The sequence below is a fragment of the Glossina fuscipes genome, unplaced genomic scaffold (genome assembly GCF_014805625.2).
Source record: "Glossina fuscipes isolate IAEA_lab_2018 unplaced genomic scaffold, Yale_Gfus_2 61541, whole genome shotgun sequence".
NCBI lineage: Eukaryota > Metazoa > Arthropoda > Insecta > Diptera > Glossinidae > Glossina > Glossina fuscipes.
Window position 1 is genome coordinate 457,993 of NW_024003752.1, and position 71,852 is coordinate 529,844.

Consider the following 71,852-nt stretch of genomic DNA (forward strand, 5'->3'; position numbering starts at 1 on the left):
CTTCTTTTTCTTTAATATGTCATTCAGGGTTGCAGATAAACAAGCTAAATTGCGGAAAAAATGACTGTACCAACCACAACACTTATGAAAACACTGATGAATACACTTTGGCAAGGAATACTGATGAATTGCCTGAGCTTTGTCAGAATCTGTTTGGATCGTGCCATTACCTATTATATGTCTCAGATATTTTAGCAGTATCTGCAAGAACTTACTTTTTTCAACATTAGTAGTTAAATTGACGCGTGCACAAACCAATTTCATTTAAAGAAGTTCATAATACTATGCGCTACTTCTCAAAACCAAATTTTGTTGCATTATCAAAAAGGTAGTAGGGTTAACTGTACTCCTAAATGTATATGTGGTGGTTGTGCACTTTAATTGTTTCGCGAACTCAAAATCTTAGCATGAGCAATTCGTAGCGAAATCATTGTCAACCTTTAAGTTTATTTCCATTACTGTTTTTTTAATAAGAACTCTTTTTCGTATACTTCAACGGTCACTGGAAATGGCGGTAAAGCCAACAACCCTAACGAAGCGCATTTTCACGAGATTTATTTCTATGAAATTTATTCGTTATTATTATTTTACATTTATTTATTTATTTGTGTATACGTGTATATTTCCCACATCAGTTTCTAGCCTTTACACATACTTGCCTAAATACATTCATTCTTTTCAAACGCACATGTGGGCTTTTGGTTTTACTTTGAGGATAATGCAAGAAAGAAAAAAAAGAAAACTTACATCCAAATAATAAAATTAAATTATTAAAGCCAAGTACATTGTGGAGCATTTTTCTTACGGATTAAAAAAACAATTTAATCTTTGTAATGTATATTTACTGAAAGTGTAAAAATATGATAAATCGAACTTATTCTTGCAAATGCAAACAACGCTAAGAACCTGAAGTAAATTCGAATGGTACATGTTAATGGCTGTGTAGGGGAGCCAGTGATAGTAAAAAAATACTAAACAGAAGCGCAAGTATTCTCCCAAACTAAATTGAATGGGCACCTAAAAAAAAAAAAAAAACAGGGTAAAAAGAGCGCGTCAACTGCTGCAAGGAGAAAAGGACGGAGAAAACATAAATATGAAGAGAAACATTATGAACCAGAATAAAATAAAGGTATATGTACATCTAAATAAATAGAAAATCTCGAAACAAAAATTTTATTTACTAAAAAAATATATATATATATATAAACATAGGCCAAAATATTTATATAAAATGAGGACTTGTAAAGAAACCGAAAGAAGAACGATTGTTTTTAAATAATCGTTATATCGGTACGTAATTCTTTGAGTTAACAACTGTGCTGTCAGTCTATTTCCTATTTTTCTCAATTTTCTTTTCACAACATATTTTTTTCTTATAATAAAGAGAAGAAAAAAAAAACAATTTGAAAAAAAAGAGGATGTTAAAAATTTTTTATGTCGTTGTTTCTGTTTTTTACACAGAAGAAAAGAAAAATAAGAATAATAAATAATTTAAATGAATTGAGAAAGCATCGACTGACCTTTATAAGATAACAATAATAATAAAAATTATGACAAAATGGCACCCAACGAACGCTGTTATAATTTTTTTATATACCTTACCTTTCACCTTAGGAGCACAAATATATATATGTTTTCTTTCAAATTGACTCTCTTTTTCCTTTTCTTTTCTTCTTTTTTGACAAAAATTTTTCTAACCATCAATCATCTTTCAACGAACAAGATTAACAACCCGACCTTCTGCAGGGTCGTATTTATAGTAAATACTACAAAAAATAAAACCAATGTTACAAATTTTATTTTTCTCGATGATTAAGTGGACGAAATTCCTAGAACAGCGTACTAATTGAGAAGTGCTGGGCTTAAGCTGGACTCGTACAAGAATATAAGCTGATGATTATGAGAATTCAAAGTTCAAGAACAAGGATAACTGTCGATGTAATTAAAATTATTGCAAGTGGTAAAAAGAAAATACTTCGAACGCGAATTTTTCAACGTAAAAAAAAAAAATATTTTAAATCCATTGAGCTAAAATATTAAAAATTAAAGTCAATGAAAAAAAGTGTCAAGTCATGATTGGTTTGCTTGAAGCAAATGAAGGGCGCGAAAATAAGTAGTTGTTTCATTCAGCCGCATCCGCTCATATGTCCGATAGCAGTTTGGTAGCATTCTTCAAGATAAGAATTTCGATATCATTTTCACAAATAACTCAACAATACATGCGTTGGTTCAAAAGAGGAAGATGTAAGTTTTAATGACGTTCTGTTCGTTGCGGAAGTATGCGTAAACTGATTGTTCATACCGAAAAGAGTGAAAAAGGTAATAAGGGCGTGTTCACAACTTATAGTAATTTCTGCAGGCATCCAGGGCAAGGGTATGTTTCAACCGAATGTAGGCAAAGATATAGAAAATACATCGATAGCAAAGATGAGTAAACATAACCTGTGGCACAAAAGAACCCGACTTGCGAACAACGAAATTCTAAAGAATATGATTTCCGGTGCTGTCAAAATTGCGAAGTTGAACTTTATATATAACGAGCGCATGACTTGCTCGAAAAGAAAATTTGCAAGACTGCCGTTTAATGTGAAAAGTTATCCTGCTACACAATTCTTACAATTCATGCACTCCAATTTATGTGGTCCAACTGAAACGAAATCGTTTGGCGGCCCAGGAAATACACCATATTCTATAATTGATCGTTCACACAAAACGTTTATTTACTTCATTAGAAGTAAAGAGTAAGTCCTTGTTTGACACTGCACCCGTGTATTATTACATTGTCAATATATCGGAATGTTTCTTATCTAAACCTGATAGTGCTATAGTTATCACACTTTGAATAATGTTGGACGATATTTTAAGTCTGAAATGGGTTCTCATGTATTGGAAGTGCCCATTGGGTGTGAAGAAAGCTCTTAATGCTGTTGATTTTGTGCGTAGGTCTCTCTAATGAAAAGAGTTACTCATATGTAGTGCAAAGAAAAGTTTTGCTCTACCAAGTCTGTTTAAAGCAAAGGGGGAATTTGCCGTTGACAGTCTTTTCGTTTAATTTTGTAAAATGTAGCACTAATCTCCATATGCTGACTAATTTATCTTGGGGACTAGTAATAGGTTCTTTGCATCAAGTTACGCCAGCTTCTGTGTCAAGCAAAAATGTAAGTTCTGGTTGTGTGACGCTTTTAATATTTAATATGATATAGTTTAATGATTCAAAATTTTGTAAACATTTGTGATTTGCGGAGATGTCTTTACGTCTACGAGATTTACGTTTGATGGCCGGAATTCTGTGGTAGAATGAAGGACCACGGGTTAAATTCGATTTCCAGCTCTTCTATACCATATAGGTTAGTCTTATTGTTGCCTATGATGTTATTTTCTAGACTTCTGTTGTTCGTTTGATTGTATTGTCATTTTTTTAATGTCTACTGCAATTCTTCTGTATTGGTTTCTATCTTCATTGCGTTTTTACTCAACAACTCGTTGCTTGCAGAACATATGGCTTTAAATAATTCTATATACTCTGTAATTCCGTATTTTGTACAAGCAGTGGCTTCTATTTGGCTTAGTATTTTTCTATGTTCCTCTAGTACTTGAAGCTTATTCTCTATAGCTTATTCTCTTTTATACTTTTCTAACTTTTGTGGATTAGTTATTAATCCGTCTATGCAGTTTATAATTTTGTCTACACTATGTATATATTAAAAAAATATTGAATGGTATTTATAAATATATGTTACAAATTTACATTATTATTATTTCGTTGTCAATGTACTAGTTTAAGATTTTATTTTCTCTATACAATACATATATTATTATTATTATTAGTGTAAATTTGTACGCATGTTTTCTTTTACATTTATTTTAGCAATTTGATTTTCAATAGATCTTCGGTCGAGCATTTTTCAAGAAAGCTCGTCTCTTACTCGCCAATATGCAGATAGAAACTCCCATGGTAGCGGTTGTTTTACTCGGTATTTCAGGAATCGGAACCGTCTGTTTGACTTGTTGATTTTATAATATCGTTTTATACACATCACCGAAGGACAGGCGTACATTCATTTTGTCAAAAAGTTTGCGAAGTATATATATTCTTTATTAGTATCATTTTCTAAATCTATTTAAGCATGTCTGTCTGTGTAATCCTGTTGTAAACATTTTCCTGGCCGAAAAAATAAAGACATTGACTTCGAATTTAACAAAAACACTAGAAGTTCTTGCACGCAGGTTGGTATTGGAAATGCGGCAAATCAGTAGAAGCACACGCTTACAGCATCACTTAAACTGACAACACCTTTGTTTTCCAAAAAGAATGACAAAACGGTTTTTTGCTTATTACTCATAAACCATAGCAAACAAACGTACAAAAATTTGAGTATGCCTCTATGGTCGATTTTGTAACATTTTTGCACAAAAGTGAAAAAAATTGACCACGCCTACCCAATATTACAGTGTGTTACAATTTTACTATTTTTTAAATATCTTTATGAGGCGAAAAACGAGCTTCAAAAAACCCCTTAATATATACAAATTCTTGGCTAGTTTCGAATTTTGTACACACCTAAACATATCTGTCTGTTCCTCTAACCATCTGTCTCTTTGCGAACTTTTGTAGTATTTCTGGTAAGCATTCTCCACTTCAGTAGCCATTACTTTAAGTTACGATTTTCGTTATGCTTGTGTTTGTTTGAGTAGTTTTTCAAACTAAAGTGCGCAATTAACAGGTTCAGAAAATGATTTCGTCTATGCCACAAATATAGTAAATTTAATGTAGTCATCGAGTCTGGTCTTCAATATTGGCAAGGCATAGGTATTACGTCGATTTGTAATAACACCTTTTTGTTCAGTGATGTGGTTGGAACATAACTCGTTTGTTTGCAGATCACTTTTTTGATATATTTCTTGAAATACTTTCAATTTTGCGACCAAGATATGTTATAAGTACCAGTGTTAAAATATGTGTGGTTTGTTTTCCTAAATATGTTGCGTTATTGATTTGCAATCAGTTTGTATTTCGATTATATCGTGCTGATATGTACGCTTTCGATAATAAAAGCTTTGAAATATTGAGTGATTTTACACACTAAGTAGATTATAATTGATATAGTGTAATGATGGTTCACGCATACGCATCTGCTTTGCAAACGTTTAAGAGAATGTGATGTCATCTCACCACTATTACCAGAGCTTTTGCCCGCATGTGTAATGAGAATGAAAGCGAAAGTAGTCAAATAGCTGCTTATTAACAGCGTTACTACTGTTATTGACAACAAAAACACAAAGATTCCGTATAATGCCATTGGGATAAAATTTTCTCCCTACATTTTATATCTCTTCCCACATGGTTTTTCTTAAATTACCTGCTATATTCAGCAGCAAAATACATCGATTTTTTTTTTTAGTACTATTTGTAATATTACTGAAATTTAAGTCTTTGAAAGCGATGAATGACAATTGATGGCCAACGATAGTACTGCTAGTGCTTATTAAACAATGCTTCAACGCGTTATAAAAATCCCAACGCGTTTCATTAAAAATGCGCATATGTTGCTTATTACATTTGTAAACCAAACATATCTGAACTTTTTCTTGTTAATATATGCAGAAAATTCCATACCCAATAACCAATAAAACTTCAGATAATGAGATTCATGATTGTTTACTATGCATTTATTTAAATATTTATGGTACGTAATACATCAAAGGCACAGTTGTTATTTTTTATATATAGATTTGTAGATAATAAATTACACCAAACACGCCTTCTTCCACTAGAATAGATGCACAACGACAGAAGACAAAAGGAAGAGAGATATGCAGAGCAAACCTAACTCTAGAGAATTAAATGACCCATCGTAAAGGAAACATTTACAATAGAAGCTTTATTTTCTTCTTGGACTACCGCTTAAGATTCTGGAATTAGTTTAAAACTGAATAGAAAATAAAATCCTCTGTATGTATAGGTATATGCACGATTGTGTATACAGAAACAAACACATCAAAAAACAGATGGATAATAAAAGATTTTGGTGCAGCAACCAGGTTCTTTGAGTAACGTAGAATGGAGTTTTCAACTCAAAGGAAGGATTTACTTGATATCTAAGATATTTCACTTACAAGTGAAAATTACATTTTTGAATCATCCGTTACCTTTTTCCTAAATTTGCTTTTAAATTACGACGCGTGCCAAGGTGCAAAGATAAGTGCTTTTAACAATATTCCCTCTTTCTCTTTCTCACTCCTGAGAGTATCCATTTAAGACCAGTTAAGAGTTATTGCATTACGATAATTTACAAACTCTACCTCTTTCTATCTTTTTGTCGCTTTCTATCCCTCTGTATCTGTTACAAATAATATACACAACTAGGATAGATATATGTATAATGATAAAACTGGATAAAGAACAAATTTTTTTAAATTAATGCGTTTCCCTTTTGCCTCTGACTTTCATTCGTATTATTGATTTTTAGAGATTGCCAACAGCGGGAAGAATCACACAGATTTTACAAAAATATTCAAAGAGAATTTTAATATCGAGATATGGAAACTGAAAAATCTCACTCTTTGATTAGGATATTATATTGAGTGCAAGTATTTTTAGAGTGTGTATTTTTTTTTTTTAATAAGCGGTACATTATATATATATATATATATATATATATATATATATACATATGTCCTTTCTTCGAAATCTTTTTCAGTGCAACATCGCAATTCTTCGGTTAAGCAAACATATAAACTGAAGTGAAAACGAATTTACATAAGCATACGTCAACTATTTTTGATGGTCATTACATATCCTGTGGATGACCCACAAATTATTTAAAAATCAGTATAGGGCATACAGGGTAAAGAAAGTTGTGCTTCAGCACTCTCAACGGAAGTCCGATATTGATTAGTTAAGACACTTTTTGAAACGTTATATTTACTCCAACCGCAAGCTGAATTGTTGTAAGTAGGTGCGTATAATATATGGCTGTCGTTGCGACGACTATTTGTTAAGTTATGTTGTCCCAGAGTTGATTTTGGGTAACGAAAATTGCGCTGATGTAGGATGTCACATGCACCCAGTAGAGGTTTGGGCAAATTGATGGCATTAGCAGGTGATATTTTCGATATGTTGGGTTCTATTTGCAAAAAGCGCTTGTCAGAATACACGTCACGAGGTTCGGATGAAGCATGTCCGAATTTAGCTAATTTAGCCTGAGGTAATTGTGATGGATTAAAATTGACCTGTGTAGTATTTTGGCCAGTTTCTTGCGTTGGAATCGTAGAACGGTTCGACAGTTGGCTAACCTCGTTCACTCTGATGGAACTAATGTGACGAGAATTTTTCGACCCGAGGAGATCGGGTTGTGAGTTTTTTAAGGTAGAAGTGGAAACTATAGCTGACGTCTGTCGTTGAATTTGTTTTGGGCGTCCATTGTCCAAATCGTAAGATTGGTATTTTTTGTTTGGAAAGATCATTTGAACTCGACTAGTACAAGACGAAAAACTGGGCGGCGCGGCATAGCTTTGTAATGGTATCTTCTTTGGCACGTACAAATCTGGAATTAAGCACAGAGAAATTCATATACTTAAAGCTTATTGAGTACTCAAGGAAGGTGTGTTTTCTCCATACTTTATCAAACTGTTGATCATATATGAACGCAAAAGTGCGTATTTAATTTGAAAATTGCGTAAATGTCCCAAACGTAGATTACATATATCAAAAATGTGAAATTTTGTTGCTAACTTTAAGACAATTTCGCGTATCACTTACTATAGTTTAATGTGGTACATGTCTATTTTCCAATATTGAGATATTAAAGATATGCTTAATAATTAATGTAATAAGCCTGTTAAACGTGGAAAAATTAATAAAACGGGACGAAATGAGAGGGCACATTTCATCTCCAAGTTTCGTTAATTCATTAATAACAAATTATGTTAACATTCTATTTGGATTCTACATATTTAGAATTGATTCTTCAAGGTGAAAGATACACAAAATAAAATTGCAAAGTACAAGAATAGTTGAGTTTGTCAAATACTGACCACACGAATACTTCGCCTATGTTCTTAAAAGAATGTAATATTAAAAACACCTTTTGAAGAGGTATGGCTCACTTGATACCACTTTCAAAATTAATATGTTCACGATAACATTTTGCAGGGAAAACTGTTTTAGTTAAGGAAATAGTGCTCCGGCAAATCTTCATTTGCAGATATATACAGAATGTGTAAAACTATATTTTCATATAATATATAGTGGCTCGTATATAGCTCAAAAGAGCATCATTTCATAAAAAATAAGTTCCAATTTACGGTTAAATCTTGCCTTGATAATTTTCTCTTTGTGATTGCGAAAATTGTTGAATAGGAATTGGATTCTTTGCTGGTTGGTTTGTAGGACTATTTGCTGGGTTTGAAGATCTTTGCTCGTCCTTGTTTAATGGCTTAGTTCCTGCTAAACAGTTTTTTTCGAAGTTGCTAATCAAATCACGTACCAGAAGTTTCACATAATTTATTTGCTCTTCAGCTTCTTCGAATGTTCTTTCTATTTGTTTTGACTCCTGATCTCGTCTATTGTCACTCATGGCAATATCCGAAAAACTAAATTCTTTTTGCATTCGATCTAACAAATCCTTTTGCTCACATTTTTTTCGAAAATTTTTATGATGTAAATGTGGTTCAGCCATTTGCGTTTGAATTCCTTCGAGTTGCAATTGCTTTTGAACGGTTGTTTCTTCCGCTTGTTTCGGTTTTGAATCACTTTGATCTTTCATTTCCTTATCAATTGTGTCACCTATAAAGAGACTTCTTTTGCACACCAGAGTACCTGGAATTTCTGATTTATTAAACTCATGAGAATGATGGAGCCGACGCAAATTTTCATAATTATTCATATTGCAGATGCTGCTGCCCCTGTCGTTTGTATTCATTTTCACACCACTTATTAAATCGGTTATTTCCTTTTCATCCATGCTATTTAAATCGTCACAAATTTGAATTACATTTGCTGCCAACTTATGGTTATTTGTGCAACGCTGATCAGACCTTACTGTTTTATTATCGCAATAATTTATGAAGCAAAGCATATACGAAACAAACGCGTAAAGCAACATATATGAAATGATAACATGTAATAAAAACAAAACGCAATTTTAGTAAACGTGTTATATTAAGAAAAGCCTAATTGGGCAAACACATTTCATTGTTGTACTTACTTTGTGGCAAGTTTATGCTGGGCGTTTTCCAACCTTGTGGTATGCACGGTTTGTAAGCTAAATCTCTTTGAATGTCACTTGTTGATGAATTGGATGTCACCCCGTGTAAAATCTATATTTTTGTACAAAAAAAAATATTTTAACGAAAAAGTGGTTAACAATGGTAAATAATGTGAGAAATAGAGTATCAACTTTTAGTGTTGAGTGTTTCTTTACCAACCGACTACAAATACGTAAAGTCCTTATATTTTGTCTATTAGCAACCCGTGACCAGCTGCGGACTGTAACGTTTTTGCATCAGCATAAACCTATATAAAAACGTAACAGGGTATCTTTATACCTTACATCTATTGGATTTGCTCTGTATCCTTATTTTTACTATACTGTCAAAAGATATACATACATATACATGAAAATATTTCTATAAAATCACCGAAAAAGTGATTATGTGTTGTTGCTTAAAGTCCTTGTAGTGAAACATCTATTATTTCCTCTATCGATAATAATTTAACCGCGATATAATTATGTCATAACTAAACCTATACTAATCTTTACAACAAAAATATAATTTCATGTTATGCGGTACTAGCCGTTTCTTTTTCCTTGCTATAAGTTGCAATGCAACACCCTCCTCTCAATCTTAAGCAGAAAATTACTTTGGTGTCTTTCGTCTACCACCTTCCAACCGTGTAACTAGAAATAAATGAAAGAAAATATCCTGATCAAATCAGATTATGTCACATACAGCCTGAAAGATGAGATTTAGTTGTGATATAAAAACGTGGAGGCAAAGATGTTGTAGGTACAATCAGTTTACATTGGTTGCATGGAGCTAACATAGTCATTATGAAGATTGATCACTACTTTTTCCGTTTTGAGAGTGGGAAAGCGGATCCGTGCACTTAAAATGTTCGGCCACGACTAAGTGAATTTTAAAATCGATAGCGGGTTGGCATGGAATGTGGAAGTAATCTCCCCTTTGGACAACCCCGCGCAATTTCCTTGCCTAGGCCGAACAAGCACTTCTCTGTCTCCCTCTCGATTTCTATTGAGATAATCCAACCGAAAGTTCTGTACGGAGCTCGAATTGACTTCCGCGCAAATTCAAATTGATGCACTGCTGAATCACTTTTTATGTTTCTTTTTCAAGCGCTGGTGGTGGCGATAAAATTCACGGTCGCTCCTAACCTTTTCAGGCACTTCGCTATTGCTGTGCCTATCTTCTATTAGAAGGTAAAGTAATTTTTCCAAAGACATTGCGTGGTATATAAACAAATAGGAGTAACCTTCCACATTTCTTTTGGCATTTCATAGTCTATACGTGGGCATCTCGCTAATTGTTCAGAGGTCGCGACCCAACCTCACGTTCTCCCAGGATCTATATGTTAGAAAGGAAGCAATAATTCATTAATATTTCCAGCCTCCAATCGGTTTTCAATTATAAGATCATCGCTGATCTTCAAGAACCTTTCATTTTGGTTATCCCGGTTTCAAGAGACAAAGGCTATTTAATCAGATTTCTTATCTCTGAGAAGTATGTTTTTGTATTAAAGTAGGCAACTCTGAATTGGGTAATACTTTCGCAATTGGATTGTCGTTCTAAAACTGCCCCTTGCGGCTACGGTCAACTGTTTGTTTTTTATAATTAATAAACTCTGATTCCCGTGAAATTTACAATATGACACCTCCAAAGGGGAAAATCACATATTGGAGTGTGTGGGTCATCAGGCATTGTTTTCAGCTTCTTACTAAATTTAGCTAGAAACAGCCCCTGTACGGCCCCACATGCTGGCAAGTGTAGCGGCGACAAACAAGTGTTTTATAGTGACAGCCGAATGGCTGCCGGTAGAAAAGAGTCCGAAAATTTCCTTTGACCTTGTCCGCAGAAGTAGTAGCTTCCAAAGCAATACAAAGCCCTTGCTAAGTTCATATATTCGTTTTTCAGATGTCCTTTAATAATTACGGTTTCTATTGTACTGAATGAATACGGTTTTGATATCATCGTACGCCCAGCAGGTAGACCTTGCTGCTTATAATGCGTGTGGCCTTCGTGCAAAAATATTGTCTGTGAAACATATTTCCATAGGCTCTACAGATTATTTCGTACATTCTGCAATTCTTAACAATGGGATCACAATTCTAGCAGTCAAAAGGTCCTGCTTTCTCACAGACGCGTCGCAATCCGAGGTACAACAACTTGACGTGCGCCTAAACAACATGCAAAATCACTGGCTTTGTCGCTGCTCTGAACAATAACATTGGTGAGCTTTCAGAAGTTTCTATGGTTAGACACAAAACGGACAGCAACTTCTCCTCCTCTTTTGGCGGGATAAAACACGTGGTAGGGCTAAAAATAGCACTTCGAAAATTTTAATATTTGAAAACCATTTCCGTATAAATGATACAGGTCCAGGAGAAAAGTTCACCGGTACTATAAAATAGAAACTGGAAGGATTTCATATTCAAGGTTTTAAACAGCCGAGCTTCAAAGATTATAAAATTTTTGTTTTGCTTTCTTTATGCATGCAAATTGAAAAAATTAACAATTTAAGTATATTCTGATCGAATACTAAACACTATATACGATCTTATTTGTTACCCCCCTGTAAACGCCTTAAGTCACTTGCTTCCTAAATTACTATTTGCTGTTGGCATGTAAACGCATAGATATGCTTTAAAACTAATATAATCGGTTTTTCATGCTTTATTTCGAAAGAAGAGGACATACCTGTGGGTAAATTTTAGACAGTGTTATAAAATCTTCTTTTTCTGTTAGACAGAATTCTCGATGAATTGGAGGGGGCAAATTCGAAATGGACCTTGAATTCGAAAATTCCATTTTATTAGTTTGTTTTTTCAAAATAATCGAATCGGACGTTAAAGCAGTTTCATCCAATTTTTCCGCAGCATTCAAACCGCTCTGTTCCAACAACTGGTTCTGCTGTACATTTGATTGCTTTCGATCTTTAGCTTTGTACGCTGGCAACATGTTAGGTGAGCTTGCATGTTGGGATTGCTGTTGCTGTTCGTAGTAATCTAAAAGATCGGAAGGTCTTTGAGCGCCTACATTCGTCTCATCAACTACCCATTTTTCAGCAACTTTACGACGCTTAGCAAAAAGCTCCGCGCCTAATCGAAAAGATGTTTTTGCAATTTATGGAAAAATGGGATAGAAAAACAAATAAAAAATTAATAACGAAAATTTTTCATATATTATTTATTTATGGATATAGGCAACTCTGCACGTTTCTTTTTTCCGTGCAGAGAATTTTTGAAACATTTAAACAAATAAATAAGGGAAGGAAAAATTTTTTTTTTCTTTCATAAACTTTCTCTTCTGAAAACTATTGAACTAGTGGAAAACATGAAGTTGCGGCATTTAAACAAAATCAACAAAAATTTCGACATCTTTGTGCTTGTCCACAGGGTGCGCAGCACCACCTGCCGACAAGACTTACTTCGTCATCTCACCAGTACATAGGACATCAAGTGGCGGCGATTGATGTGAAATTCTTAAACCTGTTTAACTTAGAAGGCCTTTTGTCGTGGTTGTTCCTGTCGGTTTCACCACCTGCTGATTTTCATATCCCTTCTGTTTCCCAGTAAGTCAGTTGAACCTTTTCTTTTGCCTATAATATAGCACGAAACTTAAATCTAATCCGCCCCTCAAGGGGTTGAGGCTCTCAAGCATGTTATCAAACGATAATGACTTCGAAAATTTTGTTCGAACCATACACAGCAAGGGTTCATTTAAAAGAAAAATCGCAAAGTAGAATGAAAAGATCATCACTAATGAGAATTCATCCGTAAAAGACTTAACTGATGATTTCAGTACCACCTCCCTAAAGTCTCCGATCGCTCCCTCTAAATACAAGCCTATTATGACTCCCAATAAAGACAGTTTTGAGAATAGCAATAATAATCGCAGTCCCATAGAAGAAAAGTAACAAGTTGAAATTTATAGTGATGACGTGACCGTTGAGTGCTACGTCTTCATTGAAGCATGTAACAATAACACCAAAGCCTTTTCACCTTAAATCAGACTTGTTTTTTTTCGAACATATCGAATATCTTAAATTGGATGGTTTGATTAATATCAAAACCATCAGCAATGGCAAAGCCAAACTTGGTTTTGCCACTGCGGTTGATGCCAACAACTTTATAATAGATAATGATTTGGGTCCAAAGTCCCGCAAGATCTACATCCCTATTTTCACAGAAAAATTCGCGATGGTAATAAACATTCGACCCTCAATTAAGGAAGAAGACACTCTTAACTCAGCTACCTCTGATATTGAAATGATTTCCATAACAAGAATCCACAAAAGGGACTCTGCAAACAAAGAAATTTTCATCCCAGCAAACAGCCTAAAGATTAGTTTTAAGGGAAAACTAATTCCCAAAAGTATAAATTTCAACTTTGCAATATTCCAGTAGTTACTTCATTCCTTCCGTTAAACTATGTTATAATTGCGGTCGATTTGGCCACATCGCCAAATTGTGTAAAAGCATGGAAAGCAGATGCCTGAATTGTGGCAAGACACCGGCCTGTCCTACGAATTCATGCTTTTCACTCAAATGTTTATGTTGTGGGTCTTTGGACCATAATGTAACCTTTCGAGAGTTTCCAAAAAGAAAAAAAAGAGGAAAATTTAAAAAAATTGCTCAAAACATATCTTTTAGAGAATACAAAGAAAAATTCTCTGACAACCCTTACAATTTACTTGCTAACTACGATGTAAACTTCCCAGTAATGATGGATAGCACTGCATCCAACAGCATCAGAGACCCTACTACTGAAACAAATAATATTTTAGTTAAAAAAAATTTCAATACGGTTGTAAAAAATAAAAGAGGTATTGCCAAACACTAGCAAAGAATGTCTCTCAAGACGCCCTCGACTTACAGAAGAAAGTCACAGGAGCCGAAAAAACCTCCCCTACCTCCTGAAAAGCATATTCACATCAATTACCATAAATTCACTGGAATGGAGATAATACTGGAAAAAGTTTTCAAAATTCTCTCCATCTCTTCTAAGGAAGAAATGCTTAAAACCATCCAAGCAAAAATAGTTTCCCTTAAATCAAAATTTGACCTTTTAAAACAAGGTACATTTGAGGCGGCCCTATCATGGTCTAGCATTTCTCATGACCACTTTCTTACAATATAACATACAATGTTTCAGGCGCAATGACTTTTCGCTGGATTACTTCATCAATTCCAGTCGAACTGATTTCGTCATTTTGAGTGAAATCTTCCTATCCGACGAAACCATTTCCGATCTTAAAATCCCAAATTACAACTCCGCTTACAAATACAGAAGTGATGGTTATGGGGGTGTAGCTATCTTTGTTAGGAAAGGCATCTCCTTCAAACAAATTCGCTTCAAATCAGCTGCTGAAATTGTAATTGTCAAAACTTCTTCCCTAAAACCGAACATAGTCATTGCCGCTTGCGATTTCAAACGTAATACTCCCATCCAATCTTTCCGGGATGATATCCATCGCCTCCGTGATACGCTTGATAGCTAATTATTGCAGGAGATTTTAACGCAAGACACCCTTAATTTCTACTGTCTTAACGATAATACCCCAACCTACGTGCACTCTACGACACCCAATGGTTGTGGCAGTGTTTTAGATCTTATCTTCACTAACTCAACTAATTTTACGTTTAAACGGGAAGTCAAGAAAGAAATTTATCTTGGAAACAGTCACCTATCCTATTTTCTTTAGCGCATTTCTGTTTCTTCAATTAAGATAAATGGTTTTGACTCGCGGAAAAAACTCTTAAAGAATCTTATGCACACAAGTCTTGAGCCTTATGTTGAGCCCATCCAGAGCTCATTTCAACGCGAAATTAATAACGTCAAATCAAACATCAAATCTCCGATTCTTACTCTCCAAACCTTGATGGAATGATTCGCTCACTACGCTCTTCCGCAAACTACAAGCAGCAAACCCAAATTTTTCTAAATACCCTAACATCTCTAACTTTGATGATTTCAAGTTATTACAAAAAGAATGAAAAAAAATAGTCAGAAAAGCCAAGAGAAGTCACCGTGCCCAAGTAGTCGAAGAGCTTTGCACAAATGGCAACACAAAACGTTTCTAGAAATTTCTGAATGGACATCGCACTACCGAAAGAAAATACAAACACCCCATTAGGGATGATCATAATGAGAAGCCATACCTAGAATGGTTGAAAGCCCTGGTTCCCACAACAAATGCTCTCCTAGTTCTCTCATTTGACTCTCAGGTAGATAATATCTCTTCATTTTCACTGGATGAACTTAGCACGTCCTTAAATTGAAAAAGAAATCATCAGCAGCGGGTCATGACGGCATTATATGCGAAATGGTAAAGGTCCTTCCCGTTTCAAGCCTTCTAGTTCTGCTATCTGCAATAAATGCTCGCTGGATGACCATCTCTTTTCCTACAGTTTGGCGCACAAATAAAATTGCACCTATTCGAAAAACTGGATCTTGAAAGCTTCATAAATTTCAGACCTATATCCCTCCTGCCCGTTATTTTAAAAATTATAAACCAAATGATCAAAGAAAGACTCACTAATTTTCTGCACAATTTACACCTGCTTCCCTCTAGGTCCTTTGCCTATCAGAAACACATTTCCACCGGTATGTGTCTTAACGAAGTTCTTTTCACTATTGCAAGTGAGAAAGGAAATGGAAACCAGGTAGTCATGCTTTGTTTAAACATCAATAAAGCTTATGAATGTGTCGATCTAGGGAACCTAGATCAAATTCTAACTAAGTTTAAAATCCCTTCACAATGTAGACAGTGGATTCTTAACTTCCTTTCCTCGCGAACTCTCGTGTTGGGATTAAATTCAGTTGAAGTCGGTGGAGGTCTACCTCAAGGCAGCTGCCTGAGTCCATTACTTTTCAATTTGTATACAGCCGGTTTACATCGATTACAGGACAACACAACCCATTTATTTCAATAAGCTGACGATTTCCTAGTTATTTTTGCCGGAAAATCGCTGACAAAAGCAGTCTATAACCTTAACATTAAATCCAATCTTTTTCACCGATATTGTGCGGATTGAAATTTACTTTTCAACCCGGAAAAATCAAAAGTCATGCGCTTTGCTAAGGGTCCTAAAGAAATCTTCTACATCACAGTTAACGGCACAAAAATCAAACAATCCTCCTCTATCAAATTTTTAGGCAGAATAATCAGCTCAAGTTTGACCATTCATGATCATTACTGAGACAGCGTCGAAAGTTGCTCCACAAGTTCAAATGTTATTAAACTTTTAACCAATATACACAATGGACGACCACCTAAGAAAGCTTTAAATATTTATAAATGTATTTTTCGATCCAATTCGAATATTCATACTCCACATCGTGCAACGCTCCTGCGTATACAATTAAAAAAATTCAAACCTTTCAACACTCAATTCTAAGACGCTGTACTGGTTTGTCCCCCTCGACACCAATATCAATCTTACGTAACATTTCATATGAACTCCCTGTTGCAAAGAGAATGTTTCTTTTAACTGCAAAAGAACTTCTCAAGTAAAAATCTTTAAATCTGCTTTTTTTGAAAAAGTTGTCTCCAAACAGAATGTTAGTAGTTACTCGATCTGTTACAAAAAATTCAGTACCATCTTCAATAAAGTTATCTCAATACCCTCTTAGTATTATCCATGATAAGTGCGTATTGGATTTAAACATACTTAATCCGATCACCAATTTCAAAAAAAATCGGTCAAAGTTTTGTCTTCGAACTGCATGTCTGCAAAAACTTAATTACTTTATCAAAAGGAACTTCAAAATATACGCAACTGTCTATTTGGACATTTCCAGTTTCTCAATTATAGAAAATTCAAATTTACTCTTAGGAAAACTCAAAGTTCTCCAAGAACTTTCATCCACTTTCATTGAACTTTTGGCCATCAGACAGGCAATCCTCTTTGCAATTGAGAATAAACTGAAAAAATTTGTAGTTTTCTCTGACAGCAAATCGGCTCTGACTTTAATCAAGAGCAAAGACCCATACCATATGTACGTCTTCGATATTTATAACCTTTTAAAAGATCCAAGCATTGAAAAATGCCACATCATCTGGATCCCAGGTCACAGCGGTTTTAGGATCAATGAAAAAGCTGACTTCCATGCACGTGAAGCTCGGTTTTGTCCATAAACTACCCTCCCAGCGAAGCTCTCCTGTTAATCAAAAAACTTGTCGTAAAAGCACGAGTATATCTTTTAGCTAGAGAAAAAAGTGACCGGCTTTTCTACAAAATTTACCCTTTTTTAACACCCATGCTTCTGCCTAAAGGTAAATTTACAACATGGGAATTTATAGTTCTTCACAGACTTTTGAGTAATAACACCTATGACAAGGTATATTTTAAAATGATCAATGTCTCCTCCATTGATATTTGTGAAGAATTTAATATTACTGAGTCTGCCGAGTATCTTCTTTTTGAGTGCAAGAGGTTTGATATCCTTAGACAGTCTTTCAGTGTATTTAGCTTGTATAATAATTTTGAGCCGATAGCCTGTGTTGCTAGTGCTCAATGTCACTTTTTTTAGTCTAAGAATTCAATTCATTAGTCTAAAATTAAAATAATAATAATAATAATAATTTATCTGGACTTTTTCGTCCTAGAAACTTTAGACATTTGACGCAACTGACTGCCTTTATCAAATCAGCTGATTTTTCTTTCTAATAATGCATTCATAATTTCTTTTACGAACACGGATCGTCTATACTTTTTTGTTTCTTTTGTCGGCATTTCTAGCCGGAATTTTGACTGTACAGTACCTAGTACGGTGATTTATGGGTTGACAGCGGAACAAAGCTTGCATTGTTAACATTGTGTTACATCAGTCTCTACCAAAGCTCAAAATTATCATAATTGGCTGTCAACTACGTTACTGGATCATGGATCTAATTTTCACGTAACTGGTCCAATCCATTTCCCAACAAAGCAAAAAAAAAAAAAAAGATATATATGTATATGTTATTTATACACTAAAAGGACTGTGTTGTAGGGGGTTTTTATTCCAGTTGTCACCCTATTTATGCCAAACCATATTAGGTGGATTCATCAGGAATGCGCTATTGATTTGTAAGCTTTTAAGCACTGAGGTATAATTAAGAGAAAGAAGGACAAGTACCAATGTGATTATAATTATATATGAATCCAAGAAAACATTATCTAAACGAGCGTCGCACATATTGGAAAACTATCCCATACATATTCATACATACATGTCCACAATAGATACAGCATTAATTTACACATTTCCATGCTCATGTAAAAAATTTTTCATTTTGCGTCATTGTCGTAACGTCTTTGTTTGGTTAAATATTGCCCCGCTAAAACCAAGGGTTAAAATTGAGATAGATGAAGATGCCCGTCTTGAATTTCATGTTAGTGTTCTAATTGCGATGGGGGCACCACTTCTTGGCAACTCAAGTGATATGTGGCATTTGAAGCCTATTTATGTTACCTTTATCTTTGTAGCCTCGTAGGGCGGTGAGAAGTTCTGCACAATTATTAGGAGACAATAGACCTGCGTCAGTGTTAAAAGCCTCATGTACTGTACACGAATTAAAATCTCTCATCCGACCTCGTGGATTCATTAGTAGACGTAGAGGTAGTTTAGTGTTTCTAAGGTATATGCCTTCATTTTCTTTAGTTTCCCTCTTGTAATTTTCTGCTTCGAGCTGGGTAGGATTTCCATCTGAAAACGAAAATCGGTTAATAGGAATGAAGAAATTAATTTTGTCGATCGAATGATTTGTCTGATTTGACTTATTGCGTTCAACCTTAATACTTCATTCGGGTAAATGTTTATCGGAACAAATGAATTAACTATGCTTAGGCTTCTTTGAGCGCTTGTGTGAAGATTCGCTGAACAACTACCGGGAGTTTTTCAGCCAAATTCTTCATATCAAAAATTTAAAGCAAACTATTTATTCAATGAATTTTTTCATTACAATAAACACGAGACTCTGAAAAGTATGATTAGCGATGATGAATAAATAGTGCTTAAGCTTTGCGCAATTGCTCAACCCAGTGCTACCAACAAAAAGAGTGTATTTAATAAAGTAATTCAAGATATTTTCTGGGTTATCGTTCTTAGAAGAAAGTTCGATGAACGTTTTGGTAACTTATCAATCGAGAATAGTGGCAGTTCACGGATAAACTTAAAGAAAAATTATTCTGATAATTTTAGTTTCGTCGAATTTAACCATTACATTTTGAAAACCAACCAAAACTTCTCAGAAAAGTCATTATATTTTATATATCCGTCTGAGTACCCGAAGACGAAGAATCTCGACTAGCAAGTCAATGGTCGTGGGTTCGAATCTCAAGTACGGTAGAGTTTTGAATAAAAGCCGATAGCCTTAGCTGCTAGTGCTTTTAAGAGTTTAGTCTTACAGTTTATTTCTCTGGCGAAATTAATAATAATAATAATAATAATTTTATATAATGTCGAGTTGGACGATAAGTCTGCAAACAGGTGAAAAATTCGTGGTGTTTGTGGTGAAGACTTTTTCGGAGGAATATCAAAATGGTTTGCTCTTTTTACTTTTGAAAATTTCAATGCAAAAACGTCGCGCTGCTAGCCGTTCGATCCCAAATATTAGTTTAGGGAAAAAGAAATCCATTATTTTTATATGAACTTCAGGATTTTATTTAACATGCTTCGGATTGTCCGATTTGGGTCAAATATGCACCGTTTTGTTGTACGATTTGTTGCCATTTTAAAGGTAACTTCAAAATGCCTCTCTCATAGAAGTCCTGGTCTCTATTTGCAAAAAACTCTAGTAGTCGATTTTCACAATCCTCCCTAGATTCCAAATTTTTATCATTAAAGAAATTTTGCAATGCAAGAAAAAGATGATAATCGCTTGGTGCCAAGTCCGGACTGTATGGCGGATGCATTAAAACTTCCCAACCAAGCTCCCGAAGTTTCTGGCGAGTCACTGTAGATGTGTGTGGCCTAGCGTTGTCCTGGTGGAACACGACACCTCTCCTGTTGGTCAATTCTGGCCGTTTCTGGTCAATCGCTATCTTCAAACGGTCCACTTGTTGACAGTAGAGATCAGAATTTAGCGTTTGGCCATATGAAAGCAACTCATAATAAATAATCCCCTTCCAGTCCCACCAAATGCATAGCAAATCCTTCCTGGCCGTTTGAGGTGCTTCACCGCTCTTTGACCACGATCGTTTTCGCACAGGGTTACCGTATGTGATCCATTTCTCATCCCCAGTCACCATCCGTTTAAGAAATGGGTCTATCTCATTCCGTTTGGCCAAGGCTTCGCAGATAGAAATTCGATCCATCATGTTTTTTTCTGTTAATTGGTGTGGCACCCAAACATCGACCTCCTTTTTGAATCCAGCTTTGTGTAAATGGTTTAAAACTGTTTTATGGTCGATTTTTAGCTCCTGGGCGATGTGACGACTGCTAACATGCCGGTCAACTTCGATCTTTTCTCCGATTTTATCGACATTTTCGACGACCGGCCTACCTGCGCGAGGTGCATCTTTAACATCAAAAATTCCTGAACGGAATCTACGAAACCAAAATTGCACATAATTGGCTGTTACAGTATCGGAACCATAAACACCATTCACAATTTTAGCCGCCTGGCTTGCATTTTCGCCTTTGTCAAAGAAAAACTGTAAAATGTACCGAATTTCCTCTTTGTTCACTTTCATTTTTAACACGCTGTAACTCACAACTGAATGCACCAAACAAAAAACAGCAAAAGAATTTTTTTACTGCGAAATGTCACCTTTCCAATGACCATAAATATGAAATTGTTTGATCGATACTTTACGAGAAATCTATCAGTGCAGCCATCTACCGAAAAAATAATGGATTTCTTTTTCCCCAAACTAATATGTCGCCGCAATTGTTCGAAAAATGGAGAAATATTGAAATATTTTCTGTTGTGACATCTCTGCTGAACTAACAAAACCAAAAAACAATTCTGAACCTCTTCTAGAACCAGTAATATAAAACAGAATATAAAAGGAATCTCAATATCTGTGCCGGTCAATATGAATAGAGCTGCGTAAGGGCCAGTTTGAAGCCAAGTAAAGTAATATGCTTTGTATGGTGGGATTGGACAAGAATCATTCATAACGAACTATTGTATTCTTCTTCTATTCTCATCTCCCAAGAGTTAACGTGATTGAGATAAAGCGTTTATTAAGAAAGATGTGAATGCGATCATGATAATGAACGACTACATTTAAATTCAATGATACGGGAAGGATAGAGAAAGCTTGGCTGGGAAGATTTGGATTTCTGTATAAGTATAAAGATGGTGGACAAGCTTAGTGTGAGAAAAAGCTATAATGGCGGGTTATATATGTAATTTCCACCAATCTTATGGGATACACCAAGGATTCAGACATGGAAAACGTAGGGAATTATTATTCATCCATAAAAAGTGAATTAATCACAACATAAACCAAATCTTTGTTATCATAATAGTATGATCTATACGTCTAATGACCCCTGCTCTTAAAACGATAAAAAATCATTGAAAACAGCATGGGCAACACATTTCCCTAATATTCCATAAAGTTTTATTATGTCATTCTTAAGTCTGTGCATGCACACATAATCACTAATTTACAAAATACTTATGCGTAGGTGTTATTCAACAGGCTTTGTAACATTGCAAGTATAACAACGGACACGAGGAAAGAAAGAAAGAAAAAAGCAAATATCATTGTTTTACTTGCTCAGCGGCAGTTATGCGCAGAGGTATAACAAAAATTAATAATACTAATCGTTTTCCGAACTAAGATGGTGATATAACCTCAATTTGTACTTGCATGACAGTCCTTCGTTCTAAAAAAGGACACTTCATTTTCTTGTAATATTAATGGCGGTCTATACGTACTTGACTAACAGCACTGCGGTCTAAGACGGCGTTTTCGCCTTTTACCATTGCCTACTTGGCAGAAGCACTTCCGCGATCGCTCTCCTGCCCGAAATGAAATCTTTGTTCCTTAACATTGCTGAGCACACTAGATCTTTGTTCTATATAAAATATTGGAAAATTAGCGATCATATGCATAGAATAAAACCACAAAAATTACAAATGAGTTTTAATCATCTGGGCTGTCAATGTGCTTACGTTTTTCCCTCCATGCAAGCTTGATGTGAAATTCTTTACCTTAAAATCACGTTAGAAATGAATTATATTTCCGTTAATAAGGGATCAGCTGGAAAACCGTGAAGAGAAAATACCGTTATCTATCTTATTTATCTATTTATAGTATAGGTATCATAAGCATAAACTGAAACAGAATGGGCTGGATGTTATTAATGACGATAATGCCGATGAAGATATTATTATCTTCGTAGGTATATGTAGAACAAAAGGAGTAATTTAAATTTCTTTACCTTTTATCCTCATTGCAATTAACGAATCATATTTTTATACACACTGATTTAAAGCACTTGGGTTTATTTTGTTAAAAAAATATATTATTAAAGAACTCAAAGTGGATCAGCTCAAATAGGAGCTGGGAAAAAGAAACCTTTGTACAGTCGGTAGCAAAGCTGAATTAAAACAAAGACTGGTTGAACATCTATAAAAATACGGACAGGACCCGTCCACTTTTGAATTTGAATATAATATCGAGGGAAGGGAGCAAGCCGACAACTTGGGAGGAACAGAACAAACAGCTGCAGGGGAAAAATACAGCGAAGAAAAAAGCGAAGACGGTAGCATATCAAACGCCGTTTTTATGCAGTTTATGCAGCAAATGCAACAACAAATGCAACAAGAAACACAACAGATAGAATGAAAAATTGATGAGAGAATTTAGGAAAATCAACGCATCCTGCGAACACTTATAGGTGAAACGTACCAGCCGGTAAAGTTAATGTGCTGGAAGAAAAAGTTAATAATGCGATAGGCCACTTGTATGCCAGAATAAATGTACAGGAAAAAGATGGAGACGCCGTGAAAAGTGAAATAAAAGCCTTAAAAAGAGAAATGGCTCAGCTACAAACTACCTTAAAAAAGCTGTACCGACGTCACCGAAAAGCATGTTTACGGATGTTTACGGAAACGCTTGGCTTTGTGCTTACACAAGAAGCAGCTAGTATGCTGTGGAAGTCAAACATGAGGATGAGACGCACGGAAGTTACCAGCGAGAACGATATCTCGGATGTGGTTTGCGCCACGCTTCTACAAGTCCTGCGCGAAAATAAGCGAATGCCGGTTTCAAAAATACGCAAATGACTGCCAAAAACCTGCTCATTTTGCACGAGAATGCCGATCTAAACACAAAAGAACACACTTCCTACACGGAATATTAGTGAAGAATGTCCGAAGAGGCAGAATAAGAACAAGAGACTAAAAGCAACCGTGTGTAGATGCTACAATTGCGACAAAGTTGGGCACATTCCTCGTGACTGTAAATTTCGAAGGAAGGACACGCCTTTGAGGTTGCCCATCAACAGTGAAGCAGGCGTACAGCATAAATGCCACTTAAAGGATTTAAATCGAGGAAATTGCCGGATGACTGAGGCATGGAGAGAAGACCGTAAGTGGCAGAATGAAAGTTAGATACGATCTGCGTGCTAACGCCCATGGATTTAAGGAAGGGAATTTAGTGTTATTGTACAATTCATTACGCGAAAAAGGTATGTGCGATGGAACTGGCATCGATTAGCGGGAAAACCAGACAGGGATTGAATATAAAAACTATGAATTTGGGCATAGTAACATGCTTGTAAAAATGTATGTAAATAGAATATTTGTGGAAGGGGGAGTTAGTCGGGCAAGAACATTTGAGTTGAAAGTACGACCAAAATAAATTGTGAATAATTCTACATTTAAGAAATATAATTCACGGTCTGTTTTTGTTCGACATGATGTAAAAAGAACACCCAATATCAAAAGGTAATAGGCAAGATAGAGATTGTAATAAAAACAAAAATGCAAGAAAGTTTGTCACGTACACAAAAAATGATCACTCAAATTAGACGTAAAGCTCATACTATTAAGGACGCAGTAAGTAAGGAGCAAGCTAAGAGATAAACTGTAAACAAGCACAAAAGACAAGAAAGAGGGAGACTTATTAGGGAGACCTAGTGCAGAAACCAAATTAAATATCGCGATAATAAGTTCAATATAATTCAATCAATTTAATCAATTTAAACACTTATACTTTGAGAATTAATTACGTTTCTAATTATCGTGGTATGCTCTTGACTCTCTGGTTCACCTTGACACACGGCATGTAAAATCCAGCTGACTCTTGAATTCCTACCTAAGGCTAGGTGAAAACAACTTTTTAAGTAAAATAATGGCAAAACCAACGCAGGCTTATCCCATTGTAGAGTGAAACGTACACTGTTTATATTTTCAAGGTATAAAAAATATTTCGTCTCACAACAGCTGTCCTATCGTATATAACAACCGTGAACTCCATAGAGATATGCTATTTTCAAAGTTGGAGAAAATTATGTGTGAAAAATTCATGCAATATATAAACAAATTATGTTTCCAATCAAGTTTTCTACCTGTACGCTTATCATAATAATAAAGATATGTTCGTGTTAAAACAAGAGCTTTGTTTATTGCTAGCACTAGCGTCAAGGGCCATCAGCTCACCCAAAGTAATATTGATGTGTTTTGTATATACCTGTGTGTGTTGGATTTATACTAACGGAAAAGAATTGCAATGCAATTAAGGGACCTTAGACTGTCGGTGCGTATGCAGAATTTAATGCTACGCTGTGAAACAAAAGTTACTGCATCGTAAATCCCTACCGCTTCAACGATAAACACGGAACAATAATCGTTTAAAAGACCACCTATTATTTCGTTAATACCTTTAACATCTTTACCACAACAATCTTTAATAGGGAACAGCATTATCCATTTTAGATGCGTCGGCGTATGACATATCCATCCAGCTAATTAACGGCGCGTAAATCTTTAAAGGTTTCCGATAGATAAAGGTTAAGTTTCTATCATGGTAAACTTGAATAGCGTTGAAGAAATGAAATGCTACCAAGATTTTCTTTCTTGACAAAATAATCGCAAAAGATTGTAGTGGATTAAATTTTTCGGATGGTTTTCCTTTTTATTTGTGATATCCTTTTCCTTTACTCTTTGTGATATCTGCAAGCAATAAACGATTATTGCTGTAAAAGACTTTGGAGAACGGTTGTAGCTTACCAAATTGAAAATGTTGAGGTAGAACTGGGTGCACCGAGTTTTTTTAAATATTTTAAATAGGCGTAGTCGAAAACGCATGAAGAATTTTATGAATAGCTGGACCGTTTAAAGGCTCAATATAACTTTTGACAGATTTTCCTTAAATTTTCAAACAATAGTCAATTAGAAATAGAATCCATGATCGAATAGCTCTAAATAGTGAGGATGGATGTACGAAGTATCGTAAAAAGCAAAGTATTGCTTAGACGAGACAAATTTAGTGATGAAAAGGCTTAGATTTTTTCATTATTTAATCAGCGAGAAAAGGACATGGACCTTTGGAATTGTTCTCTTCGTCCACTTAATTGATAAAGACATTGTTAAAGAAAAAGCATGGAAGGACATATTTGCGTTTCCGGGATAAGTGAAGTAATCCGCATTTATCCAGAGAAATTGCTGAAATTTGACAGAATATTTGTAAAAATTTTTCATATCATAATCTGCATAAATGCAATGATCAGCTTCGTTGTAGCTAGATATTACTCGGCTAGCTTTATTTGAGACGATTTACTTTAACTTTATTTAGGATAAATTATGTACAGTGGAGATCCCTGTGGAATCCCATTACTTAATGGATAAATACGCGTTTGATTTTGATACAGAATTCTCCTTTAATAAGAAACCCGTATAAAATTTTAAATTTTAGGATTTACTTTCCAAATTGAAAATTTTTCCAATAAGTCATGGGATCGAATACGGCCAAAAGCTCGAAAATAAGCGCTAAAAAGTACATGGTTGCGGCATGATACCGCATTGCTAGCAAAATTATCGGAATGCAACAGGCAGTCAATACGCTGTCAGCACGCTGTCCTTTTTTAAAAGCACTTTGATTATGACGAATGAAAATGTTTTTTGGTAAAAACCAAGACGGTCTATTTGCAATGATTTTTTCAGAGAATCTCTCCTTGAATGAGAGCAAAGAAATTAGAAATTCTTACTGTTACAGCCGTTTTCCAATTTTATGAGCTATGAGCCGTTTTTAAACTATTACTGTAAAAATTTGCAATACGTTGTTCTAAAACTACAGGTGCGTTAGTAACCACAGAGTAGGATATTCATTGAAACCAGGCGACTTTTCCTGAATGGCCCACAGAGAAGATTTGTAGGAAAACAAGTAGGCGTTGGTTTTATTTTTTTTGGGATGTCAAGTTTTCTTTTTTATTGGGAACGTTTTTTTGATTATTCAACTTTTGGATTTTGTTGAGTTCAGTAAAAAATAAATAAAAAAAAAAAAAAAATTAATTTAAAAATTTTAATAATTAAAAAAAAGATATTCCCAAATAAAAAAAAAAAAAAAAATATTCCGTTGAAATATGTCATCCGTGAAGTAAAGACTTTTTTTTAAATAATCTAAAAAAAGAAGAAAATTGACAACCCAACGCGAGTGCACTAAATAATCCAGTTCGCTAATTATATTAATGTTGTGACCGGACTCCTGAGTCATTTGTACCCTTAAAGAAAGGACATTCCCATTACAAAAAAAAAAAAAAAAAAATTATTATTCAGTTGAAATATGTCATCCGTAAAGTAAAGACTTTTTTTTAGTAATCTAAAAAAGAAGAAATTTTCCAATCCAACGCGAGTGCATTAAATAATTCAGTTCGCTAATTATATTAATGACGTGACCGGACTCCTGAGTCATTTGTACCCTTGAAGAAAGGATATTCCCAATATAAAAAAAAGTATTGAGTTGAAGTATGTCATCCGTAAAGTAAAGACTTTTTTTTTAAGTTTAAAAAAAAAAAAATAAATAAACATTTCTTACGACACTTAAAGAAGAGCTAAAAATAACTAGAAGCAGATAATTTTAACCAATTGAAGATCGCTTGTTTGAAAAGAACCAAAAACACACAATGTGTGAAAATATGCACATGCAAGCCGGTCAATACGAAAATCAAATCGGTGGAAAATTTTGAGAGGCTATATCAGATGAGTATCGCATAGTCGCCACTGGCACGTATTACGGTGACAGTGATTTGCAACTGGTGTAGAAAATCAAAGAGCGGACGTGACAGCGGTTTCAAATTAGGTTAAACAAGTTGTATATTTTTTTTTCTCTAGGACGTCGAATGTACATTCGGCGTGACTAGGTGAGTTGTATTTTATATCATTAATATAGTTTATAATTCATAATTTTTACGACTGTTACACAATTGTCGACAATAGGTTAAGACATTTATAATAATTACACTATAATAAAATGTTTGTAAACTAATTATGTTGTTATGATACTGGCTGGCGAAGTAAGTGTACACATAACACACTCACATTCACTACACATCCACTTACATCTTATAAATTATAAAGATTCTATAGGGCAAAATCACTTTCATGAACCCCCCAATTTCGGCGAGCTAGTCAGATTTCGTTAAGAGCCCTTTGAGTTGCTTAGCATGCTACAGATTCAGATTCACATATGATAATTGGGGACTCAACGATTTTAGCTGGAAGAGGGTTGCGTAACAGTGGGCTGTTGTTAGAAATAAAATTTTTAGACTACATAAATGTAGTGAAAAAGTTAGGTTTATCTGTGTTCCTGGACCGTTGTCCAGCGAAAAAATTTGCTATATCAGATCGGCCCGTGATTGTTGGCATGTGTATATTGATTACATTAATGACCACGTCTGGATTTGGTGCTCAGATTCTCTTAATTTTGAACCATAATTTTTGCGGGGATGAAAGTGGGTTGATAAACATAATGAACTTTTCAAAACATTTTCTCTTAGAGACCTTGCGTTGTAAGTTCACAATAGAGTTTGCTCTTTTATAGGCTAGCATATTAGCAATTGACCTGTCTTTTCCACGGTGTCGCTTAGTTTTTGGAGGAAGAGAAAGTTCAATGTGCTGCAATTATGGTGGTTTTTCTCACTTTATTGGGGGATTGCGTAATATAATGTAGCCAATATAATATCATACATCCTAGCCATTTCATGGTTTCTATTCTGAGGAGCTGCGTATATGTTGTTATCATGAAGACAGTTATGACCAAATTTATGCCAAACAGCTTCGTTCTTCAAAACTGGTGAATGGATTATAAAGGAATAATGTAAGGTATTGGAGCTATTTTCGAGCCTACTGAACTTAATGATTATGGGGAAATGATCACTTTGGGAAAGCAGTTCTTTAACAATCTCGTTTTCGGAATTATTCCTGAAAGAAAGAGTGTATACCTTCGGACGGATTTAGTTAATTGTGCTATTTCGTGGCGATTTTACATATCGCGTGTAGCTCTTAAGCGTTTAAAAATTATTTGTCAAAACCGATATTCTTAACCAAAGATATCAAACTTTCATATCGGAACCCAGACATACTTGTAGTTTCTTCGCTTATAACCTTCAGAGACCTGTGAACTACAAAACAGGAAAATTGCGTAATCGGTTTTTCTTTATCAATAGAAGAGTTTACTATGTATTTCGGATTTTGTGCAGGAGGCGAAGTGAACTCATGAGGCGATGAATGATTCTTTTGTGTGAGGTTTTTTAATAAATAGGGTGATAATGGAAAAGGCAGAGAGGGAACGTTACAAAAATATAATATATTTACGTCCACGACTAGTTGTCAGCAGCCAAACAAACCTATTAACCCGATCAATAAAAGTAAGTTGGCGGTTTATCAACTTAGAAAGATTACGAACATAAATTATCTGCGGTAATTAGAGAGCTAAGTTTCTAAAGAAAATGGAAAATTTTAGCAGATGATCTTCTAGCGGATTAACTTCTAAAACAAGGAAAATCGGAAAAAGTTGACCGCATATCAACTCAAATCGATTTCAGATATGAAAAGAAAAAGTCAAGCTTACGGGTTATCGTTGACTTTTAAATTGACAGTTTATCGATGCGAGAACTTTTAGTTAATAAGTGAAAACCGAAATTTATTTAAATAAAAAAAGAAGAAGAATCTGAATAAAAAAATTATCAAATAATTGAAGAATCTAAAAGTGAAGAAAGATAATCCATACAATTAAACATCTCGGACTAAAAGGGAGTGAAGACTCTGACAAATATATCAAACCGAGAAAATACAACCTTAAATAATTAACGATATTATAATAAGTGAACACTAAAGGCAATAGTTAAAATTGTTTAGAAATGTTAAATATGAAGAAAAGTATGTATAATAATAATAGAAAATAGTAAATATATTCAATATAGTACAATGAGAAATGAATATGAACAAATATTATTAACATTAAAATCAAAACAGATAACAATTTAGCAATTCAACAAATAGGAAAATTAAAAAAAACGAACTAATTGAAAACGCAAGTAACAAAATTAAATTCTGTTGAAACTATTACATCTGTAAACTTTGCCCTCAAAAAAAGACAAAGAAAGTAAAAGAACAAAATTCTTGTGCTCTATAATACGAAGTGGGCGCAGTTGATTTCTTTTAGTTTCAAAAGAAAAGTTTTTGTCGTATAGGCATGTGGGTGTTGTAGGCGTGTACTTGAAAAGTGTAGATCAACTCCAAAACTTTTGCAAGCTTGTAGGCGATGTCATAATTTTCGGCAACGGAAAAAAGTTTACCACAAATACTACAAAGCGAAAGCGGACAGATCGACGGACGAACAGGACATATTTAAGTACATTCTATACTTAATCGAGTTTTTTAAGCTTGTTTCTGCGCATTATAAAGGTATTGAAAAAATAATTAAATTTTGATAAATTATAATATTGGGTGCGCGGTCAATTTGACCACTTTTTTGACTAATTAGCAAAAAACCAATTTTGCATTCCGTTTAAAAACTAGAGGTACTTTCAGCTTACGGGGTGGTGTCCTTCGAGCGGTATGGACCATTTTCAATACCAACCTGCGTGCACGAACTTCTAGTATCGGGTTCTGCCAAATTTAACGTCGATAGACTCATTTTTGCGACCAGGAGAATGTTACAACAGACATTACACATGTGGATAGGCGGACGATTGGACTGACGGACTTGCTTAGGTCGATTTAGAATTTGATACTTTGTGGGGTTTCTGATGTTTCCTTCTGAAAGTGGCAAACGGTTTGCCAAAATGAATATACCTCTCATCGTTTGGCGATGGATATAAAAAGTAAAAAAGTTATAATCGGTTGTGACCTAATACGTTATACCCAAAATCGTCTGCCTAAAAAGAACTAAAAGAAGCAAAAAACTAAAACAAGGAACTAGGAAGAAAGAACTAAATTTTCATACTACAACTGTAGGTTAAAAGTAGAAAAGTAGAAATACTCAAAGTGTACAGTACACCAATAATTTGGGCGAATATAAAAGCGTACTTAATTTTACACTATTCGGACAAACGAAATGGAACATCCCTAATAAGAGACTTATACATTCTGAAAGAATACAACTAAACTGTGGAATCATTCTATGTATCAATAATAAAAATCCAATCCACAATCAACAACAATATCTTAGTTCATGAAACAAACCATAACGTTATAAAATTTGAAGATTTGTGCTTGAACACATTCCTGCACTTAAGCAGCCCCTGCGCTCAAGCAAAAGGTCGATGAAACCGAACACTCTAGCAGAAGCCAATGCATTCTCCATACCAGAATAGAATATTTATTACAACATGAAATCCAATTTCAATCTGCCTCAACAAAATATCAGAAGTATACTATTTGCTCTATAGCGCATTTATACAGCACGTCCTTATCAGCTAATATCAAATGTTATGAACAGAAACCAACAATCATATACCAGGAATGGGCAAAAGACGTAAGGAAAACCGCTTTCTCCCACTGTAGGCGGAAGTCACCGCGAATATGGTAGAATGCTTTTCGGTCTAAAAAATGAACCATTTCTACTTACCAAAGGATAGCGCATAATATTGTATGAAAGGTGATAGGAACAGTAAGCCTGGTATGTTTAGACGACATTATAATCTATCCCAGGCCATTACAAAACCACATTAAATTTAAAATAAATATTTGCAAAATTAATTAAATTTAAGTTAAAAATTCAATTGGTCAAACCTGAATTTCTTCAAAATGCACATTTTTAGGTTACCCTACCCCCTGCGGAATCAAACCAAACCCAGAAAAAATCCACGCCATAATAAAATATTTTTTAGGATTATTATGATATCATTGGAAATTTCTAGAAGATTTCCCGAAAAAAAAACCTTTCTTAAATGTTAAAAAAAAAATAAAAGTCATATTAAACGACAAATGCCTTAAAAATTTCAAAACCTAATCAACGACTCCTTAATTCAGTACAGCAATTTTACAAAACACTTTAATTTAACCACAGATTCGATTATGCCTGCTGTGCTATGTTGTCACAAGGCCCAATTAGTGTCGATAGACCAGTTTATTATGCAGGTAGGACACTAACACAGACACCGAAACTAATTATTCAGTCGTTGAAAAAATAAATATTTCAAACCCTACTTTTTTGTCACAAATTTAAAACAGCAACTGACCACAAACCACTGATCTACATAAACACTTTGAAGGAACCAACCTCCAAATTAATCAGATGGAGACTTAAGCTGGAAAAAATTTGCTGGAATTTCAGTTTCGCAAAGATCTCTTAACGAACTTAATCTTCAAATCATATTGCAAAAAAGGGCCGAAAGCTACCCTATTGCTGTAGAAATTATATTCAGGAACAGGCAAGGATGGACTCTACGTAACCACGAATATAACGAAACTGTAATGACGGACAGTTTCGCAGAATATATTCCTCTCACTTCTCTTTCTCGGTACATTCAAAATAGTGAAAAAAAAAAATCCTTCGCGCAAAGGAGGCTATTTAAACTTATACGTTGCAAAAGCTTGTTGCAAAGTATCCAAAATAGGATCATTGACAGATAGACTAGTATACGAATAGCCTATTAGGCGTAATCACAGGGATATGCAAGTGACAATGGAATGTGACAATGCATGAACTTCTGCAATGCTTACCAAATACTCAAGCACTCAAACCAGTATTCGCGGAATCGGAGACGCCAGCACCACAAGTAGGCAATGTCCATATGGACATATAGTTTATAAGCAAGCGAAATATTTTTACCCCAATTGACAAATTCTCAAAATTCGCAGTGGCTTACTTATTAGATTCTAGGAACAGCCTGTACATTTTAAAAAATCTTCAACATATTAAAACAAACGCGTAAAATCAAAAACTAAATATTTCATCTCTAGATTTGTGCAGACCGAAGCAGACTTTTACAGATCCATGCCCAGAACAACTTGTCATAATACTACCGAAAGTATCACTATAAAAACACAATCTTTATATACTACGAAAAGTGGAACGTAAGCATAATTGGCATCTGGTACTTTCTGCAACCTAATATTTATAGCGACGAACAGGAATCCTAAAAATTCCAAAAGTAACCGCTCTGAGCGAAAATATAACATGTGAAACAGGAAACATTAGAAACAATAAACATCCTCATCTTTATATTAGTTTGGGGAAAAAGACATCCATTATTTTTTCGGTAGATGGCTGCACTGATAGATTTCTCGTAAAGTATCGATCAAACAATTTCAGCTTTATGCTTGTTGGAAAGGTGACATTTCGCAGTAAAAAAATTCTTTTGCTGTTTTTTGTTTGGTGCATTCAGTTGTGAGTTACAGCGTGTTAAAAATGGAAGTGAACAAAGAGAAAATTCGGTACATTTTACAGTTTTTCTTTGACAAAGGCGAAAATGCAAGCCTGGCGGCTAAAATTGTGAATGGTGTTTATGGTTTCGATACTGTAACAGCCAATTATGTGCAATTTTGGTTTCGTAGATTCCGTTCAGGAATTTTTGATGTTAAAGATGCACCTCGCACAGGTAGGCCGGTCGTCGAAAATGTCGATAAAATCGGAGAAATGATCGAAGTTGACCGGCATGTTAGCAGTCGTCACATCGCCCAGGAGCTAAAAATCGACCATAAAACAGTTTTAAACCATTTACACAAAGCTGGATTCAAAAAGACGCTCGATGTTTGGGTGCCACACCAATTAACAGAAAAAAACATGATGGATCGAATTTCTATCTGCGAAGCCTTGGCCAAACGGAATGAGATAGACCCATTTCTTAAACGGATGGTAACTGGGGATGAGAAATGGATCACATACGGTAACCCTGTGCGAAAACGATCGTGGTCAAAGAGCGGTGAAGCACCTCAAACGGCCAGGAAGGATTTGCTATGCATTTCGTGGGACTGGAAGGGGATTATTTATTATGAGTTGCTTTCATATGGCCAAACGCTAAATTCTGATCTCTACTGTTAACAAGTGGACCGTTTGAAGATAGCGATTGACCAGAAACGGCCAGAATTGACCAACAGGAGAGGTGTCGTGTTCCACCAGGACAACGCTAGGCCACGCACATCTACAGTGACTCGCCAGAAACTTCGGGAGCTTGGTTGGGAAGTTTTACTGCATCCGCCATACAGTCCGGACTTGGCACCAAGCGATTATCATCTTTTTCTTGCATTGCAAAATTTCTTTAATGATAAAAATTTGGAATCTAGGGAGGATTGTGAAAATCGACTACTAGAGTTTTTTGCAAACAGAGACCAGGACTTCTATGAGAGAGGCATTTTGAAGTTACCTTTAAAATGGCAACAAATCGTACAACAAAACGGTGCATATTTGACCCAAATCGGACAATCCGAAGCATGTTAAATAAAATCCTGAAGTTCATATAAAAATAATGGTTTTCTTTTTCCCCAAACTAATATTAATTATAGTAGTTTTCACTGAACTTCATTGTACAACGGTTATAATATTGTTTGTTTGTTGTAATGTTTACAAATTTTCCGATTTTGAATTGTGAAAAAATAAATTCTTAGTTTTCAACATTTTAAAAATTAAATTAAAAATTTTGTTATAAAAACAATTTTAACTTGGGTCAACTATAATAGCAAACCAGCCAATAGAAAATGGAACTCGTGGTAGCCAGTCAAAACCTTTGCGAAAGACTGCAACCCCTATAACCAATCCGGATTACCGTCATTTTTGGCTGCTGGCGAATGGAAGATTAACGCTTTAAATATTAACTGCCGAACATGAATCGATTGTGCAGAGTGAGAGCCTAAACGCAACCACAAGCATAACTACTTTCAATTGTGGCCATATTGAACATCGTACCGACCGTGTAAAGTTTGCTTCTGCGATCTCAACACTATCCATGATCAATTCACTATACAGCTTATTCAATAGGCAACGCTATTATCTTCGATATTGATGATATTGTTACCTTTGAGCTTACTTTTACAAACACCGATTGCTACTTCAATGCTCCTTAACGATTTTGTGTAACAATAACAACATTAGAGCAATTACTACAGAGACCGATATAGAAGCGAAAATAAAACTGATCTGTAATACTGATTCCACTTTGTAGTTCCTACGAACCCAGTATCCATTGAATCGTCAGCAACTGCCTCAATTAGTAAAGCGAAGTATGAAAACCTGAAATAAATTCGCCAATTGATAAAATAAAACATGTGACTTCGTTCCAAACAGTCAGATTATTTGAAAGAATTTTTTTTGATGTATACCCTGTAACGAGTTTTCTTGGGCGGGGTATAACTCAGTCACTCCAAGGTTCGTTGCAAGAAAATTTAGAATAATAATCCGGACCTTCGGGGGGAATGGTGTACAAATTCCTTGATTTATTATTTCCTTTATACGGGAGAGAAGTACAGCGATGGGTAGAAGCTGGCTATGGCAAGGAACCAGCGAGGTGACCCGACTTCTGGTGTGGCTTGCACGTGATGAGAGATTAACTTCTTATATTATTAAAATTTTTCCTGTTGGATTATCGCGACGCGCTACAGAGAACGGAAACGTTGCCAGTGTCATAGCTGCCTAGGCCGCCAGTTCGTCTCTGGGTGGTCCTTCGTATGTAAAAAGAAAAGGATGTTGCCCCCTCCCAGTCCTTCAGGGATGGCGATTAAGCTGAACCAGCACATCCCCTATCCGTAAGTCAGTAGTCCTAAAGAGTCCTTCAGGAATGGCGATTAAGCTGAACCAGAACATCCCCTATCCGTAAGTCAGTGGTCCTAAAAAGTCCTTCAGGAATGGCGATTAAGCTGAACCAGCACATCCCCTATCCGTAAGTCAAAAAAAACTCTTTATAAAGGTCAACTTGTCAATTTGTCCGTGGGCATTTACCTCCTTAGACGGCTATGACACCAAACTGAACGAGTCTGTGCGATGCGCTGTTCTTTTATAGCTTGAATCTCGCTCCTATTGCCAACATGTTCCATGTGTTTACATATATCTTGAGGTACTATGCTTCTGTATGCTTAGCTTAGGTTGGCTGCAGTCGCAATCCTAGTTACGATTTGCATGATCCTGCTTATACATAACTTGATATCACTTACATCTAGCTTATTATTATATTTGTTCCAATTTCGACGCAACAGGCAACCAGGTACCAAATCGCGTGATTCAATCACCGTTAGGTATGTGAGTGCTTGTGCCTTTCTATGCCTTTGTGTTTGCATATGCTTTGCTTTGTGTGTTTCTACATGCTTGGCATGTGTGATCGTGTCTTTGTACATTTTATGTATGCAGTTTATGCATTGTAGTATGTTCTTATTTTTTTTTTCTACCTAAGTACTTGCTTCTGTAAGTTTGGTATACTCTAACGGTGTTACACATTCTGCGCATTTTACACATAGAGATTCTTGCTGAAGTTTGTTCGTTTTGCATGTATCGATTTTCTACCTAAGGCCAGGTCTGCATGTTTCGTTTGTCCTAACGGTGCTATCAGCTTGGTACATTATTTGAAGATTTAATGTGACCTAACGGTGCTATATCTTTGTCCAATGCTGTTATAGCTTCTGTGTCTGTTTGAGCTGCGTTCATACCGTTTCGATTTTACTTAATTGTATAAGTCGGATTGTGCTCTTATACTTATGTTTTAATACATCGTGGGTTCTTAAACCTATGCTCCCTACATTTGAGTTCTTAACTCTTGCTTTTTTTTTGCACATTGTGGGTTTTTTCCTTATGCTTTTGGACACTTTGTGTTTTTTTCTTATATTTTTATTCATTTGAGTTTTTAATTCTGTTATTAAACATTTTGAATTCTTACGTGTGTTTATACTTTTGAGTTTTTACTTGGTCTTTCATATATTTGATTTCTTAATCCTGCTATTAAACATTTTGGGATTTTACTTGTGTTCATATTTTTGAGTTTTTTACTTAGTCTTTCCTACATTGGAGTTTTTAATTCTGCTATTGATCATTTGAGAATTTGAATCTAAGCTTTTATTCGTTTGGGTATTGATTTCTTGAACCTAAGCTTTTCTTTTCTTTTACATTTGGGTCTTTGACTCTGCTATTAAACATTTTGGGATTGTGAACCTAAGCTTTTATACATTCTGGTTCTTGGCTTATGCTTGTGTACATATTGATTTCTTGGGTCTAAGCTTTATCTTCTTTTACATTTGAGTTCTTGACTTATGCTGAAAGAGGTTGTTCATGCTTTATTACCCCAGACAGACGTTTACGGACAGCTCGGACTGACAGGTGGTTCGCTGTGGGTAGCTATTTCAGGCGGACGAACTTGTATTCCGTAAGGAAGCAAAAACGCTTCCTTACAACCCTTATTATCTTTGTTTTTAATGATATAGTACTATTGTTGTGCTTAATATCTTATTAATAACCAATAACTTATCTGTCGCAAATTAACGTTAACGCTTTAAGTTTCATATATATACAAATTCCTGAATTTATATCTCCAATAATCGTTTCAGCTTTTGGTTATTCAAGGAATAATCATAATATGTTACAATCATTTATTCGCCTTAAGGCGATCTACGAATGCGAACAGTAATACTGAACACAACACAGACACTGACCGCAATACAAATGTTGGTTCGACTTATACCTCCGCTAATTTATAATATTACGAAATTCACGACCTATCTTGTGTTATTTTGGACGAATTGTCTCTATGCATGGTTTATTCGCGTAGAAATTTTTTAGTGCCAAAATCACAAAATACGATCATATATCATCATTCACTGCATCAATTGTTGACATTATTCAAAATCCTTCAATTAATCATAGGAACCAATTTTTAAAACGCAAGCTCATTGAAAGGTTTTCTTTAAGCGAAAAAAAAGTATACAAAATTTTGAGAGATCTAGAAATTGGCGACCATAGCCGTCAGAATGTCACCGTCCTCTAATTATTCTGGCCGGTTACAATTTTGACTTTTGACCACTTTATGAAAACAGATGTGGATCCGTAGATTGCCAAAAACATTAAAAATAGCCTTAACAGCGTTGAATATAGACGACATCTCAGAGTTATTCAAAATAGCTTACATATAAACGATTTTCGTATAAATACATTAAAAAGTATTCTAGAAAATCTCGTTCTAGTAACAACCAACATCTACGATAGCTTTAGTAAACCTTCTGAACATATCTGCAAAAACAGCAAACATACTCTTATTAAAAGAGGTCTCTACAAAGAAGTTTTAGTAAACATCTCGACAAAGAAATTTTAGTAGACATTGTTGCAGCGGGCGTTCCGCAAAAGCACAAAATTGGGTTTGCAAATATCATATCTGTTTTGGTAGTAAAGCCAGGTGATGTGTGAAAATTATGTAATTTCAAAAACATAAAGTATCAACCTAAGGGCCGCCGTTATTATGGCGCCACATAACGGGTTTTGGGGTCACTCAAGTAGTCGCCTCCTTATTTATTTATTTATTTATTTATACAAGAAACTCAACTAAAACAAAATGGCAGTCGAGTTCAATTGACTCTTAAGTAAATCTTAAAATTAATTAATAATAAAACTTAGTATAAGTACAATAAAACAAATAAGGAGGAAAAAAAAAGCATGTACACAACTAGCATAGAGCCACACCCACAACCGATACAGGACCAAATTGCAAGTGAACCCCTAAGCCATCGCAAACATGCATAAGCTTGGCAACCGATAATTGTTAACAACAAATTAATTTTCGACTCATAATGACATATTTAAGGTTAAGTCAGTTTAAGTATGACATAGGTAAATCGCGCTTATTAAGCAATATTGCTTTAATGGACTTTAAAGAGTCCGTTAATGAGAATAGATGATAGACATCATTTAGGTTCTTGCAAACAACTCTGAGCGGGTTAAACAGTTCAAAATTATATTTGCATTGACTAAGCTTTATCAACATAAAGTGCCTAGAGAAACGTTTAGGGACATTAAAGCCTATCTCACGAAGTAATGCGGGCGAATCAATTGCACCATTTATTAATTTGATTAAGAAGGAAACCCCAAGAACAAATCTACGTTTCTCGAGTGACGGTAAGGATAACAGAAGCAACCTATTCTCATAGGGTGGAAGAGGGGAAATCGGGTCCCAACCCAAATTCCTAAAGGCAAACAGCAAGAATTGCTTTTGTATAGATTCAATTGAATCTACGTAGCACCTATATGCAGGAGACCACACAACGGAGGCATACTCAAGTACAAGTCTAACCAAACACGTGTAAAGCCTTTCCGTAATATAAGGATCATCAAGCTCTTTGGACCACCTCTTTATAAAACCAAGCGCGGACCTAGCTTTGCTTAACGAGGACTCAATATGCGAATTGAAACATAACCTATAATCGAATAGAACGCCTAAATCTATGAACGAATCGACGTCTTCCAACCTGTGCGAATCAATGAAGTATTGAGTACTGAACGACTTCCTTCTCAAGAAAGAAAGCTTCTTACATTTATTTAGATTTAGTTTCAGAAGATTGAGAGAGCACCATGCAACCAAATTGTTCAAATCACTTTGAAGATGATGTGATTGCGATTCTACGGAAAAAGAAGAAAACAGTTTCACATCATCATCATACATTAAAATCTTACTGAATTTAATCACGGAGGGCAAATCATTGATGTAAAGATTAAATAAAATAGGTCCCAAGTGGCTACCTTGAGGTACGCCAGACGTCACGGGAAATTCATCCGAGGTAATGAGGTTAAACAAAACCCTGAATGATCTACCATACAGATAAGAGCTTAACCATTCAACTAAGAAGAGAGGTCTAGATTTTAAACCTAAGAAGTCTATGATTAACCATATCAAACGCCTTGCTAAAGTCGGTGTAAATGACATCAGTGCGAGAACCACTAGAAAAAGCCTTGAAAACACGAGAAGTAAACTCCAACAGATTGGTCACCGTAGATCTTCCCTTTCGAAAACCATGCTGGAAAGGAGAAATATACAATTTCATGGAAAAGGCTATATGCTGAGCCACAATTCGCTCGAACAGTTTAGGTAAGACACTCAACTTGGCAATGCCTCTGTAGTTGCCTACTACCACTTTTGTGAATAGGAATAAGGAAAGAAGTCTTCCAACACAAAGGGAAAACACCTAAATTCAAAGACTTATTAAAAATCTTTGAGATAACATCACAAAGCTCGCCAGCACAAGATATAAGTACACGTGAGGGGATCCCATCAGGTCCAGGCGAACAATTATATTTCAGAGAGCTCAATCCTTCAAAAACGTCATTTTCAGATATAACAAAGTTAGGAATTGAAATCGAATTAGAAATCGGATATGGATAATTTACCGATAAATCAAAATTGGCAGTTGAAAAGTTCTGTCGGAAGTATTCCGCAAAGAGATTTGAGGATTCAAAATCATCCGCGGACTCGGAGCCATTAAAAGACACAAACGACGGATTTATGGAGATTTTTCTTTTGGAATTAACGAACTTGAAAAAGTATTTAGGGTTAGCAAACAAGGAGGATTTAACAAACTGAAGGTAACTGCAATAGTATTGGCGGTTGAGGGAATTAAATTTATGCCTTGCAACAGAGTAAGCGAAATAGTCGAGCGCAGAGCCACTTTTCGAATATTTTTTGAAAAAGGTTGTTTTTCCTATTCTTGTAGTATTTAATTGGTTTATTAAACCACGGGAGACCCTTGCTTCGAGGACGGGACTGCTTGATCGGAACGGATGCAGAAATAGCTTGGTTTAATATATTGTAGAACGACGACAGTAAGCTATCAATGCTTCCCTCTGAGAAATCGAGCACAAAATGAGAAAGATGTGATTTCAGTATGGAAACATTGATTTTATGGAAATCATAAAGTTGATATGAAAAATTTGAATTTGGAACGTTATAGAGGTTCAACGAACCAACATACTTGTAATGAAAGGAAACACCCAATGCTGGATGATATGGATCCTCAGGTAAACTAAACGGAAGACAACGATTAACGCAAACCTCAGGACAATTTGCAAAGCAGAGATCAAGAAATCTCCCATTACAATTAGGGGTACCATTGTATTGAACTAAATTATTATCAAATAAGTCATTGAAGAACACAACGGCATTATCAGATGTTGAGGAAGGGATCAAACAGCCAGAACTATCACTGTAAAACCAATTGACTTGAGGCAAATTGAAGTCACCCAACGCAAGGACTATATCGGTAGGTTTAGATTGCTTGGCCACTTCACAAATGAGGGCGGCCTGTTTCTTATATACTGAGATATCCGAATTTGGGGGAATATAGGAGCAGGTCACATATAAGTGTTTCTTAGGAAATTTCATTCGAATGGCGATAAATTCGACATCGGGAGTAGTTGGAAATTCCAACGAATAAGTGGGGAGTGCCGTAGAAATAGCAATTAAAACACCACCACCATTGCGATGCAAACGATCGTTTCTGAAAACTTGAAACGAATTATGGAAAAGTTCCGACGAATGTAGATCCGGCTTCAACCATGTTTCAGTGAAGACCAGACAGGAAAACTCCGTGCTCACTGAATTTAGGAAGGTAGAACGAATTTTTGAATTTAGGCCCCTAACATTTTGATAAATGAGAGAAAATGAGGCTGAAGAAATATTTAGTTTTTTGAAGGGGAAAGACCTACTGCATTCGCATTACGGGGTCGGTCCCGAGGGATAAATTCCTTAATTAAGGATCCAACCGGCCACAAAGGTTTATTTAAAATCAAATCCATATTTTCGGTCGGAACTAGAATTTTAAAAGATGAGATAGCTCTAGATTGAGAAGGACCCAGTTTGAAAATACTAACTCGCTTTAAATTAACAGAAGTTGCTTTCGCTGCCAGATAACCCTTTATGTTTTCAACAGATGTATCTGGTGCCAGCCTTGACACAAATATTGCCTTTCTGGGAGGAACTGCCTTCAAGCATATGTCATCAGTACTGGGAGCAGCAGGGCTGGGGAGTTATGAGTTGGGGAAAATATAGAGGGGGTAACCACACTTGCACGAGCAGCTTGTGCGACCTGCTCAGTTTGGCGACCAGCATTTACACTCGAACAGCGAGGAGGAGAGGACGATTTACTATTACCCTTATTAGATTTGGGCGATAACGCCTGAGAAGATTGAGTGACATCTATGGGAGGAGATACCCTTGCCACTTCAGCATAGCTCAAGCCAGAAGGACTTCTATTTGTAACATTTATGTTACCAACCAACTCAGCCGTAGCAGAAACACTAACATTATTTGTAGCCTTTAGGGAATCGCTAACTTGCACCAACGAAACGGTCTTAGGAGGTGACGAATCACACGCTACGCTACGCGTTGAGACTTTGTTAGCTGGAGAGGAAGATGACTGCACAATATACCGACATTCATCAAACCTAGTCTTGATTAATTCAAACTTCTCCCACAAAGAGCCGAGATTTTTGCTCAAATCTGAGAAACAATTTCTCGTCTCCGTGAAGAGTTTGTAGAAATCAATGTCCCGCTTTCTACAGTCAGGACATGACCATCGTAAACCTTTAGAAGGGTCAAGGACTGCATCAGCAGGACGGCCGGTAATACCAGCACACTTTGCATGTCCAAAACGATCACACAACCAACAAGAAATGAATCGTTCAGATTCAGGGCCGGTTTTCGCACGACATGGAGTAAATAAACAATCTATGTCCATTCAAAACAAAAAAAGTAGCTTATGAAGGAAAGAAAAAGAAAAACAAAAAAAAAAAATGTTTTTTTTTTACGGCACAAATTTTTAGGAAAATTAAAGCAAATTTCTCACTTCCCTGCCTACTGTAAATATAGAGCGAAAACTAACGAAAACTGTAAACACAAATTAACGGGCAAAAAGAGAGACTTTTACTAAGAGCTCAATTGTTGCGTACAATAAACCAAAATGATTTTTTCACATAAATGTTTACTAAATTCATATACATTAAATTCATACTTTATTCTTTTAGGGAATTTTTTAAATTTAAACACGAATAAAGCAAAAAAGCTAAGAAATACACTAAAAAAATTGAAATATTTGTTGACAGAATAAAAACGCGACTACAAGACGCACGCAGAGTTGCCAAGTTCTTTATTCGATAAAGAAAACAAACTACATTTCTTAGGGGTTCTACTAGTCAACGAACTTAGATAATATAAGCCTTCGCCCGTAGTTATTCTAGCACCAACTAACAGTTCATCCATTTCTATTTTTGACAAAAAACTCTTTAGCATTAATTTCGATCTACTTCGAGAGTTCCCTTTTGCGTTAATAGTAGCTGATTTACCCCAACCCATAATTGGCGTAGACTTCTTATATGAAAACTTTTGACCGAGGCTCTCACTAATTTACCTGTGAAAGCTGGACCAATTTTCCAATTTATTATTACCCAAACTATTCTCCGTGGGCAAGAAACCCAGTATCGTTAACGAATTCTCTCCTTTATTTTCGGAACCAGACTACAACAAACCCATTAAACATTCGCCTGTCCATAGAGTAGCGGACTAGATGTGGATTTACGAAACGAAATTCGCGGAAAATGAATTTCGATTTTTGATTTAGTTGGGTATACGCACAATTTCCATATCCCTTTTTTGTTCGGCACTAAGTTTATAAAAAGAAACCCAACAACTGGCGACCATGTGGCGGTGCTCTTCATCCGCTTTATGAGGAAAAAACAGAGCTCTGACTTTTTTTCGAAAATATTATCAACTTCTTAGATGAAGCTTAGTGCATTCGATACGGAGCTAGTACCAATATTTGCTCGTATCAAAAATTATTAATACTTCTAAGAGTGAGGAGAATTTACAGTTTACACAGATCATAAGCTTCTAACAACAGCCCTTAAATGTGAAACAAAAAAAGACCTAGGCAATTTAACATTCATTTGACATCAGACGTATAATACATCCGAGACGTAGCGAATATAGTAGCCGACATTTTGTGACACGCTTACGAAGTTAACGTTATCAGCGGAATTGGCTAGAACCTTAAAGCATTCAGGCTGAAACGAAAAGAAAGCTCCGAGTTAAGCCTAAAAGTCAACCTGTAAATAACTCATTTAATTTAGGACTAATAAAGGTACAATTTATCAACTTTTAGGGTGACAACAATCACTCCTACCCTCAAGCTTTTCTTGCGAAAGATAATATTCGAGAAACAATATAACATTTCTCATCCAGGAAAATAAGCTACCCGCAGATTAATTACTAAACGTTATTATTAGCCAAAGGTCATCAAAGATATCAATCGTTCGCCATCGGAATGTATAAAATGACAAAAATCTAAAGAAAATAAACGCACCAACCCCCAATTAGTAAGATCCCCATTCCGAAAGATTGTGTCGAACACATAGTTTTTCACTCTAAAGTAGACTCCTATATACAAACTGTTGTAGATCGCTGTACACGTTGACCTGACACTATTCACCTTCACTTACAATCATTTCTACCTTCTTGAAAAACTGCATACGTATCGTTGGAGTCCCACTTACCATCACGACTGATGAAGCTCGACAATTCACATTTCAAACGTTCCCTTATTTGAAAAAATTTTGTGGTTCACCTAATAATACTAATACTTCCGCATATCATCCATAAGCAAATAGTATAGTTAAGCGGCTACACCGACAATTAAAACCAGCACTCATGGCTCGAGACGATGTTACGTACGATAAACTACCAATATATTCATAGGAGTCGCACCTAGTCTGCTATTATATGGTCAAACTATCGGATTACCAAATGATTTGGTCAAATCCCAATACTCGCCTAAAGAACATCTTAACATCTTTTCTTCTTAGTTTATTATAAAACAAAAATTTCTAAAATAGCGCGTATATAGTGATTTTTTACTAGAATACGTTGTATAACAGTTATACTTCTATAACCTTATTAATTGTGCAGTACAACAATATAAAAGTTTAGGGATTGACTTCAAAGAGAGTAAAAATAGATAGCTGTTTCCATATTGCTGTAATTTCTGCATCACCCGCCAGCCATGAAACATTCTCAATCGATGCACATGGAACAAATAACATGTACTCTAGGACTGTTCTACTGTCTATCTATCTTATTCACACAACACTCCAAATTCTGATCTAACTATCTATTTAAAACACGACAAGAAGATTGCTGACCGTTGTTCGATGATATAGTTTGTGTCCTTTTTTGTTTAAGTTATTGCTAACCTGTTAAATAACATCAGCAACATAAACAGAGTTTTAAATTTTATTTTTTCTGATAAGCTGTCCGTCCGTCTCAAAAATCCTACCGTCAACCTGAAGAAATTTAATCATGCTTGAAATGTCTCTTTATCCGAAATTGATTCTGAATAATCTTCTGGTTTATCGAGAAAATAACGGCTGCGAAATAACAAGAACTCACTATTTAAAAATTTTAAAATGAGTGAATACGCACTCAAACGTATTCTGTAGTTCCGGTGTAAGAACAGACATAATTCTTCTTATGTAGCTTGATATTTCAGTTAGTGAACTAAACTTAAGTCAAAGAAGCCTACTAAAAATCATAATGTAAAGTCGATATTTGAGTAGAAAACTTGTCAACCAGCTTGGTTCATGTTAGCGTCTTCAGATATTTCTGCTATAATAACTTTTTTCGAATGAAAGTTACAATATTTTCTCTTACATTGTATATACTGAGGATGAAGTACTATTAAGTTCAAAGTTTTTTGAACTCTTCTTCTTAATGACTTCTCGAAAAACTGTGCAGTTGGTATCTGAATAGTCCTTGGCAAAAACTTTGAAAGTACTACTCACAATCCACCGCTTGATTTACTTTTAAATAGATTAACATATAGACGCTATTAAAAATGTTTAACTTTCATTATCAAACGAGCATTTACTTTTGGCACTCCGTTCATATCTTTCATAAAACAAAAAAATTTTACCGAAGAGACGCCATATTTACAAAATCCTAAAGATCATAAGATATGTATCGATACCATCACAATTCTACGTAGCAGAATCTTACAAAGATAAACATAAATTAGTTGCTAGCAAAGTCATTCTTGATAAAATTATGGAGATAAGAGTCTTATTCCGAGTTTGAATATATCAGTGGAGAAAATGAAACCGTTTGAAATGACTTAAGATAAGACTAAAGGCGTGTCTTTTCATTATATTAAGCTTATATTCATTGTATTATATGAATCGTTTCAATTGTCTTATATATGAATAGAGAAAATTATGCAAAGAACTTTCTACAAATATCTTGTCAATCAATGAGTAATATATGATTCTTAAGTGTAGTCTTTTTTCTCTAGTTGGTATATTCTGTACTCAAACACATAATGTATGTGGCCTCCCAAGGACCCGTTTTATTTGCTTACATTCCGTTAAAGAGTGATATATCATCAGATATGTTAACGGTCTCAATTGTTGTTGCCTCCATTTTACTTATTTTCCTTTCATTATTTCATTTATTTAAATTTTTTCATTTAATTTGTCAGCATAAAATATAATGTCTTCAATTTTTATTCTAAAATGCAGATTTGTCAATTTCGATTTTTCTTGCAATACATAAGGACCTTTTATATTATGCTTGATCTAGCACATAGCTCTTATTTTGCATCCGATGTTATCTTAGCGATTCCAAAGTGTTTTGTTGTTTCTATTATGAAACGTGCAACATGGGCAACTGATTTCCCACTTAAACTATGCTTAAAGTTTGAAAAACTTCATCATTTGGCCTACTTGAAATGATTGCAAGATCGATAAGTGCTAATTCCACAAATGAGAGATGCAGGTCTTTTTAAAGTTGTTTCAAATAGTATATATTTGAATGCTTTTCATACGTTAAGGAAATTTGGTGGTTGTGGTTTAAGTCAATTCAGTGACTATGCAATATATTCCTTTGGTTGTCTTAACATTGCAAAGCTTCTTGGAACTTTTCTCCCTCTTTGCGAGCACCTCTTGTTCGCATTACTTATGTAATGCACGCACATGTACTCTACCTTAAATTCGTTAAAAATGCATTGGAAGATAAGTCAAATACGACTTTCACGCAAATTGTTGTGTAAAACAAATAGAGAGAGCCGTCTATTTTTTGCTATGTTTTGGCTTCCGGACATGTTATTGTGATGACAATAAGCTTCAGGAATGACGTTTGGCAACCTGGGCCGCATCTTGCTTTTTTTATCCACGACTGTAAGAGGGGGTATAATCATTTTGTTTTTTTTTTCAAAATATATGTAAAATCCAAAAGGAATCTTCAGAGACGCTACAAAGTACATATATTCGTGATCAGCGTGAAATTCTGCGTTGGCTTAGTCATGTTCATCCGTCTGTGTATCTGCGTGGTATGCGTTGTTGGCACTCCCCTTGTCGGAAAATGAAGATATCGACTTCGAATTTGGTTGAAACGTTAGAAGTTTCTGCACGCAGGTTGGTATTGACAATGGGTAGAGCAGAAGCGCGCAATAGAGCGTAAACCGAACGCAACTCATTTTTTTAACAAACATTGTTGGATGTTTGCTCTTTACTCGCAAATTATTAAAGTCTTTACTTTCGCTTTTTGCTCGGGAATTATTAAAGATGAAAAACATCCGTCGTAACCGTGTGGTACTTTGTTTAAAGTTACAAGTGATTAAATTCTGTTCTTATACCCACCACTGCATTTTCATTGCTTTGAGGTTTTATGCTTATTTATCGTAAGCAAACAAGACAGAATGTTTAAGACTATTTTGTACATTCCTCAAATGAAGACATTTTAGACACCTAAAAATAAGTTAATATTAAAATAAATATGGACACCGCGATTATTTTTTTTAATAATACTACCGATACGGGTATCAACTAAAACATCTTGGAGACTAGAATGCGAAAACCATAGTGGAAGGTATGCGAGATTCGGAAAGTTTTCCCTTTTATAGTAATGAATTTTTAACAATTCATATTCGTAGTTGTTGTAATATCAGTGAAATAAATCAGATAGAAATACATAAATACTATATAAACTAAAAATACTGCTACTAGCAGTAGTGAATGGTTTAAATTATATCAGGAAATAGTTTAATTATATCAAGAAATGCTTATTGTTCTCTTTGCTTGTGTGCAAAATGAAAATATCTCATTTTTGTTTATAAGTAACCTTCGTTTTTGGTTCGGACACTTTTATGCTTACGAAAAGGTGGCTAATTTGTCGTTTCTTCTCGTAATTGGTTTCTTTAATCCTTTTTTAGACAATGCTACTGCAGGTAATACATAATTCACTTTAATTTCTTTTTTATAACAACAGGTCAAATGAGTTGATTATCTTATGTTACTACGAGCTACCAAATTGCAGATTTAGTTGCTTTTTCTTTGTTTTATTCCCCATTTTCTACAAAAACTGCTTCAAGCCCAATTTCGGGTGTCAAAAATTAAAATTCACCTACCTTAAACATTAACGATAACGATAGCGTTAGCAATTCCATTGCCGATAGCTCCGGGCGGTGCTTCCCTGTGTGTGCATGTTAGGAAGGCTTCATTTATTTCATTAAGTAAGTTGGACTATTTTACGCAGGTTGCTATAGATTGCAATGTGCTTACACTCTGTGTATACAGTCCTTGATCAGAGATTTAGTTCCCAAAAGCGGAACAGCTGCGGTGGTGCCTTTCTCCTTTTGAATTATTCTTTCGACGTTAGAGATTATGACATGCTCGTAATAAATGAACCTTAATACAATTTGCAGCAATAACCGAACTTGACATCTTAATTTCACTAAGGGAGAATCCGGAATCCGTTTTAGAAGTATTGAATGTTTATGCGCGCTAAATATTAGCCCACATATTAAAGGCTATGAATTGTGTTTCCAAATTCTTACCAAAAGTTTCTATCGACTCTTGGAATTGCATGTTTGTAATAACGATAATTTCTTCTACATGCTTTCTACTTTTAATAGATACGCGTTTTTACTCACTTTCTTGCTTTGTAGATATTGTTTCTTTGTGACTTTTAATATTTCAAATTTCTTTCGTCAAAGTATCGTTCAATCTTTCCTCTTCATCATTATTTAAACTGGTTTCCTTTGTAATGAGCAACGCTGTTTTTCCATCTGGTATCAAACATCCTATCACCCGCGTTGCAGCTGATTGATTTTGTCAGACCGATAGTAATACCAAGACCCTCGCGTTCAATATTATCTCAATGCTCTTAGAGTTGTAACAGAGTGACACAGCTCAACGGAATATTTCTACTAATAGCATAAACCCCAACCCATTTTACTGTGGCCTTCAGCATATAATGCAACATTGAGTGAGCCGTATTCTCCAATTCTTTTTATATGCTTTGTTCCTATTCTTATGTTTGCGAAAGGCTCAATAAACGCAAAGTTACGCTGCGCTTCTGACGAGCTCGTGCACAAGGCTGTTATGGGCTTTATTTTCTTAAAGCACCCTTTTTGTGGACACCCAATACTTAGTTATGATTTTCTGATTAAGATTGATATTTTAATCTTAGATTTTCAAACTGCTATTAAGCGTCACTTAATTCGTTTCGCTTTTATACACGCTCCAATGGGACTTTTGATGATGATTGCATAATATATAAAAATTTGCAAAAATGTGTTTTGCAAAATAGAATTAAGTTTTGTCTTACATTTGTCTTGATGTGCCGAGAGGGTTTGTACAATTGAGTTCGATTTCGTCATACTCGAAAAAGGCTACTAATATCTTTCAATCCACATTTCTCAAAAAGCTCTAAGATATCATTATTGCGTACCATTTTATTAACTATGGGAATATCTTAATGCTGACTTTTGGCATTAACATTGCCTTCTGTAAATCGCAATTATTGCTTAATATTATAATTACAATTAACAAATTTTCTTTTCACCAAAAAGGGACAAAACTTTAATCAGGCTTTCCAAATCCAATACTGTTGTTATTTTTTTTTTTTTTTTTTTTCATTTTGACCAAGAGACTTTTTTTTTTTTTTACATCAGTTAAGAACTTTGTTCCGAAGTGTTTCTTTAGAAACCCTTATATATATATAAGCGAATCGTCGACCACAAAATCTATCGGATTTCAATTTATGCTACATACATACAAACGGTTGCTTAATACACTGAAATTTCTCCGGGTTTTAAAGATTCTTGATGATTCAAAACAGTAATCGTAAGATCGCTATTGCTAAAAAAGGTTTTCTCAAATTTGTATCGTCTCCTTCATTTTGTACGTTTTCGGTTTTTACATTTTGCGTGATCTTGGAATTCAGAATTTTATATTTCACGCTTTGCAAGTGAAGATTGTAAAATGATCTCCACAACAAAAAATATTGATTTTCTCCTCGAAATCAGTTTCATCATTTTATAAAAACCAGCTCAATATTTAAAATTATATACTTCATTAATTTTGAATTTTAACAAGAACTACCGAAACTTAAGTTAACTGATCTAACTATGAACTGGTTCAGGTCATCTTATTATTTTAAGACGTTAGGAAAAAGTACCGAAATTCTATATATCATAAAAAAGCTTTTCAAAAAAACATTATGGATAACCTTGTAGCTCAAAATACGACACGTTGACGGTTTTTAAATTGTCCCATATTATTCTTAACTGATAACTTATGCTCAATTTTTATTCCAAACCTAGTGATGCTCTCTTAACAAACTGAGCTGAAAGCATTTTGAGACAAGCATCCGCTAGAAAGACAACGGACAAGTTATGTGCTTGTCATCCAAAAACAAACCTGCCCTTGTACACTTACGCCAATCACCATTAATGATTTGCGGAAATATTCTTGTTTCAAACAGTTTACAAACTGTTTAATTGAGCAAACAATATTCAGAGTGTCTAAGGTAATCTTCATCATATGTTTAGCGGTCATATTAAAACAAATCAATCAAAGTGTAATTTTGAAGCGCGATAAGCCCCGTCAGGAAATTGTATTTCAGCCAAATTCTAATGCGTGTGTTCAAAGTTTATCATTTAAGAATGTAATCTGTGGAGTCGTTTATGTGCCTAGTTTTGCAAATAGAAAGTTGTCACTGTTAGCATTCGTATATAAGAAGAGTGCGCTAAAACTTCGTCCATATTGTAAAATGAACATTACGTCGACGATATTCTCTGAGATAACTTTGCCCCAAACAAGATGCTTGGAGTACAAAAGCAATCGATATAGGTTTTAAATTTACACAGACTCCCATCAAGGAAAATAATTCCAAATAATACCCTCATCTCGTATTATCAGAAAAACGTTGGGAATTCATTACAACGCACGTTTGGATAATTTTAATTTCAAGCACGACCTATTACCACTATTTAGAGGATTCACGCTAAAATATTTGATCCAGCTGGATGGCTGCATACAGTTATTATTTAATGGAAATTATAAATGTAAATGTAATGTAATGACATAATTAAAGTAAATTTGAGCCAGATGAAAAAAAATTTTATTTGGCCATGCCCTAATACCAGTTCACCGAAAGCCGTTCAGGAAGCAGTATATAAGGACTGGAGGTAAAACCGAGCAATCATCAGAAAAATTAAATAACGAAAGAAGAAGAATTCGCGTAGTACTCTGGTAAGCGGGAAAAAAGCGACGTCAGAACGCACATAATTAAGAAAAATGAAAATAACGGCACTAAACATACCTAGCACCCGAGCGACGTGAGAGGAACCACTCGCCACGCCAAAGATGCGGTATGGATGATTATAAATCTATCGAGTGCAAAAATGAAATTCGATAATTATACGCAGTTGTAATAAATCTAACGTAGTGTATATTAGAGACCGCAAATCAAAACTTTTAATGAACTCCTTCCAAATAAATCTAGGAAGGAGCAAAGAACATGACAACTTGATAACGTAAACAAAAGCTAAAGAAAATGTTAATACGTTTTTATAAAACATGCTACACAAAGCTAAAAATGGTCACATTGTAAACGAAAACAATAAACAAGTCTGATGAAGGAAACGAAAACGGTGAAAGCGGCAGGAATAGTGACTTTTAACCGTTCACTGTTCAGCTGTGTTACTTTTCTTTAATAAATGTACAGCCTCGGCGTGCAGAGATTTTTATATGGAATATTTGTGTACTTAAAAATGAAAAATTTCTTACAGATTTCGAAGAAGGTGAAGAAAAAATTATTATTGGCATAAGGATGATATCGCTATATTAATCAGAGCGAAATTAATGAGTCGTGCTGACGGTAGCGTCTTGATAAAGTAACGCACATCGACCAATTTAGTAGAGGCCCTTACTAATTGGAATTTAGGCTTTATGACTAGGTGGCTACGCAAATCAAATGGGGAGTTAACTCCATTTAGAAGTAAAGCAATATCATTGACGCAACCAACGCATTCTTAATTAACCTTTGCAGAACGTGTTGAGTAAGCAACACACCAAGTGTTCTTATTGAAAGTTCTTTGCCTAAAATGGTACTAAATACAAGTAGCACGTTGCTCAGTAGCCTGGATACTGCGTTGCACCTGCTAAAATGATGTATGTCGAAATAAGTGCAGAAAGTACTGTAAAGTAAACATCTTCTGTAGTTTAAAACCTATATATAGGGGTTTTTAAAGTATTTTTGGCTAATATCTTGCTATAATGTCAGTTAATGTGGTAAGTGGATCCATGAACTGAAGAACACGACATCTTTAAAAAAACGAAAAGCAAATACATGGTCTAAGTGTATACATGATTTATATTTAACGACCTTAGTAACTCAGATTAATGCGATAAAAAAATATATATAAATAAACACGATATTTGAAAAACTTAGCGTCGCAGACATTACACACAACAGAAGAAAGGGGTTAGTACTAATTATGAAGATAATTAACTCAAATATGCTAATATACTTTATGTTAGCATAACCATATATTCAAAAGCCGTTTCAATTCAATCTCAACTCATCTCTCCCTTCTATTGATAAATCATCAACAAACTAATATTAGTAAATGCTTGATTGATGCGTTTAATATATCACCCAATGTAGGGTGATGTGGTGTAATTGCAGGTCTGATATCAACTGACCTGGTAGTTAAGAAGGGTGATTTCAGTTGAATGAAATTGGCTGTGAGGTTCTAGAGTAATTTAAATGTAAATATATATATAAGAAAACTAATGCAGGTGAAGGGTGGTCATCTTAGAAGGCTAAGATCTCAGAATTAGCTTGTGATTTAAGAGATGTCAAAGTAAGTTAAATTTCTTTTGAATACCAACTTCGAGACCCAGCTGCTTCACAGCTTATTTGCATCGCTACCAGTGTGAAGTCGCTCCCCACTGTCCTATTTGCATCTGTTCTACAATGTAGATAATGTAGAAAATGTGTTTTCTGCGGAAATCGGTTTATGGGATGACGCTAAAGGAATATTAGAGCGGGAATAAGAACATATTCCCGACATATATATCGAGCACTATGCTACTGTCGCCAGAAAAGTTTAGTTTTAAGTTAACAGTTTTAATTAAGACCTGCTAGCAAACAATGTATGAAATGATCATTTATATAGTTAAATTATCACATTTTTTTTATTACCTTTTTGGCTGGCTTCGTGGACCCATTTGACTGAACGTTTCTTCCGATTGCAATACATAAATTGTCCTTTCGATTTTTGGTTACTAATATCACCCAAGGACTGCGATATTCTGCGCGCAAGTTCGATTTGATCTTCCACTGTAGGATGCAACAGAGGACAGTAAAATGCGGACGACCCATAGAGCTTTCCTATGCACATTGAAAGATAAAAGAGAAAAATGAAAAGAAAGAAAAAAAAAGGGGTGTGGGGGGGAGAGCCAAAAGGCAGAACGTTAGATTCAAATAAAAAAAATTACTTCTGATCTTAACAAAATACAAAAGGCCAATACATTTGCAAATGCTAGTTACTTTGTCACGTTCGTTCCTAAGAATACATAATGGAAAATTTTTGCAGCGTTTTCCCGACGAATAGACTTAGAGTTACGAAACTTCCATAATTAATTAAGGCAAAAAAATAACCAAAAATTCTGAGGAAATTTGCTAAGTATTACCACATGGCATCAACTAAGCCTGAGGTTTGTGAAAAATTTCTTAAAATTCGTAGTAAAAATGCTTTACCAAAATAGGTAGCGCTCGTATGCTCGTTTCTACTCTAAAAAATTTCACTGCTTAGAAGGCGTCTCGTTCTAGTCAAGCAATTATAAAGTCGGTGATATTATTCAAAAACTTGAGGACGACTAGATCAATTTATCTTGTACGCTGTTAATGCTTTGGAACGGTTGGAAGAAAATCGTGCGTGATGAGTTGCTCAAATTTGGCTGCACCACTAATTCCACTTTCTAGTGACAACAACCAAGGTGATTAGGAAGCGCGATTGATATGAAGTGTGCAGAATTTTTAGTAGAAAAGATGTCGCCTACCATCACGGTAATGAATATTAATGATACGGTCAAAATTAAGAGAGGCTGGCTGAAAAGATGATGTTTGTTTTGGTCTCTACACTCTGGTAAAGGCGTAAATCTTACTTCTAAAAAGGCCTGTAAAAATGACTATTCTGTTTCTGCTTTGTTTTTGTTCATGAAGTTCTATAGTGAAGAAAAATTACAAAAAGTTATGGGTCAATATGGCCCACATACTGTTCATTAAAGCTCTTATAAGGTCCATAACAAAAATATTTGTTTGAATATCCCGACAACATTTTTCTTGGCTCAAGATCAGCTTAATACGATACGTTTTAGTAACTGATATTATATCGAATGCCTATGGATATTCATTTAAGCAATACGAACACAGCACGTGTTGTGCCCTAAATTGCAAAGCTAATCTAAAATAACTGCAATGTCTCGCATTAAAATTTTTAGACTATGAAGCTTCTTCAAAACTTGAGTCCCCAACTCTTAATTTTAGCACCATCAATAGTAAGTAACTTTCTTTGGAAAGTGATATAATTGGTAAGAACTTCAACGCAGTGAAACTAACCAAACAAAAAAAAAAAATGATCGGTGAATATTTCATTACGTCAAAAAGAAGCGAGAGATATTTTAGCAGATCCTGAACTTAATTAGAAACAAATTCTGTTAAATAAAAAGTCCAGTTTACAGTTTTGGCAGATTTTTATCTAATTATGACCACCAGTTTGTTATGATGAAAGCGTTCGCTTTTAAAGCAAACCTCTTGCATTAGTATTTAGCTTTTTAAATAAAATTAAAAACATCTTAAACTTGAGTTTGATTTCTGACTTATTATTATTATTAATTTAGCCAGAAGCTAAATTCTAAAACTAAAGTCTTACAGCAGTAGCATCTAAGGCATAATTAAAAATTTCATTTAAATCAGATGAAGTCACGTTTACGCGTAAAAATCGAAATTAGTTTGTGGTAGAGTTTCAGGCTGGGCAAATTCTGTATGATTGTTTTTGAATGTTTAAGCAGTACGGTGGTAAGCACTGTTACCAAAGCCTTATTTTTTTTGTCCACTATTAAGTTGTACCGGAATAAACCACATTTCATTCCGGACATATTGCAAGGTTATCATTTTGTTTAATTTTCACAGAAATTTTGGCAAAATGGGCCAATATTAGAAAGCTCGATTTATTCAAATTTAACCCCGCGATAAGAGAGAAGACAATTTTAAAAGCTAGTCTATGTTTATAGGTGGTAATCAACATAGCAGCTTATAGGCATAAATAAAATTATCCTTTTAATTACGTTGATGTTTTACATATATCTTTTATTTAATTTGGTGTGACAAATATTTGACAAATCCAATATATCCGCTGTAGTAAGAACAAAAAGTTAAGTTATTTATGCATGTTCGGTTATGTTTTAGATATGAGCACGATATAAAATATATGCTGTGTTTTGAATACTTACTGTTCCTCGGGAAAATTTCCTTAGTGTCTTCGGCCGGTGTAAAAATTTTACTTAAATTAATTTTCCCTGAGAGGCTGGGTGATACCTAAGGCGAATTTTCGAAAAGCAATTTATTTTTTTAGTTAATTTTACAGAAGTTCATAAGTTTTTTTCAAATCTTAGAATAAGTAAAACGGGTTTCGAACTCAAGAATTATTACATTTTTATTGATATTATAAATTTACTTTGTCAAGAATAGAGCCCAAATTACCATAGCTTGCGATAATCAGAGTGCGAGTGGTCTAAATCTTACAGAGACCTCATGTAAACTTTTCGATTTATTTCGAAGTTTTTACATCTACTTAAATTTTACATCGGTTTAATAATTACACAACACAGATTTATTTTTAACAAAATCGATTAAATTGGTTTTCCGAAGTTTATGACATGAGCTGAACCCATAAATTAAAATTTTTTGTAAATGTTTGGGCGCGTAGTTAGAGAGAAGCAAAACGTGGTGATAAATTGAAATTTTCGTTTGATTAGTCAAAATATTTCTTCAGCTGTGAATTAGATAAAAGATAACTTTTTATTACTATTCCAACTTTCCTTACTTTTTTGGGGAATCGCATTGTCATATAGCGCGGAAAATGAATGGGGTTCATGTAGTTTCATGTCGTTTAAACACGAGGCTGTCATTCAAAATGCAAAACTGGTCTAGAGACTTCTTCTTAAAGATTGTCGAAAATTACCACATTGCACCAACGAAAGAATCTTTCCATTAACTTATAAATGAAGACAATGCTGCAACGTTCACAAAGGAATGTTCGTAAAAAATGGGCCAAAGCCAAAATAATTTAGCCAGTTGGATTACACCGAAAAAAAATGAACTCTTTCTATTTTTATCAGGTGAGTTTTATCCCAACCATTAAGGCATCGAAATGTTTGCTATAAAACATTTATTTGATCGAATTGACCAGACACATATTTCCGAGGAAATACCAGTCGGCAATTGTTAACATGGTTTTCTGTTGATTTAAAATGAATAGACATCATAGATTGTTAGTTTTTAAGGAACAATGCCGGCGTTCATATTTGACTGCATTTTTTTTATATATGAAACTTATATAACATTTTTTAAAAATTAATTTTAGGTGCTTACTGCGGTTACGCTTCTCATTCACCATTTTTAGCAAATTCTATATTTATTTTTTATTTTGACGGTAGTGATTGTCCTTTGAAAAAAATATAAAAACTTAGTTTGGCAAAGAAAAGGCATTTAACTCCGATGTTAGCAAATTTTAAAATGACATTCGATAATTGGATATTAGATGAGGATGTTGGCTAACCCATAAACAATCCAAAGCGATTTATAAAGTTTCAGCAAGAGAAAAAGATTATTGGAATTACTAAACGGACTTTGCTTTACATGGGTATAAGCGTCACGAATATATCTGAGTTTGATGTCAGCATAACTCCAATTAGCGCTTTGTAAGTGTTATATAGAAAAACTTTTTATTCTAAAATCTTATATCAGGGAAAGATCTAAAAAAAGAAAGAAAAGTTGTGGCGAAATTGTATAATAAGGAGTCTGTTTATAGGGAGTCTCAATATTTCTGGGTTTCAAAAGATGCCTTCTTGCATTCTCGATGTGAATTTATATTTGAAAGAACAAGAGACACAAATGTACAAAATGATTCATTAAGTCAGCTGAAAATGCACAAAAATTATATATTTTAAAACGGTAGATGTCCAATGACGAAAACATTAAAAAACAAATTAATGAAATTTTCTTTTTTCGATGTCCAATAAGTGAAGCTGCAAGTAACACTTACAATGCTATGTAAACATTTCGGCATGTATATAAAAATGAAGTGCATTCATCACTTTGTATGGAAGTTTGGGCGTAAGAAATATGTTTTGGATGTGGAAACAAGCAAATAGAAGGACATGGTAAACCAACCCATACATAATAATAATGATGATAATAGTAATAATAATAACATTAATAAGTAATAATAGTTAATAATAATAATAATAATAAATCATAATAATTAATAATAATAATAATAATAACCTTGCTCTTCTGCCAAATTTGTTTACTTAGGTCGAGCAGGAATTTTTTCTTTGCCGGATCATGGCGGTCGCTTGGTTTAAATCCACGGTTTCGCTCTACTACACAAAATGTTTGAGATTTTTTTAAGCAAGAACCATTGATTTTGTCCATCTCACAATATCCCCCGCTTCCATCATCTTCTTTAATGCTAAGATCATGTAAACTTCGACTTTTAAGCATCTTCACTGCGTTAAACCTTAATTTCACAAATTTGTTGCTTACTAATGGCCGGCATAGTACTCAAATCACGGTAACTGCACTTTGGTTTCAGAGTAAAGTATTTCCGCTTTTTATGTGCTTCTCCACAAAGGTTTGCATCCCATATTTACGCTAATTATAATGTTTAAAAGAATTAGAAAACAATTCTTGTCCACTTACAGGGCATATAGGCGATTCAAAGCAACGAATTCGTTCCTATGAAAGCTTATCCTCATTACATTTTTTATACTTCAAATGTATTTTAAAGACAAATTAGACGTCTTCACAATTTGTATACCTAAACACTCTCAGAAGTTTTTTTCATTAGTGATTTGAAGTGAAACAAATTTGTAGCCACATATAAATTTTCATCTATTTTTGGCATGCATGTTTTTATACCCAGAAAATTTCTAGATAAATATATCGTTTAAAGTCTGAAAGCTACCTTGCAGAATTTATTTTTAGAAGCAATTAATTAGGTGTATAAAACCAAAATTTGCATTACATTTGACATTACCGATATGTGAGCAAGCAATCTTTCGCAGTAATATTCGTTTGAATGTTATAATCTAATGGCTTCCAGTAATTCATTTTATATAACTATTAAACTATGCAGCCCAAATACATAATTTTCACACTCTATTTTTTGAGCGGGAACGCCTCACAGTTTATTGCTTACAAAAGTCCCTTTTGCTTCTGGTCTTCGCGGGAACATAACAATGACATTAAAGAATTGCATTGTTATTATTTTAGGGGATAATAAATATTAGGGTAACATTAATACATTCTTTCATTTATTTCGCGTATCTAGCAGAATCTGTAGTAATATTCAAATTCACTCCGAAGAAAGTTGCAAGTCTGCCTTTCTTTTCTTCTTGCTTTCAAAAGTTTTCAAAATTTACGTAACCACTTGAAAATGTTCGTCCAGTTGTGCTCCTTTTACCAATTGGTTAATTATAGTCCCAAAATTGTAACGTTGATGTTACTTATTCATATTTTAAAATGCTTGAATTAAATGAAGAAATTTGAATAGATTTCGGATGTTTACTTTTTTCCGCCTCACCCGGCACAGAACTAGCGTTACATCTGACTAACAAAAATTGCCGTGTCGCCATACTGCCACATAATCTGTGATTACTTAGTGTACATGTATAAATGTAGATATATACACACTCTTAGCTAACATAACATAGTTGTGAGCACACTTTTTCTCGTCTATAGACTGGTATTAAGCAATATCATAGCGAATGTTCAGCAACAACCAAATAATAAAAAAGAAAAAATAAAAAGCTTGTTGCGAACTTTGGATATCTATAATTTGAAATATATGCATAAGAACGCCGAGCAGTTGTGGTGGTTTATTTTTGGAAGTTGAATCATGAAATGAACGAGGGGGGTATGTTCCACATATTAGTTGTTAATATCAAATTGAAACGTTGATCATCAAATCCGACATTAGAAAAAAGATATCAAGGATGTGAATTTTAGGAAGGAAATTTTAAAGCCACCACCCGTTTTTAAGTCAATTTGACTCCTACTCTAGTATTCGTTTTGTTTACATTTGACAAAAAGGCATATGTATTTATGATTTAGAAACTGACTTCAATTAAAAGTAACAAGGTAAAATAACACTCGTCGTGTCTGCTTATTCATAGTAGAGAGGTTCTGTTCGTCGAACTGTGTGGCTTTGTATAAATCATAATATTAAGTATAAAAATAGAAACGGACAAAATAAAAAAAAGAAGAAGCTATTATTTTTCATAATTAGAAATTTTGCATTATTAGCACTCACTGTCCACAAGCAATTGAGAAAATTATTCGAATATGTTATTAATATATATATGTTTATGTCCATTGTTGAAGTACAAAAAAAATTTTTGTTGCATTGTTATGAGGAGGAGTATGCATTGGACATATCATGACGTCAATATCAGCTTTACTCCTATAAATTCATTACTGAACTTAATCACACCTGCTCACTGGTCAACGTTGTTAAATTTAAAATATATAGTTGAAATTAAACATAAACGCATCTGCTCAAAAGACGGGCAAAAATAGCTTAAAGGCCACGGAATTTTCAAATGATGTAGAACTTAAAAATAAATTAGTAAATAACATACCAACTGTAGCGAACTGTAATCTAACGTTAATACCATATTCACTACAATATATAACAGTATGTAGGAAAATCATCTATCTAGGTAGCTCGCAATTGGTAAAATTGGTCAATGGATTCTTGACATGTTGTTGTAATCTCAACTAGCATATACATCATTGCAACCAGATCGATTTAAAGATTATCACGTATACTTTATGCCGTCCCAAAGCACAAAAATTGCAGATGAAAAGCAAATATTCGCCGAGCTTGGAGTATCTACCAATAATCCGAATGCTTACCAAATGCCACCGATTTTGATTGTTAAATAAGCACAAAAAAAAAAAGAGACGACTAATGTCCTAAGGACATCGATACGCAGTCCATTTACTAATGCGCATTAAGATTTGGGCACGAGAAGGCTATTTTCCACAGGGGCATCGCTTATTCTCACAGTGGAGCGAACACACCGTATCAATTGCTGTCTTATTCTCCAGATATGAGCATAGGCGACTATTATTCGTTTAGAAATTTTCGAAGTATGATTCACTAAAAGTGATTTAGATCAAATGATCAGGTCGTTAAGGAAACTCACGGCCATTTCAAGGATTTTGAAAAATCGTTCTTTAAAAGAGACATCGAAATACAAGATAGGCATTCAAGTAAACATATTTTTTGAAGGGAACTTTATTGATAAATTAAGTCAAATTCTTCCAAATTTGATCTCGGGATTTGTTGATCGACGTACTCAGTGTTTAAAGATTTACATTTAATTATGTAATTAGGCAAATATTTTGCTTTAAATTAGACCTTAAGGGCGCTCTCTCTGATAGCCCAATTAATGGGAAACATGAAATATTTATGTAACATTCGCATCATAGAACGATTAACAGTATTCTCCGCCTATAAGCGCAGTGAAATCATGTACTACTAATTTAAAATATTTTTTTGTAACAAATTTTACCCGAGTTTTTAAAAGGAATTATTTCAGGTAATGTGCACTGAACACATGCAGCAGAAATGGAATCAGAGAGAACTAGTGCTTATGATAGTATGGAAAATACCCTATGAGTATACTGGTAAAGAGGGTACATCTTATAGTTACCGGGTAGATTGTCTGTATTTAGCCTTTAAGTAATGCTTTAATACGCTTTAACAATCTGTATATTTACATTAATATGTTTCTCACATATATTTACAATAATATCTCTTCATTGTTTCTGGTTGCTTACATATTTTTTTCTCAATGTGTACTTGGTTCGTTCTTAATCAAAAACTACAATCTGATGCAGCGCAAAACTATTCACAATGTTGTCTTTCTTAGTCGCCACTCGTAGCAACCTCGAAGCTTGATAAGTTTAACATTAGAACTACCACGTGTATCAATTTTTTGATTTTTTCAACATCCGACGTCTGAAAAAATTAAGTTCCAAAATTTTCTAGGGTCATATTTTTATTTCACTACTGTTATTATTACAGTAATTATAAAGCTTTAGGCCGGGAGACGTTCTAACGTGAGGGCACATCAAAAATGTGGTGAATGTTCTTCCAACATCGATCTGCACGGACAGTAAAAGACGCTGCAGCTAAAGAGGTATAGATAGGTCATATCAATATAAAAGATTTCCTTATTCAATATTTATTTATTTTAGTTGATTTTGAAAACTGCAATGTTACCCTTAAAAGGTTTACACGTATAGTTCTCATTATTTGGCTTTCGCGTAATCTGTCTAGAGTAATTTTTTTTAAATTTTGAATGACTCCTGATAACACTAAAAATATTGCGGAGGAAAACCGCACTGTTATTGAATATGATTTTGAAATTAGATGATTTCACGATTCTAGCTCCGTTTGTCGGTAGAGTAATCAAATTCATGGACCTAGCCTACTGAGCCGCATGACAACGAAAAGAAACAAAACAAGAGAAAGAGGAAAATGCGAACCAAAAAAAACACAAAAGGATTTGAACCTGAAGAGGGAGAGAGAAACAAATAAGAAAAACGGTGTGAGTTCGTTCTTGGAGTCGGTGGTCTGTCGTTCGTTCGTCCGGAGTAAGTCCGTCTGTATCTGTCCTAAGTCCCCCTACAGTCCCCCACGCGTGCACACCCTCATCGCACTCCTGCTACAGCAGTAGTATGTTCAACCTTAGCCACTCATTGCAGCTCACATGTAAGCCAGAACAATAAAAAGGAAGGTAAATACCTGACCGTTGTCAGCAATTGAAGCAGCAGATCCAGTGGCGAAGTCGTTGATGTTGTTGCTTTTTGTTCAGCCGAACAGAACCACTGCGCCTCCTTATTCTCCCTCCAATGAGCACCTTCTTCAGTGATAGCAACGGCGAATGGGGTGGTCATAAGCAGACTATTCTTTGGTTTGTTTGCTCCAGAATTAATTCATTAACAATTTTTCCCAAACGTCATGTATTTTCACATTTTTCGCACCTTGGGAATCGAATTAGTTTCTGTGGGATCTTCCAATACTTCATTTCTGGATCCACTTCATAGGCAATTTTACTAATACCTTTTTTTTCCTTTTTTCGTAAGTACTTCTAGTAAACCGTAACAATAAAAACTGCAAATATTTCATTTCCATTGTTTATCGATTTATTATAAATTTTGACAATTTTACAAAGCAAATTTTTCACATTTCTTGACATCAAATGCTTAGAAAACCTCTTTCATTTATTTAGATAACAAAAAATTTACTGTTTTTGCATTCATTTGCGTTTTGCTTTGTTTCAGTTTTGGTTCACTTATTGCTGTTAGTTGTACATAAGTGTATGCATATTGAACTTATTTCTGTGTCCATATGTATAGATATGTATTATTTTTTTCTTTCATCGCGTACATAGGTAATCCATTTTATAACTGAATAATGGTAAAAAAGCCATCTAATACTTTCATTTACATCGACACATCTACACATGTCATTTTTTTTTAAATATTTCTTACAAAGCGTTAATTTTAATATTTGCTTTTCTTTTCTGTAGTTTCAGGATATATATCAATACCGTATTATTTATATTTTTTTGTGAATAAATTTTGCTGGCTAGCTTTCCCGGTTATTGTTTTCACTGCTTGGTTATACTTTGCTTATCAATCTTTTTGGTACTTAACGCGACTATTTATATAAAAATTTGTTCATATCCGTAGTAATATTTGTGTATGTTTAACGAGCAGGCTTGACTTCGTTTTCTTTTAGTCGCTTACAATCGCTTTTAAAAATTGTTCTAATTCTTCGATTATAACAAAACACAATTTCTTTTATTCATCCCTTAGGAGTTGATGTAATACCCTTTACGTTTACCGGTTCTTATTAATCTATCTTTCCATTGAACAGCTTTAAAAATTCAAACACAACACACTGTATTGTTTTCTTTTTTTTTATACTTTGACTAAATATATTTTTTTAAGATTTTTTGTTTTAGAGTTATATCTTGAGATGCGACTTGAAAAATGATCTCCAGAATTGACGATGCTGTGCGTTCGGCTGTTCTTACGCGACTCTGTATTAGCAGCCAAATCAATCAAAGTAAAGGAAACCTAACTTGCTCGCGTGATTTTCTTCTTTTTTTCCCAAAATCACGCGATTTTACTACATGAGAACTTAAGCTCGGAGCATAGATCGCGGCCACGTATTTAGGTTCCAATAGTTTCTGTTATTTTTTCTTTGATATCTCTCGATGCCATTGTCCATACCAAGGAGCAATGACCGGTATACTCACAGCAGCGGGCAACCGCTATGTTATTACTTTTTATATAGCTCTCTGAAATTACAGAATCGGGCTCTCCCATTAGAAATCACCGGCTGAAGGAGAACGTAGGTAGGGTAGGGCAGAATAATCCAAAGCCTAAAATCTGCCTGTTCGGTAAGTAGAGATCGTCCTTCCGTGTATTCTTATAAGGGTAAGTCACGTGTATTTCGTTTCGTTGTAACCGTCTGCAGAATGTCCGTGGGACAGAAATTTGAAACCGCCAATATTTCCTGAACTAGTCAGCTCAACAATAACATGTGGGTCCGTCTCTACAGCTCTCTTGAAGCGCCACTTAACTGTAACCCTAAAACCATCGACATTGTGTTTAATGCTGAATTATGTTAAAAGTTCCCGTTTAATAAAACTTTTTGGATTTATTATGGTCAGCAATATTGAATTTAAAAGAAAAAAACAAAAAAAAATTATTCACCCTTTTTGCTATTCTTTTAAAAAATTAACTCACTTTTAACAACATTGAATACAACTCTTATCGGAAGTTTATTTAAGTAGCTATGTACACTGTCAAATGCTTTGGAGTTTACCTGCCGTTGTCCTGCACATTGCTATGGATGGAGTTTACCTAATGTCGTCGCCGCCGCTTTTGGCTTGATAATCAGGTTTGGCATATCTTTATTTTCCAAGGCTCTTTTTAATACCGCGTATAACGTGTTATCAAAGGCATCGGGAGCCAATTGCTTGGCTTCTGTCGCCCCCTTGATGATACTGCTCAGTTTTGGCACTTTGGTAGGCAAACTGGTACTTGTGTAGGGGCCTTATTCCCTGGTAGGTTACCGTAATGAAGTTATTATGACTTTAGTAGAAAGAAAATATTTGAGTTGGAAAAAAACAAATCTGTGAACAAAATCTTTGAAGAAGACGACGGTTGGATGCGGCAGTGAAAGCAGTTTACACTGAAGAGTAAAGAATAGAACTGAACGTAATTGAAAGAAAGACTATTAGAATGTAATGCAAAACTAATGTATTGAAGCGCATTAGGTGGAAATGTTGGAGAATAGGAACATATTTAAAGTAGTTTTTTCACCACAAAAACTCTTTGGTAAATAATTAAACATTTAAACAACAAACTCTAGAGTCCTAACCAAATTAGAAGAGAAATAACCTTCAACAAATGGAGCTTGTTAATAAAATTCGCCCATTCTAAAATAAGGTAAAACTATTTCGGTTAAACTGAGAATTTTTCTATTTTAGTTGTAGCGAAATATTTGTATAACAGAGAGTAAATTTTGTGAAACTAACAGTGGGATAAGTAAAACTTATACAGACCAACGAGTAATAGAAAACTAGTAACTGTGTTAAACATTAAGGAAGAAATTTAATTGGTTTTCATTGACCTAAAACAAAATCAAACTTATCATAAGTTAAATTGTATAATAAAATTTTAAGTATTTTTCATATATTTTAAGTTAACTCCTTTTTTTTTTGTTTTTTATACATATAATGTCGTATATGCTCAATAAATAGACAACATCGCTTCCACCCACCGGCATCTCTTCTCTAGGTAATTTTTTGACATTCTATCTCAATTGCGTACAGTATTTGCGTTAGTTGTTAACCGTGCAGAGTGTCCACTTTTATAATGATTCCTATTCTTCTTACTAGTTGTTGCTGCCAACTATTGTGATTCTAATGAACATTGTTGGTTTGACAAATATATGACACGAACTATTGTATAAATTTCACTTATACATTAGTTAAATTTTAGAAATTAAACATGTAGATATAAACAAACAAGGATGCTTTTGTAGGTTTTCTATAAAAATTTATTTATTTGAAAGGGGAATTCGCAAATACTCAGCTGCGTAGTTCCTGTAAACTACATCAACTACTCAGAGTTCTTATATTCTGTCATTGCAAACTTGTATTCGCCTCGAATGTCATTTTATGTAATTTAAAAAAAAATCAGATTCCGTTAGCTTGTTATGAGCCACTGCCAATTTCTCTTTTACACATAGGTTCTTTTCGTTTCGAACATTTTCATATTTGTTGTTAAACGCCTTTTCTTGATTTTAAATCAAATATCAAAACATCTTCCGCTATATGTTTTACAGCAAAATCAATCTATTTCGTTCAGCTCTGCAATATTGTCTCATAGGGTCATCCATATTCACTTCCTGCATTTTTCTATTGTCCTAATTCCACTTTTTAGCATTGTTTCAAATAAGCTTCGTATTTTTTCACAATTTTATGCAGCCGATGATGCCACTTTTGTTATTTTCAATTTTTTTTTTATTTTCTTTGGAATTAAAGTCTTTTCCCTTCTTTACAATTTCAATTAGTTGCAGTTCTTCGGTCTTTGTACTCACATCATGAGAGGTTCTTTTTGTTTTTCTAACTTTTAGCTTCGAAGTTCTTGTGAGCTAATTTGTTTACTCTTATAAGTTTGTATCACGACTATTCTGCTTTTGTTTTTTATAATAATTTCCTACCATGACAAAATTCTTATGACAATAGTCTTATATATGCATGTAAATACACGTATATATAGATTTTAATCCTTTTATTATTTTATGTAATGTTTAAAATATTCTTACCAGAATGGTGTGTTAACTTCGATTGTGAGATAAAGCGGTCGTAAAGAATGATGTTGGTAATACATGAGTTTTTGGGTTTTTTGATTGCTCAATGAAGGATCGAGCTTATCGATCGGTTGTGCTTATTCTAATTTACAAAATAATTAAATACGGTTTTTAAGCTAGTTGTGAAAAAGGCGATGTAAACTATCTAATGTCTAAGTTGAATTACATATGAAAAATAAACTTTTTTGGTCATCTATAATTACAGTACATTTAACTATGGAAGTACTTAACATACATATTAAATCATACTAGTATATTGTGTACAAGCACCTATGAACCCATAAAGAACACTTGCTGTAACTTGAGAATAAACAAATTTCTTAAGAAAAAAAATTACTTTTATTTTGAAATACGGTTTCAACTAGATTAAAAATATTTCTAAACAGTCTAATGCCAGAAGTAAAAAAAAAAATTTATAGAAATCGACGTACAGGGAAGGATTCTAAAAGGCAATAAAATAACTAAATGCGAAGTCACCACAAGTTCAGCATTACCTAACCATAGCCATCGCAGATCCAATCTTCGATACATTATTATTCTTTTCCTTTTTATTTTCTTCTTTATCCTAACATAATTTTTCAAGTTTGAAAGTTATGTTACAATAGCAGCAACTTTCTTCTTACACCGGACAAATACACTGCAGCATGAAAAACTTCCGCACGAAAGGTATGACAACTGTGCTGGGTGCTGCCGAAATGTCCAGTCATGCCATTTGTATTAGGAGCATACATGTTATAATAAAAACATCCCTCATGGCCTTAAAGAATCTACAAGCTGGCTGTGAATCACTTTTAATGCAAATTGTGTTGGAAAAATAAACTAGAAGACCCATTTGCTTTCGAAAAATTGCTTGAAGATTCAAAAGCGTTACCAACCCTGAAGCAATTTTTGTTTTTCCTTGAAGACACATACATCGAGTTCAGATTCTTTAAGCAGTCGTATTTGCAACCCTGTCTGGAGCAATTAATCTCAGCGACTAAGAATGTCGCTCGTAAGGAATAAAGCTGAGATGCTAAGGGAATAAACGACCAGTCTTAATAGAAGAAAAGGGGAAGAGGAATATGAGTATGCAATAGTTGAACGCTAAGTAACCAAGTAATTTAAACGTTCAATTATCACTTATTCGAATTTTATGCGCGATCTTATTTTTGTTTGAAGTCGAATTTAAAAAAACAAAATGCTTTAATACTGAGAGAAATGCTTACAATCTAATCTAAGCTACTTGTATTTGACTCTACATTGGCTTAAGATGATTGCACTTTGTAGTCTTTACAAAGTTTTGTGTGGGATAAGAACGTTGATGACAGGATATTGTGGAATAAACCCACGAAAATAAATATTTATTTATTTAATAGTGATATATTTATTAATTTTTTTTTATATATTTTAATTCTACTTATACATTAAACTCAACTAAACAAATAACAGTCGAGTTCAATTAGCACTTAAAGAAAAACTTATATTAAATTAATAATAAAAGTTAGTATAAGTACAATAAAACAAATAAGACGGAAAAAGAAGAAAGCATGTACACAATCAGCATAGAGCCACACTTACAACCGGTACAGGACCAAATTGCAAATGAACCCCTAAGCCATCGCAAACATGTATAAGCCTGGCAACCGATAATACTTAACAACAATTAATCTTCCAATTCGTAATGACTTTTAAGGATAAAAGCTAGTTTAAGTAAGACATAGGTAAATCGCGCGTATTAAGCAATGTTGCTTTAATGGTCTTTAAAGAGTCCGATAACGAGAATAAGTGATAGACGTCATTTAGGTTCTTGCAAACTACTCTGAGCGGATTAATCAGCTCATAATTATATTTACACTGACTAAGCTTAACTAAAATAAAGTGCCTAGAAAAGCGGTTAGGGACATTAAACCTTATTTGACCAAGTAATGCAGGCGAGTCAATAGCACCATTTATCACTTTGATTACGAAGGAAAAGCCAAGAACAAATCTACGTTTCTCAAGAGACGGTAGGGACAGCAGAAGCAACCTATTTTCATACGGAGGAAGAGAGGCAATCGGATCGCAACCCAAATTCCTAAGGGCAAACAGCAAGAATTGCTTTTGAACATTTTCAATTGAATCTACATAGCACCTATATAAGGGAGACCACACAACGGAGACATACTCGAGTATGGGTCTAACCAAGCACATGAACATCCTTTTCGTAATGTAGGGATCATCAAGCTCTTTGGACCACCTTTTTATAGAACCAAGCGCGGACCTAGCCTTGCTTATCAAGAGCCATTCATTTCACTAAAAAGAAAGGGAAGCCCAGAGGCTTGGAGTTTAAAGATAAGTAAGTTATGGTTAACCATATCAAACACTTTGCTTAAATCAGTGTATATCACATCTGTGCGGGAGCCACTAGAAAAAGCCTTGAAAACATGACAAGTAAACTCTAACAAGTTAGTGACTGTAGATCGCCCTTTCCGAAAGCCGTGCTGGTGCGGAGAAATATACGAATTAATGGCAAAGGCCAAATGCTGAGTCACAATTCGCTCGAACAACTTGGGCAAGACACTCAACTTGGCTATGCCTTCGTAGTTCTTAACAAATTGTCTACTTCCACTCTTGTGGATAGGAATAAGGAAACTACTCTTCCAACACGAAGGGAAAACACCTAAAATCAAAGTTAAAAATCCTTCAGATCACACCACATAACTCGACAGCGCAAGATTTAAGTATATATGATGGTACTCCATCAGATCCTGGCCCACAACAATATTTTACAGAACTCAACCCTTTAAAAACGTCATCTTCCGACATTGCCAACTTAGGAATTGAGACAGAGTTATAGGATATGGGTAGTTTGCTGATAAATCGAAATTAGCAATCGAAAAGTTTCGTCGGAAATACTCAGCAAACAGATTTGAGATTCCAAAATCATCCGAGGAATCAGAGCCATTAAAAGAAACATAAGAGGGATATGTGGGAATTTTTCTTTTTGAGTTAACAAATTTACAAAAGTATTTAGGATTAGCAAACAGAGAGGATTTAATGAACTGAAGGTATCTGCAGTAATAATGGTGGTTGAGGGAAATATATGTCTCGCCACCGAGTAAGCCAAATAGTCGAGCGCATAGCCATTTTTCGAATATTTTTTTAATAGCGAGCTTTTTCTATTCTTGCAACATTTAATTGTCTTGTTAAACCACGGGGGACACCTGCTTAGAAGTCGGCACTGCTTAATTGAAGCAGATGCAGCAATAGCTAGATTTAATGTATTGTAGAACGATGACAATAATCTTTCAATACTTCCGGTTGAGAAATCAAGCCTCATATGTGGAAGACGATGTTTTAGCAGTACAATATTGATTTTATGAAAATCATAACATATATTTAAAAAAGTTTGACTTGGCACATTAAGGCATTTCAACAAACCATCATTAATATGATGAAAGGAAATGCATATTGATGGATGATAAGGATCCTCAGGTAAACGAGAAGGTGGACAACGATTTACGTTAATCTCAGAAAAGTTGGCAAAGCATAGATCAAACAGTCTACCATTACAATTAAAGGTACGATTATATTGAACTAAATTATGATCAAACAATTTATTAAAGAACACAACAGCCCTATCAGACGTTGAAGTAGGAACCAAACAGACAGAATTATCAGAGTTACACCAAGTGACTTGAGGCAAATTGAAGTCACCCAGTGCAACGACCAAATCGGTGGGTCTAGACCGCTTGGCCACTTCACAAATGAGGGCAGCGTGTTTCCTGTAAATGGATATATCAGAATTTGGGGGAATATAGGAGCAGGTTATAAATAGATGTTTATCAGACATATTCGCACGAATAGCGATAAATTCAACGTCAGGAGAAGTGGGAAATTCAATTAAATTGGACGGGACTGACGCAGATATGGCAATTAATACACCACCACCAATGCGATTTACTCGATCATTTCTAAACACTTGGAAAGAATTATGAAAAAGTTCCGACGAATGTAGATCGGGTTTTAGCCAAGTTTCAGTAAAGGCCAAACAGAAAAATTCCGTGCTCACAGAATTTAGAAAAGTGGAACGAATTTTCGAATTTAGGCCCCTAACATTTTGATAAATGAGAGATAGTGGGCCTGAAGAAACAATTAGTTTTTTGAAGGCGACAAGACTATTGCTTTGGTATTACGGGGACGATCTCGAGGGATAAATTCCTTAATTAAGGATCCTACTGGCCACAGTGATTTGTTTAACAACATATCACTGTTTTCAGTCGGAACTAATATTTTAAAAGAGGAGATTGCTCTAGCTTGAGAAGGAGCCATTTTGAAGATGCTAACACGCTTTAAGTTGACTGATGGGACTTTCGCCGCCAGATAACATTTTATGTTATCCACCGATGATTCAGGTGCCAGTCTTGACACAAATATTGCTTTTTTGGGAGGAACTGCCGTCAAGCAAATATCATTAGTTAGAACAGGAGGTTTCGCGGTTGTGGAGTTTAGAGTTATGGAGAATATAGATGGCGTTATCGCCGTTGCACCAGCAGCCTGTGCGACTTACCCGGTCTTGTGACTAGCGTTCACATTCGAATAGCCAAGGGGAGAGGATGATTTATTTTGTCTTTATTATTTTTAGGCGATGGCGCTTGACTAGAGTGAGTGGCGGTTACGGGCGGAGATACCCTTGCCACTTCAGCGTAGCTTAAAACGGAAGAACTTGCCGGCTTGTTTGTATCTATTTTGTTACCAACCGACTCAACAATATCGGAAACATTAACGTTCATTTTAGAGTTAGAGGGAGTGGTAACTTGTACCAACGAATCAGATTTGGAGAAACCCAGAGGTGACGTCCCACACGCTACGCTACGAGTAGAATATGAGTGCCCAATAAAACGACACCCATCAAACCTAGACTTAATTAGCTCAAACTTCTCCCACAAGGAGCCGAGATTTCTACTCAATTTCTAAGAAACCATTTCGCGTCTCCGTGAAAAGTTTGTAAAAATCAATGTCCCGATGCCTACAGTCAGGACATGACCATCTTATGCCTTTGGAAGGACTAGCGACTGCGTTAGCAGCACGGACGAGCATGACGGCATACTTTGCATGGCTAAAGCGCTCGCAGAGCCAAGAAGAAACGAATCTATCCGATTCCGGGCCTGTTTTTGCGCGACATGGTGTATAGAAGCACTCCATGTCAAGTCAACGAAAAGAAAGAAGTGAATTATTAGGACAAAGAAGAAAAAAAATTCAAACGAATCCACTACCCTAAGTTTATCTACAAATTTAAGAAATTTAATAAAACTTCTCCGTTACGTTGTCACTGTAACAAGAAAGCAAAAGAACAAGGGAAAGCAAAACCAAACTGAAAGCACGAAAAAAAGAGAGAATATAAACCAGAAAAATTTTCTCTTAAATTTTCTCTTATATTACATGTAAGATCTACACTACTGAAGCAACGGTAAACAAGCCAAGAGAAAAACTATTCTTACCAAAGGCTTAAAATAAAAGAAAATAAAAAAAGAAAAAACTAAAAAAGACACGAAAAAGATTTACTATTACGATCACAAGTGCTAATCGCAAGAATCAAAATGAAAATCACAAAAATTTGATGTAATTAATGAATTTTTACACTTTACACGTTCAAACCTTTTATACTTTTACATAAACCCAGTTTTAAACGCGTATAAAACGAAAACAAAAAAAT

At 34.7% G+C, this 71,852-nt stretch overlaps 1 protein-coding gene and 1 long non-coding RNA gene across 6 annotated transcripts; both read right to left on the reverse strand.

The window, feature by feature from the left end:
- Positions 1-6,051: 6,051 nt before the first annotated feature.
- On the reverse strand, positions 6,052-58,740 carry LOC119643715. 5 transcript variants are annotated; one of them, XM_038043143.1, is made up of 9 exons: positions 58,676-58,740; positions 57,496-57,864; positions 55,440-55,524; positions 53,128-53,316; positions 18,700-18,933; positions 11,938-12,338; positions 9,210-9,321; positions 8,321-9,043; positions 6,052-7,547 (listed from the first exon to the last, which is right to left on the reverse strand). In XM_038043143.1, exons 2-9 carry the CDS (start codon positions 57,712-57,714, stop codon positions 6,823-6,825), a joined length of 2,688 nt encoding a protein of 895 aa, XP_037899071.1. In that variant the 5' UTR covers positions 57,715-57,864; positions 58,676-58,740; the 3' UTR covers positions 6,052-6,822. The 5 variants fall into 5 exon arrangements, with proteins under 5 accessions (XP_037899071.1, XP_037899070.1, XP_037899075.1 ...); XM_038043142.1 differs by lacking the exon at positions 58,676-58,740 and adding an exon at positions 58,250-58,510; XM_038043147.1 differs by lacking the exon at positions 58,676-58,740 and having other exon boundaries at positions 8,639-9,043; positions 57,496-58,509.
- Positions 21,453-25,555, reverse strand: LOC119643716. Its single transcript, XR_005248391.1, has 4 exons — positions 25,421-25,555; positions 25,072-25,363; positions 22,320-22,445; positions 21,453-22,260 (listed from the first exon to the last, which is right to left on the reverse strand). It is a non-coding gene; the product is annotated as an uncharacterized LOC119643716 (long non-coding RNA).
- Positions 58,741-71,852: the final 13,112 nt, after the last annotated feature.

Bases quoted from the DNA above. Each gene is read 5' to 3' on its own strand.
- LOC119643715 (XM_038043143.1), bottom strand. From the start codon at position 57,714: ATGCTTAAAAGTCGAAGTTTACATGATCTTAGCATTAAAGAAGATGAT. The intron at 12,339-18,699 runs GTAACATAAATA...CTTTTCGATTAG, and splicing joins ACGAGGCTACAAAGATAAAG to GCGCGGAGCTTTTTGCTAAG. The intron at 9,322-11,937 runs GTATGTCCTCTT...ACAAAAATATAG, and splicing joins TGTCTAAAATTTACCCACAG to ATTTTACACGGGGTGACATC.